This window comes from Lytechinus variegatus, chromosome 3 (assembly GCF_018143015.1).
Source record: "Lytechinus variegatus isolate NC3 chromosome 3, Lvar_3.0, whole genome shotgun sequence".
Lineage (NCBI taxonomy): Eukaryota > Metazoa > Echinodermata > Echinoidea > Temnopleuroida > Toxopneustidae > Lytechinus > Lytechinus variegatus.
The window spans coordinates 23,939,434-24,011,522 of NC_054742.1; the positions used below are offsets into that span (position 1 = coordinate 23,939,434).

General features: G+C 35.9%; 2 protein-coding genes across 2 annotated transcripts; one reads left to right on the forward strand and one right to left on the reverse strand.

Annotated features, from left to right (window-relative positions):
- Nucleotides 1-1,871: 1,871 nt before the first annotated feature.
- LOC121410567 (importin-9-like) lies at nt 1,872-40,116 on the forward strand. The gene is made up of 23 exons (XM_041602738.1): nt 1,872-2,051; nt 10,526-10,587; nt 10,888-10,974; nt 11,861-12,062; nt 12,608-12,783; nt 13,176-13,295; nt 16,779-16,938; nt 20,469-20,620; nt 21,306-21,404; nt 22,485-22,591; nt 23,101-23,240; nt 23,588-23,666; nt 25,345-25,579; nt 26,089-26,167; nt 26,432-26,580; nt 27,225-27,353; nt 27,620-27,895; nt 28,389-28,555; nt 29,409-29,542; nt 31,180-31,304; nt 32,193-32,298; nt 32,733-32,818; nt 33,136-40,116. The coding sequence occupies exons 1-23, from the start codon at nt 1,916-1,918 to the stop codon at nt 33,253-33,255; spliced, it is 3,126 nt and encodes a 1,041-aa protein (XP_041458672.1). The 5' UTR covers nt 1,872-1,915; the 3' UTR covers nt 33,256-40,116.
- A 5,668-nt stretch (nt 40,117-45,784) lies between these two features.
- LOC121410568 lies at nt 45,785-66,604 on the reverse strand. Its single transcript, XM_041602739.1, has 6 exons — nt 66,173-66,604; nt 62,330-62,481; nt 61,240-61,454; nt 58,148-58,350; nt 54,725-55,012; nt 45,785-53,453 (listed from the first exon to the last, which is right to left on the reverse strand). The coding sequence occupies exons 1-6, from the start codon at nt 66,350-66,352 to the stop codon at nt 46,389-46,391; spliced, it is 8,103 nt and encodes a 2,700-aa protein (XP_041458673.1). The 5' UTR covers nt 66,353-66,604; the 3' UTR covers nt 45,785-46,388.
- Nucleotides 66,605-72,089: the final 5,485 nt, after the last annotated feature.

The following is a 72,089-nucleotide window of genomic DNA, read 5'->3' on the forward strand; positions in this document are numbered from 1 at the left end:
TTCACCCTTTATTTTGCCCGTCTCTTTTTTCTATCCCTTCTTTCTTTTCCACTTTTTATTCCTTTCTATCTGTCTGTCTGTCTTCCTTTCTATCTGTCTCTTTCTTCATTTCTATCTGTCTGTCTTTCTTCCTATCTGTTTAATTCTTCATTTATGTCTTTACTTTTGTTCTGTTTGAATCTTTTAATTTCTTTTTTTTTTCTTTTGCTTTGTTTCATTTATACTTCATCCTTTTTCTTTTTATTTTCCCTTTTCGTTTTATCCCTTTTTTTTCTTTACTGAGTCTTTTTTCTGCTTTCCCCCCGTTTCTCTTCTTTTTCTTTTTTCTTTCTTTCTTCCTTCACTTGTTTGTAATCTTTATTTTTCTTCCATTCTTTCGTTTTTATACATGCTTTTCCTTTTTTAATCATTCATTTCATTTTCCCCCTTTTTCTTCCTTCCCTTTAATAATTCTTAAATTTTCTTATTTTTTTATTTCTGCTTTCTGACACTTTTGTGTCTTTTTTTACTTTCTTTCTTTTTTTTCTTTATTTTGCTCATTCTTTTTTCGTTCGTTCTTTATTTACTCTTTTTCTTTACTTTCTTTCTTCTCTCTGTCTTTCTTCTATTAACTTTTTCTTTATTCTTTCCATTGATTTTTTTTCGGGTTTTTTTTCCCAACTTTTCGTTTTCCCTTTCGTTTTCTCTTTTTTTCTATCTTTCTTTCTTTCTTTCTTTTTTCTTTCTTTCTTTCCTTATTTCTTTTTTCTATGAATTTACCTTTCTTTCTTTAACTTTTTGTTGTCTTTATATTTGCGTCAAATTTCCTTTCATTTTTTTTCTCTCATCTTTATTTCTTTGTTTAATTTTCTTTTTTTCGCTCTCTTCCTTCACTTTTTACATTTTTATTCCCTTTTTTCTCTTTCTTTTTATTTCTTTCTAACTTTCTTTCAGTCGTTTTTTTTTAGACTTTTTTTCTTTTTCGGTTCCTTGTTAATTTATTTTATCTTATATTAGTTTGACCTTTTTCTATTTTTGTGTGTATTCCTTTTAGTTAATTTCTTTTTTTTTCTTCATTTTTGTTCCTTCACTTTATCATGAATAATTGTTCTATTTTCTTTCTTCCTTTTCCTTCTTTTATTCATTCTATTTTCTTTCTTTTTTATTTTTGAATTCTTTTTGCTTGCTTTCTTTCGTTTACTCCTTATTTTTTCATTTATTTTCTGCTTTGTCCCTTTCATCTTTTTTTTCTGCTTCATTCTGACTCTTTTCTGTCTTCTTTCTTTCATACCTACTTACTTTCTTTCTTCATATTTTGTTCTTTATTCGTACCTGCTTTATTTACTTTTCTTACTTTTTTTTTGCACGTGGACGTCTCGAAATAATAAAATGAGTCATTGCGTATAAAATGCCTATTTCGCGCAATGCGCCAGAAACGGTGAACGCGCAGCGCCCATGATATTCTCTTCACATAAGGAACGCTTCTATTGGTTAAACTGCCAATATAAAGCGCATTTTGATTGGTAAAATCTTAAAAATGGGCGTGTTGGAGATAAGAAGGGGGCAGTCCTTACAAAGATAAGAACGCGTTAAGAAGATTTTCAGAATACCGATTTGCAATGATTTTAGCGTCTTCTTATCTCAGTGAGATAAGATAAAAGATAAGAACAAAGATAAGAACGTTTTCAGAATACCACCCCTGATCTTCTTCTTCTCCTCCTCCTCTTCTTCTTCTTATCTTCTTCTTCTTTATTATTATTATCATTCCTCTTCTTCTGTCTTCTCACTCTTCTTCTTCTGACTCTGCCGCTGACTCCTCTTCTTCTGACTTTATCTCTATTTGGCTGGCAGGCATCCACGGCCACACAATAACTCGTAGCGCGCGCAAATTGACACACACGGCGCGCACTGTGAGAAAAAAGTAAAAGAAGTCATCATGGCTGTCAGTGAAGTTGAGGCGAGCAATACTGTCAGGAATGCTTTAATTGAGAGCCTTACAGCAATCCTTTCTCCTCAACAAGACGTTAGACAGCAAGGAGAGGAACAGCTTAAGCTCCTAGAAGTAACAGAGGGTTAGTAGTCTCTTATCGGCACGTTTGGTTATCATTTATGTTCAACGTTCTTACTTGTGATTGTGTTTGTGTAGTCCCAAATGCTCAGTTTCATGTCCGTGGTGCGGTGTGAGTGTGAACTGGAATTGTTTTGTTTGAAACTTGTCATATGGTAGTGTAACCTATTGCCGGACACCTTTATTTCAGTGCTTTAAAAATGACAACTACAGGATATACAATCAAGAAAAACTCGCACTTGCTATTACAAATATGAATATGATATTATAAATAGGCACTTCACTCTTTCACTGTTTTCAGTCGCTTGAGCGTTCGCGTGGACAGATCAGCTAGTAGATCTAGACCAAATTCAAAAGCTTCACTCTCTGTATTTTGGTTGTTCCGCTGAACTACGTTGGCTCCACTCACCAATACATAAACTGAAGAGCTTGGAGGCCTGTATGTACAGCCAACGTATTAAGTGAACTTACGTTTTATAGGTCGCGATTTAAAACTGTTTTTTAAGCGAAATTTACAGTTTCATGGTTTCCATTATTAGGGAAATATAAGTAATTGCGTACCTTGGACCAGAGTTATTGATAAAAATCCTCAGAATGATCCAGAAACCTTTCATCTAAAGAAAATTTTACCTGAGCTGACAGTTTTTCTAGCAGGTTGCCATCTTGAATGACGTTGTTAATGTCTCGATATATCAAATGTTGTCTGCTACCTGTGATCGTAGCGGTTTAGCTCGCATGTGGAGCAGATCGCATTATAATTAATATCGAAAGCAATATCAATGCACTCTCCGTTCGTTTTTAATTTTGGCTGCTATTTTGGGAGTGATTTGGGCGTCCAAGTCGCAAGAAAACATCGGTAAAGTACCATTTTCATACCTTTTAATATATATCTTTGTCATTTTTTCATTGATTAGAAATTATAATTGATGTCTTGTAGTTGATAAATCCTTAGAGTGTAAATTCGATGTAAAAAAAGCACATCGAAATCTAAATCTGGACAGTCAATCGACAAAAGGGAGGGCGTGATAACACATGCGAGCTCACACTAACACTCTACCGTCGGTGAATGGGGATGATAGTAAAATGTCAGAAATTGTTGAATAAATCCCCAGAAACGACGTTTATTCCTGTCTAATCAGCTAGATGAGATTTTTGCATTGCAGTGAATGGCGAGCACATGTCTAACGCACACAGTTCGCTCCGCTCGTCACTTCGCCGAGTGCTGGAGGTGCATTCGGAATTGCTCGATAAAATAGAGTCAGTTTCTTCTTTTGTTGTTTTTTTTTTGCTTGTTCTTATTATTCTTGACTTTTCCTTGACTTGATTTTCTGACCTGCAACAAAAAAGGGGGGGGGGAGAGAGTAGGGTTAAAACATTGCTATAACTATGAGTACATTTTAATTTGACATACGCCAGATGCGATTTCAGATAGTTTATACTTTTCTGTTTTCCCGCGTAAATGGTAGTGGCATATACATGCGGGTCTTTGCTACACTAGTGTCAATATTTGGAGTTAGCTGCTTCTTTTCTTTTTCTCCGTTGTCCAATTAATTACTGCTTATTTAGTGTTGAAAAGCAAGATGAAAAAATGTGGCGCAAGTAAGGAACGTGCCGAATAGGATGGGCTATTTTCCAGGTTATGTTCATATCCTATTCTTTTTTTTTTGACAAGTGCAAAAGTCGGGATGCGCCTTATAAATGGGTGCGCCGTATACACGGAACTTTACGGTAACACACTCGATATTCTTTTAACATACCCAGCGTGCGTCACCAATACTGAAGTAATTCCAGGGATGAGTGACCACGAGGCTGTCATTGTAGACATTCACCTAGGCGTCAAGACAAATACACTGTATGAAAAACCAATAGAAGCCTAGTTGTTTATGAAAGGGGACATTTAAGGAAGACCTTCTTGATAGTTGTAATAGTTTAATGGATAGTATTAGTAGACTTGTTAACTGCAAAAAAAGGGGTGAACGCTGCATTCTTTAGTACAAATGTCCCACTTGGCACAAATGTTCCTTGAGTCAAAAGAAAAAGATTCATCCAAAGAGACACGCTGTATCTATGCAAATAAGCAAGTAATTTGCATAAATTTGCATATTATGTCAATATGTAAAAACAAGTAATTCAGAATATATATTTCACCAGAACTGCCCTAAAATTGGAAATAAAGACTAAGGGGAAGACAGGGAAGAAAATTGTCATAAAATAATTGGGATATCCTTGTTTATTACTACCTAATTTACATAAATTATGCAAATTATAATTTAAAACAGAGTATTTTTTCAAGAATCCTGAACTTTTTTATAAATAACAGCAAATGATACAAAATGTCAACATTCTACATGAAAGAGAATATATTAGCAAAAACATCGATATGCTTCATTACAGTATTAGTGTCTTAATTTGCTTAGAAAGAGGGCAAATATGTCAAAATGTATGACATGATATTGCGCTAAAACGAGACCAAAACAACCTCGATGTCACAGTCACACTCATGAATTGGACAATAAAGCGATCAGTGGTATGTCATTTGAGATAACACAATCTCAACACAATAGCTTCCATCAGCTTCTCGTATCTCTTTTGTTGGTGTGTCTGCCACACCGTAATCTATGATACATACGGGCAAAATGCATTTCAGTATTGGTAAAACACTATTAATTTTGTTTTTATTTGTTTCTAATTTGTTTCTAATTTGTTTCTCTTGGAAAATTTACAGGAGACATTGCTTTGCAGGTTACTGCTTTAATGAAGCTCTGGCACATGAATCATGACGAATTTAGACGATATTCTAAATATATATTGTCAAAACAAAATAAATGGTTTTGGCAACTTCGACAGGCCACCGTCACGTACACGAACTTTAATATTTTATGAGATATAAAACAATGCCTTCTATATTTTTTTTTCAAGAGGAGAACGCAAAGAGGCTTTACTGTGTGTAGTAGAAATGTATCTTTCTTCCGCTTTGGGCTCTCAAAATATTTAAATTCAACAAAGAGTGGAATCAATAAAGGGCCGTGTGGCTGTTCTTCAATTTACCACAGATCCTCTACATATAAGTTGAAGAGTATTTTCTCCTCCTCAATCTATTCCAAGGTATCAATACAAACAAAAGTAATCTTTTAAGAGTTCTAAAGACAATAAACTATTTTTTAATACATAAAACCAAAAAGGGAAAGGGTATCCTAGGCATGCTCCTGTTGGGTTATAGCCTTTACTGTGCTAGAGCACTATTACAAACGGCAGAACAATAATAATAATATTAATAATTATAATAATATCAACAAGGATGAATGTAAATATAAAAATATAGATATAAAAGTTGCTTTATTATACCAAAAAACGCAATTTGCCTTGCTGATGGCTTTAAAACATGATATTTTTATTTAAAGACGAAATACGGATAGGGGATGGGTAAATTCGGAGGGCTCCCGTGGGCTTAAATAAACAAAACAAAAAAAAAATTTTCAGGAATCATGTTGTCTGATGTCCCATACATCTGTGTTTTCCAAGTTGATAATACAAGTCAAACTGGTTTTGTAAAGTAGCGGGAATGCCGGGGAGATGCAGTTTTGCCAATTTGGGGTCTCCAAAAGATATATATTTTAACAAAGTTAATATATGGATTGAGGAGGGGTTCATTCGTCATGATTCATGTGCCAGAGCTTCATTAAAGCAGTAACCTGCAAAGCAATGTCTCCTGTAAATTTTCCAAGAGAAATAAATTAGAAACAAATAAAACAAAATTAATAGTGTTTTACCGATACCGAAATGCATTTTGCCCGTATGTATCATAGATTACGGTGTGGCAGACACACCAACAAAAGCGATACAAAGAAGCCGATGGAACTAAGCTATTGTATTGAGATTAGGTTATCTCGAATGACATACCATTGATCACTTTATTGTCCCATTCGTGAGTGTGACTGTGACATAGAGGTTGTTTTGGTCTCGTTTTAGCGCAATATCACGTCATACATTTTGACATATTTGCCCTCTTTCTAAGCAAATTAAGACACTAATACTGTCATGAAGCATATCGATGTTTTCATGTAGAAAGTTGACATTTTGTATAAATTGCTGTTATTTTTAAAAGAGTTCAGGATTCTTGAAAAAATACATAATTTATGTAAATTAGGTAATACAAGGATATCCCAATTATTTTATGACAATTTTCTTCCATGTCTTACCCTAAGTCTTTATTTCCAATTTTAGGGCAGTTCTGGTGAAATATATATTCTGAATTACTTGTTTATACTATATCGACATAATATGCAAATTTATGCAAATTACTTGCTTATTTGCATAGATACAGTGTGTCTCTTTGGATGGATCTTTTTCTTTTGACTCAAGGAACATTTGTGCCAAGTGGGACATTTGTACTAAAAAATGCAGCGTTCAACCTCTTAACAAGTCTACTATATTGAAGATAGATCATTTGATGATAATTGGGCACTCTTCAAAAAAGCCATTTTTAAGCCACATATTCTCACGTTCCTAGAAAGGAACTTAAAAATGGCAAAGACATACCATAGATGAATACTAAAATTAAAAGGAAAATTCAGAAACGTTTTGTTTAAGCGGGCTGGAAGAGCAGACCTGGCCGATGATTTAGAGTTTTCGTATACTACAAAACAATATCAGGCATGACTTGGACAATGCTCAAACTGAATATATTTGAGGTATTCTCATAACAGAGATTCTGTACACCATCCCTAAATTTTTTTGGTCATTTGTGGCTTGTAAGCGACGTGATCGTAGTGGAGTACCTCCTTTAAAAACACAGAATGGACTCGTATGTGATAGTTTACAGATGGCTGAAATTTTGAATGACCATGATTATGGATCTGTATTCACCAAGAATGATCCCTTAATTGATCAACACATCAACTCTACCCCCTGCCTGGCTATGCCTGCTATTAGATCAATGGCATAGGAGTGCTTAAACTTCTAGAAGGGTTGGATACCTGCAAAGCATGTGGCCCTGATGAGATTCCCACATATGTCTTGAAAGAATTTGCAGAAATCCTGACCCCAGTTCTTACAGGAATCTTCAACCAGTCATTGAAGTCATCCACATCAAGCATGCCTTGTAGATAAATTGGAGATCGTCCAAAGAAGGGCATCACGTTTTGTTTGGAATGATTATCCTCGCACTACAAGCGTCTCTGAATTAATCAGATCACTGGATTGGCTTTTACTCCAACAACGAAGAAAGGAGAGCAGGCTAACCTTATTCTACAAAGCTCAACATAAGGAAGCTGCCTTTTAACATAATATGTGTTGGAAGCACCAAGATCAATAAGAGCCAACATCAGCCGATTGGTACCACTTCAATGTAGAACGAAAGCCTACCTCAATACTTTTATACTAAGTATAATAAAAGACTGGAACAATCTCCCACCATGGATGAAAAAAAAACCCAACTCCACACAGTCTTTCAAATCATTCCTCGAAATGTGTCATTCACCCAGAGTAAATTGCATCTTGCATGGAAGCGACATCACAAGAAAAAAAACATGAGTGTAATCGAAGGAAAGAAATGCGGCTGTTTCGTTTGGTACATACATCAAAATAAACAGTCGTGTCTAACTTAACTACTACTTAATTGATTTATATTCCCCCAACTATGAAACCTATTGTGTAATTATGATACCTATTCGCCATTAATTTGAAGTTTATTTTGATCATAGTTCAAGTTTTACTTGTCTGTTGGTGCTGAGATAATGATGCATGATGAACTCATGAATGGAATTAACCATCATCAATCACGCATGTGCACTGTGCTTCAATCAACCAGATCGAAATTTTTTCTAAAAAGGAAAGTTATGATGCGATCAACACAAAATAAATCTTGCTTTCATCAACAATATTTCTTATGACCATAGAACATTATTTAATTGTAATGTTTCAGCAATAATTGCATACAATCATTTATATGAATTTAGAGCTTGATGTGAAACATATGGTTTTGGTTTCCATTTTAATGAGGGATATCACAAATTTGTGATCGAGGGATGAGCTGCTCTTGTCTAAAAAATGTCAGAATTGATACCTGAACATCGTCTTTGCAGAAACTCTTCTCACTATCGTAATATCACCGTAGAATACTATATTACATGACAAAGCAGAGAAAATTATGTTTGATATTTATTTCCAGCAATTTGAAGCTCATTCGTCAGTTGAGCTCTGCATTCATGAACAGAAAATATGTCATCAGTTGCGCATGCGCAAAAATTCATATATATAAATTCAGAGCTCGATTTGAGACATTCGTATTTATTTTGATCGCTTGCTCTGCACTTGTGTTGTGTCTAAAATTAAAAACGGACTATCAATCATATCAGGGTTAATTCTCAAACATCGTCATAACTCATATTCCACATACATGTAGCATATCAATTCAAAATTTCAAATGACCATCCAGAGAAATTACAAATATTTATTCCCATCAATTTGGATCCAAGTACAGGTAAGTTACATGCTCTCCGCTAATATAGCACTTGTTGGCCGGCAAGCACGCCTGTGGTTTCAGTAGAGTGAGTGTACAGGGCTGTACAATGTGTGTTAGTCTGGGCTGTGAGTGCAGTTGACCGAGAATCATTCAGATCGACTCTGCGTGATTTATGTCTTTCATATTATTTCAAACATTTTTTATGTTGTAATCTGCAAATTTGGAAGAATTGTGTATTGGTCCCTTTTGTTTGTGATCATAGAAAATTCAAAGGATCTTTGCTCCGTCATCTCCTTGTGTAATGCTTAGCCCTCTCAATGCATATCGTTGTAGTGTGTGCATCGACGCTACAGAGCAAAAAATTTGACTTGATTTTCCCACCTTCAAAATTTGATGGATCGATGTTCGATTAAATCAAAGCTGTCAAACACCGGTTTACAAATAATTGATATGACTCAGGCTTAATTATGAATGTTACTCACAAGAATGAAATTACTCCCTATAAAAACCATCTGGGGAACTCTGACCAGGCTAGGCATCATTGACAGTCAGGTGTTCACTTATCTAATAATTTGGACTCCTCGAGCTTAGTGACGGTACAGTTTTCTCTTGAACTACAAATAAAGCACTAGGCCTATGGTAAATTGTCCATTGTCTGTGTAAAATGGATAGACCATCTCTGCACCGCAAATAGACCACTGGTTGGTCCATTGCATAGATCACGTCATGACTATGTGGTTGCCAGAATAATTCCTTTGTACTGTGTGCGGAAGTTTGATAGCGATAACGATATCCGGTCACATCTTCTACGCCTGAAATGTTTCATGATCAGACATACACATGTGACGCTCTGAAAGCCGGAAATCAATTGACTTTGTGCATAGTGCGATAGATTCTACAAACTGCAACCAACATATTTTGACGGAAAAGCAAGAAGTAATCAAAATTTGCTAAGCTGTGTGGTATCATTGAGAAAACAGATCCTCAGAGAATACCTTTCATAATTTATATGAAATATACATGTAGGAAAGTGAAATTCTAAGTCAATTTTGGTATGAGGAAAATTTGGCAAGATTTTCATATGTCCCCTCCAGTAAAATTGAAAAAAAAATATGGAGAATGTTTATTAAGTCATATCTAACAATCTAGGATATTTATGAAGGAAAAGTTGGATACATACCAAAATATGGTTTTATTCAGTCAAATTATCGAGTGTGCAATTCCCAATGGCATTGGTTTATTTAGTCAGAAATAATTCCACTGTAGTCGTAATATCGGCTTACTGTGAAACCCACAGTTTTCAACAATTCCTGCTAGCTCAGTGAGTTAAGGCGACTGACTAGAGATGCCTCGTTCTGCAATCAGAGGTTTGAATCTTGGGACAACCGGAAGTAAGTAGGAAAAGAAAAAGACAGCAAATGAAGGGGTTTTTGTCAAAGAATCTTTTTTTTAAAGTGGAGGGGACATATTGAAGTCTTTCCAAGAATTGCGCACTTGTTTTGATGGAATACTGTGTGGGGCACTGAAAGGCTTGCACTCTGCCACTCACCCTAGCGCGAGGTTAGTATTAGTATACTACCCTCGCACACAGAACCGCATTTGGTTGGTTGCGCGTGCTGCCACAACACACAACTTCTATGGCTTGATTTTTCTGTGCACGGCGGCATGTAATGAACCCTTGAGTGGCATTGCGTGTGCTTACTTTATTTTCATAAATTTCAAAGCTGATCTCCTATTTCATTAAGAATATTTAACTGAAAATTAATTTTAGCAACTTTTTGTGGGTTTTGCCATTAAACATTTATGGAAGTAACATGGAACATAAGCAATGTATGCAGCCTTATTTCCACTCAGGAAGCCAGTTTACACTCCACCATTGCATTGGCATGTTTATTGGCCAATATTGAAGACTCTTCAGTATGGTAAATGCTATATGATGCATTTCACTTAATATATTATTTGAGTCATAAATAAGCTGGTCTATGCAACATTATTTTTTATTATTTGTTTTACAGAATTTGGTGTATTCCTCGCTGAACTTACCTTGGATAAGAATGGGGCTCTTGCCATTCGTCAGGTAAATAAAATGTGATCCAGTAGCAAAGGAGACATCTTTTATTAAATGTTTTCTTTATTCTTGCTTTCAAACCCCTCTAAATATGAACAGAATTTTTTTCCAATAGATTTTTTAAAATGTATTAATTGAATAAAATAGAAATGTAATTAGCAGTTGTATGTCAACCATATCAGCACCTACATGTATCTGAAGAAACCTGTAGATACAAGCAGTCTCACATGTAATTCAAATCACTGAATGTGTAATCCTAGAACATGATTCTAACTGTTTGTGTAATTCATTTTTGTATTTAAAATGCAGTTGTCATCACTCATCCTGAAACAATATGTTGAGGCACACTGGTCTCAGCATTCTGAGAAATTTAGACCACCGGTGGCTACAGATGCGGTGAGTTTCCTAATTCTATGCAGCATCAGTGATCTTTTTCCCCTCTCTCATGGACTTATGAACTAGGTTATCTCTCATATGATCAGAGATCTCGGCTTGGTATAGTGTTGCAAATGATAATATCTGGCTTTCTATTCAGTCATATTTTGGTATAACTTCAAATGGCATTAAATTTTAAATCTAAATTGCAGTCAAATGGTATTTTGTATCCACATAAATGTCATCATGTTATCAGAGTACTGGGGATATCAGAAAAGGGACTTGAGCAGATGTTTGCCATATATTGAAATAGTCTCAAACACCACAAATAAAATTGTCTTTTCCTTGGTTGCATAATCATCACGATCATCCTGAGACCAACCATTTTTCAATCAAAATATCACCTTGGCAAATCAAAGATCAAAGCAGAGAAAAATCATGATAATTGTCACCTTTATTTTCAGTCAATCGCTATCCTAAATGAGATTAATCAGACTGAATGAAATTAATGAAATAGTGGATTGCTTATTGTAATTTTAGGGTCATTCTTTTGTTCCATCTATCTTTTTGTTTTCGTCCTCTTGTCCTCTTGAAGGTCAAGTTGTTCAAGTTTACCTTGCTTGATTATTACTTCTGCAATTCGTTAGAATATTCCTCCAAACAGTTTCATTCATTTCTTGATAGATTTCCATCTTGCACATAATCTTGGTTTAGTTACATTCTGTAGGTTTACGTCCATGTTATTTTGTATTTTGTAACTCTCATCCCTTATTTCCCACCATTCCCACAGCAGTCTTCTTATGTAACTCTTAACCTTATACTTTTTTCATGTATCTAGTGCGTAAAAAAAAATGTGTAGTAATGTTGCATATTATTAGTATTATTATTCTCATCCATTTCTTGTCAGGCAAAGGCACACATCCGCAACCGCCTTCCTGCAGGACTGGGAGAGTCCATCAGTAAGGTACGTTCCAGTGTTGCTTATGCCATCTCAGCTATTGCTCACTGGGATTGGCCTGATGCCTGGCCAGACCTCTTCGGTCTTCTGATGATGATGATTACCAAAGGAGATAGTAATGAAGTCCATGGAGCCATGAGAGTTCTTACAGGTATGTCTTGGAATTAACAATTTTCAATTTCAACTTGAATTTGGACTTTAAAAATTTGAATAGCAATAAAGCATTGTTATTTTTGTAAAATAGAAAATTAATGGACTGGGAGAGATGATGTCTCTTATCAGAGACCATGGGGTGTTTCACAAAGGGTTAACTATGACATAGAGTCATGCTTAAATGCCGAAGTGCATGTGATATGTAACACATCCTCTTAGCCTGATTTGACCAATGCAGTGATGCATTTCATACCGCGTGCAACTGGGAACTAAGTGCAACTGTAAGTCACAATAAAATGTTTGTGAATCACTCCCAGATGACTTATGAATAGTCAATTGACCTTGATGTGATTCCTTGTTACTTTACTCTGTAGTCACCCTTCACCCATTCCAAATTGATTAGTGGATTAAGAGATGATGATATACTCATTGATAATAGAATGGTCTTCAATAACGAAAGATCAAAATTGTTCAACCAAAATTACATTATTTCTTTCCATTAAAGGATACATCTGTAGTTCCTTTGACTCTTTTTCTCTCTAGAATTCACAAGAGAAGTGTCTGACACTCAGATGGAGCATGTAGCACCTGTCATATTACCTGAAATGCATCGCATCTTTGTTCAAAGTGGCACATATACAATAAGAACCAGGGCCAGGGCTGTTGAAATCTTCAATACATGTGCAACTCTCATCTATAACATTGCCTCCATTGCTAAGGTAATATGACTGATCTTAAAGACTTTGGCTGTTTATCAATGGTGAAGAGATTACAAAGCCAAGGCTAAAAAAAGGACAATTTCGTGTGAGATTACAACCATACAAGATTTGGGAACTCATGTCTATTGGATGGATGCCTTGAAATCCTCATAGAGGCTGGGAATTTAATTTTGTGCTTCTGATTGATATCCATTTTAAATGTCTACTAAATTGCTTGAGAAAGTACATAATCTTTCTGATAGTTGATCAAATTGAGATTGATCTGGATTACTATCAAATTTAATTTGAATCTATCACAGCTGTTTGTAAAACACTGCTGTTGTTTATGAATGAGAATCCTCTTTTTTCCTTAGGTAATTCATTACATGATGGCATTTCTTTCATGTTGATAGGGAGCAGCTAAGAAGTTATTGTATCCAGTATTGAATGGGTTTATGGAGGAATTTGTCAAGGCTTTGACTGTCACTGATAGCTCAGTGTCAGATAGTGGTCTAAAGAAAGAAATCATAAAGGTAAGTTTAAAGTTTAAATTTAATGATTTTATTAAAAATATACTAATGTATACAGACATTAAAAGATATAAACAATATGTTCTTTCTGAAATTCACTAATGTTTCAGTAAATGTGACAGAATTTCCTATAACCCCAATGAGATTTGGTCAATAATAAACTTTGCATTCAGATGCTTGTCAAAAAGAATTTTAACCCTATCTTAACTGGGCTGTTTCAGACCAATATATACTGGGGGGGGTAATTTGACCCCCCCCCCAAGATCTCTGCTGCTAATCACGTGATCGCCGCGAGTCAGATGTAAACTACAAGACTGTATGGTAAAATTTTCTGAAAATTAATTGTTTATATTTTTTTTATTAATTATGCAAATAAGCATATGCAATTTGCCCTAAATTGGGTTTTTTTTATGTTTTTGTCTTTAACTCAAGTTATATAGCTAGTAGAATGCTATTTTTTATGGGAGTATCAATTATAACATTTCTAACAAACATCTAAAAAAGATTGCCAAAATAGAATTGATTTCTTATGTATTTTATTGTTTATAAATTCTTATATATTTCTTTGTGTTTTTTTTTTTCAAATCTTGGTTTTTAATTATTTTTCTGATGAACTTTGTCAGGAACCCTTTTGCGATCATCAATAGCATAAAATGAATCTATTTAAACCCCAAAAATCAAGAGTAATCATACATTAATGATTTTTGGCTGAAAAACACAATTTGCATTGACTTTGTAAACGGAATCACATTTTTGATCAATTTCGGGTCTGACATGCACTTACAAAATGCTGTGAATTTCTGAATTGCATACCTGGGCATTGCAAATTCGATCTCAAAAGATGCGCAAGACCAGCGTTCTCGCCAGTGTATAATACGCATGGTGCAAACACCATGCGTGCGGAAATGGAGACCAAGTGGAACCATGCGTAAAATTTCTGCGACATGCGTGGAAAAATTAAATGGAAATATTCAGAAAAAAATAATACTCTCCATGAACTCATCTTAGTGATATCAACTTCATTTATCGGGTTGCGCCGAAGTCCCACCAACTTAAGACCACTTACAGGCCTACTACGGCTAGGAAAGTGGCAAGGCGCCCAGCTAGCTCGCGGCTGCTATTGCGGGCATATGACGGCACGGTACGGTCGTTCCGTTGCCTATTCCCCCGTCTGCCCCGCACATCACACCGGCTATGCTCCATGACCTACCGGTAGCTGCGCTTACTGATATGATGGGAGTGGAACTTGGAATAAATGCATTGTATATACAAGGAACATATACTTGTACCGTGTTTGTCATTTATCCCGCCCTCTATACACACAATGAACGAATAGCAAAGGAGTTGTACTGTGTTTGTCATCTTATCCCGCCCTCTTTGCACACAATGAACGAATAGCAAACTGCAAAGGAGTTTGACAATTGTGCGTGACCGCTATGGTGCATGGATGTTAGGACTGGGACGATTGTTATTTTTACCATTCAATTATTTCCTGAAAAAATAATCGAATGATTCGATCGTTCGTCGGGAATCAGGTCTTTTAAGTCACAATATTAGTTGACCTACTTTATGGTGAAATCTCCATCAAAGTCACATGTTTAGAATAAATGAAAGTAGGACCTTTTTCCCCTTCTCCATGATATTTATATCAAAAGAAACTACATGAAAGGAGATTAAAATTTTCAGTTTATTGTTCCAATGAAAATCCTCCCTAAATCCATGCTGGTACTCTGGTATTATGCATGCATCCCTCCAAGTGCCACACCCCTGCATATGAATGAATCAGCCCAGATCAGCCAGTCCAAAGATGTAAACAACTCATTCATGAACTATTCTTTGAGACTGACCCCAGGTGGAGCATTTCTTGAACAATTTCATCCCTTGCCCACACCATGTCCCCGCACCCACTTGTGGCAATGCCCACGATTCTACACATGTATTTCAAAAAAATATTTTGCAAAATATTTAATTTGAAATACCTTTTAAAATTATGATTTTTTTATCATTTGAACCTACATGTATAACTGGGTCTATTTTTGGAGACTAGTCGAGAAAGTACCGGTGAAGACGGGCGCATGTTGGAATGTAGTTTTCATTGTGTGAGGGGGATAGAAAAAGGTTGCATTATTGTTTTGAAACATGAAAGGAATTCTCCGGCTCCCACCCTTATCTTTCTCTCTCCCTCACACACACAAAGATGGGGAGGGGTCAATTTATTTCTGAAGTCATGACCTCTCCTAATAAGGGAACCACTGCCTTCTTCTTTGTTTCCCCAAAAGTTTCATTGGCTATCCGATCAGCTCAAGTGAGCCTGGTTGTGTGTTTTCTTATTGTTTTGTGCACGCAGACAATGAACTCATTTTGTGTATCGAGGGCAAGGTTTGGTGGGATTAAAAAAAATTCGGAGCGCTTTCATGTTGGTGTGTAACTGTGAATGTAATACAATCATTGATTATTTTTGAAAAATTATCTCGGTAACACAATTTTTTAAACCTGTATGAAGTGTCATCATTGTTTTCTTGTCATTTTGTTATTATTACTTGGGTATTCGAGTTCTCCCAATGTCATAATCGGGATCTGCCGAACATTCGATTTGTGTAAATTTTGCTAATCGATTGGTGATTGGCGGCATGCCAATCGAACCATTCGATCAATCGATGTTTACTCCCAGGCCTAGCATTTATGTGCATTTGTGTGGGCTTAAAAATACGCCACAATGGGGCTTCCTTGGCGTCTCTATTTGATGAAAAGGCCGTCGCTTCCGCGCTCCGCGCCCACCCCCCGGGAGTGGCAGCACAAGTCCCCGACATGGGTGAATTTTTTTCTGGCGAGAACGCTGCGCAAGACTTGAAAGTAAAAAGTCAGTGGGTGGCCTGGTAAAAAAAAAATGTGACGGCGTAGTGACGACCTTTGTCGAGTTTAATAAGGGTTAACCTACAGAGATCAGATTTTAATTTTAGCTGAGAGGAGTACAAACGATTTAGAATCTAAACAGTTGTCCAAGAAAATGTTCAAGTCATTTATTAAGTTGTGTTTAACTTCCAGACAGCTTCATGAAACAACCTGTTGTAAATGAGTAATTAAAGAAAAGAAAGTGGAGGATAAATACCAAGGTAGCAAAAAAGGAAGGAAATAGAATAAGATGATAGTGACATAAGATACGAAAGGAGAAAGTAAGATACAATGACGGTATCATTGTTTGCTTTGTTTCCACACCTTCCTCTTTTGTAAGTAAGTCTAGATAAAAGCTATATTTCAGCTAATTCATTTTGGCAAGAAATAGACAAATATTCAAGTAGTGGGATAGTTGTTATGGTTAGAACTTCTCTTCATGCAGTTACCTGCAATTATCCACTCAATTCAAATCCTCTTGTTTTACCGGTTTTAATCTCTTTATTTGGTAAGTTCTCAGGAATACATTGAAATTGGTTTCGTCAATCATATGCATACCTCTCAATATATATATATGATTCATTTGCTGTTCAGGCACTGACAGTGATAGTGAAGTGTTTCCCTGGTCAAATTACCAAGTCTATGCCAGCTGTACTTCAGGCTACATGGAAGACTCTCACAGACAGTGCAGACATCTATGTCAGGACTGTCATCAATGATACTGAAGAAGCTGATGATCCAGTTGATTCAGATGGTAAAAATTTGTCAAAATTATTGTACTTAAAGCGTTTGTATTATTTTCCCCCATAATTGTATTTTTTTACACATGATACAATATCTTACCTCATGTAATCCTTACACTTGTATTCTGTTGCATGTATATGCCTAAACTTTAAGAACTGTTGCAGAAGATAGTTGTCCCTTTTCTGTTTCATCTACTCACAACTATCTGCTGTTGTGTATGTCAAGTTTATGAAGCAAAAGAATAGATATCTATTGTATGTTCAGTATAACTTATTCATTTTCAGTCAAGTGGCTGGTTAGAATTTGTTTAGGTTGTTTATAATTTTTTGTCTCACCTGCGAAGCAGAGTGAGACTATAGGCGCCGCTTTTCCGACGGCGGCGGCGGCGGCGGCGTCAACATCAAATCTTAACCTGAGGTTAAGTTTTTGAAATGACATCATAACTTGCCCGCTTGCCCGGGGCAAGTGAAAATGACGTGCGGGCAAGCACTTCCCAAAGTCAATTGCCCGATCGGGCAAGTGGTTGTTGCGTCTTTTTTCTGTACCGTTCCTCGTTTTTCCATAAATCATCAAAAATCCACACTCAAAATCATGAATAAGCCTTTAAAAATAGCGAGTAGCGCAGTTTCAAATTCCAAAATTGCGTTATTTTTTCTGTACCACGTATTTCCATACATGGTACCAGGTATGAAAAAAATCAATGCAATGGCCGGGAAACAGTTGAATGTAGTATAGGGGTCCATTATGACTACCATCATGTGCAATTTCTAATGCACATTTTCCCCCTTCCGATATCACAATTCTGTGATAAAATAATTAGAATTACACAGGAAATAAATCACAGTCTAGTAACCGCGCATTGGTGAGTTGTCATTCGGCTTTGCTTTTCAAAACGGCCTATTAACATAAAAAATAACTTGCCGTATTTGTTGATTATAACTTAAAATTCATTTGTTTCCCTTTTTGAGGGGATGAGGTAAATATCAGACAATAAATCATCAAACAAAGCTCCATCTATTTTACAAGGCCGGCGGGAGCCTCACGCACGTGCGCATACTAGCTAGCCAGTCTGAGCTCTGTCTCTCTGCCAGAGCTCTGGGGGACAATTCGCTCAGTAAAGGCCTCAATGATGGTGATTTTCTGTTTCAGACAGAGTTTACATTTCGGGTATATTATTCAAAACTTCCAATAAAGTTTGATGATTTCTTCATTGTCATGTATATTTAAGTTATTAATGAATACATTCCCACCAAATTTAGACTCCCCCATGGAGAAATGCAATTTTCGTAGAAGTCTGCGTTTTCAAAGAACTTCAGGAAAAGTTAGGGTATGTGGGCCTTTATTACATGACCGAGTACAGGTTATTGTACTGAAATAGGCGAAGTAGAAATTAGATATTGAATTCATTTATATCAAAGTTCAACTCACAGTCACACCCACACAAACACCCACACACACACACAACACACACACACACCCAAGATTCTAAGCATATGAAAGAAATTACTTAAAAATCATACAATATTAAACAATGTTAGTAATAATTCATTAATAAGTGAACAGGTATTCCTCAAAATAGATAAAAAAGTAGCATGTGAAAACATGTAGATAAAATTATTGACAGAGTGGAACATCATAAAATTATGAAGAAAAGACTTGATGGTTTCCAAATATTTTTTTTTAAACAAGAAAATATGGAAAATAAATGACCATTTCATGGATTTAAAGATGCAAAATGTGAAATTTTAGCCACTCCACTTTTGATAAAATAATTTTTTCCGAGTCAATAAAGAGATGAACATTTTTCACTGGCTTTCTTACTTTTCTAACTACGGTAAATGAAAGCAATTCTAAGGAAATATGGTACGCAGGAAGCAATTTCATGGATTTAAAGATGCAAAATATGAAATTTTAGCAACTTTTGTTGAAGGGTTTTTTAAAACCTTAAATACCCATAAAAAATTGATTTTTTTTCTCCAAAATAAACGTAAAGACTTAGGCCTACGTTGCTGAAAATATCCTTTTCAATGTGTGTTCTTTTATACTGGACATGATTCTCAATTGTTATTTTGTATACCTTAATAAAAACAAGAGTAGTGCCGTCATAATGAAAAATTATTTTAAAAATTGGGCAAGCAGTTTTTTCTATCGGGCAAGCAAATTATTTCATCACTTGCCCAACAGGGCAAGTGACAAAAAAAATTTTTGTAGAGGCCTGGACCTAGTTCATGAAACTTGGCCATAAGGTTAATCAAGTATTACTGAACATCCTATTAAAGTTTCATGTCACATGACCAAGGTCAAAGGTCATTTAGGGTCAATGAACTTAGACCATGTTGGAGGAATCAACATTGAAATCTTAACCTGAGGTTAAGTTTTTGAAATGTCATCATAACTTAAAAAATATATGGACCTAGTTCATGAAACTTGGACATAAGGTTAATCAAGTATCACTGAATATCCTGCATGAGTTTCACGTCACATGACCAAGGTCAAAGGTCATTTAGGGTCAATGAACTTTGGCCGAATTGGGGATATCTGTTGAATTCCCATCATAACTTTGAAAGTTTATGGATCTGATTCATGAAACTTGGACATAATAGACATAATAGTAATCAAGCATCACTGAATATTTTGTGCAAGTTTCAGGTCTCATGATTAAGGTCAAAGGTCATTTAGGGTCAATGAACTTTGGCCAAATCGGGGGTATCTGTTGAATTACCATCATAACTTTGAAAGTTTATTAGTCTAGTTCATTAAACTTGGACATATGAGTAATCAATTATCACTGAACATCCTGTGCGCGTTTCAGGTCACATGACCAAGGTCAAAGGTCAATGAACTTTGGCCGAAGTGGGTGTATCAGTTGAATTACCATCAAAACTTTGAAAGTTTATGGATCTGATTCATGAAACTTGTACATAAGAGTAATCAAGTATCACTGACCATCCTGTTCGAGTTTCAGGTCACATGATCAAGGTCAAAGGTCAAGTAAGGTCAATGAACTTTGGCCATGTTGGGGTTTTTTGTTGAATAATCATCATCTCTCTGTAAGTTTATTGGTCTAGTTCATAAAAAGTGGACATAAGAGTAACCATGTATCACTGAACATCTTGTGCGAGTTAGAGTAGTATTCAAAGTCAGCACTGCTGCTATATTGAACCGCGTGATGCAGGTGAGACGGCCAGAGGCATTCCACTTGTATTAAATAGTATGTTGCTGGAAATTCAGGTTTGATTAAAAAAGATTGTCACCTCAGCAAGACATTTTCGTGCACTGCATTGGTGCAAAAGCGCCCTTATGCAATGCTCTTATGCATGCTGCTAAGGGCAATTTGCGTGCATGCGATGCAAAAGTGTGGTGTTACAGCCGTTCTTGCATCGACATGACGAGATTCGATATTATTCATTTTTCATTTCTCAGAAATTAATTTGTTTTTATTCATTTTTGAATGGATTTACTTTACCTTATGCCCCACTTAAAATCAATTTTCCGTCTGTTTCTTTTGATTCATGCATTTATTTACATATTCATTTGCAGGTGAAGTGTTGGGCTTTGAGAACCTTGTATTCAGTATATTTGACTTTGTATCAGCTATGATAGATTCACCCAAGTTCAGAGGGACTGTACGCAAATTGTGTGATGATCTTCTATACTATGTGATTCTTTACATGCAGATCACAGAAGAGCAGGTATGAGAGGATGGGATAAGACTATTGGATAATTAAAAGATACATGTCACACTATTTCATAAATCTCTTTGAATATTATGCACAACTTACAGATGTCAATTACTCCTGTCAGCTATAGTTGAAATCCAATCTTTGTAGATTAAAGTTTGTATCAACAAGTATCTAACTTAATGCAATTTCTATAATTTTTCAAATTTTATAAAGATTATAGATAATTCACTCCCATTTCATTAAATATGAAAAACATGTGGTTCTCATTATCATAAGAATACGTCAATAGTCATGCATAGTTTTATGAAATGTCAATCAGATAAATAAGACAATACAACATTGTTCTTTCATTTTGATTGAATAGTTGATCTGCTTTTAAATGTGCTAAAAAAATCTTATGATTTGTGATCATGATAGATATGAAGAAAATATATTTGTTAATTTTTTTTAAAGTCTTTTTGTATCAAATCAAGGACACTTAAAAGATGATATCCTATTTTTAGACCAATTATCCCAGAGATTCTAAGTATTTTAAGAATTTGGGGGGATGTTAGTTATTTTGTTTGTTGCCAATAATTATCTGCCACTTAAATTATCTCCTTTTATAAAATGGAGTAGGATTTTTTCTTTCAACACACTATAAAGTGTGTGTGTTTGTTATTAGTATTAATGTATTTTGCTTTATGATGTTTAGGTTTACCAGTGGACTGCTGATCCCAATCAGTTTGTTGAAGATGAAGATGATGATACTTTCTCATACAGTGTAAGGATTTCAGCCCAAGATCTACTATTGGTGAGTTTGAAGCATCAAGTGATTCCTGGATGGTGTTTCATAAAGTTACTCATGACTTTACATATGACTGGAACATGTCCTTAGGTGCTAAGTCAGCTACATAGGGATCATTTAGCACAAGAAAGGGTTCCCAGTCATACTGGAACATGTTCTTAGGTCGTGAGTCAGCTATCTAGGGATCATTAAGCACAAGAAAGGGTTACTAGTCGTTACTGGAACATGTTCTCAGGTGTTATTCAGCTACATAGGGATTATTAAGCACAAGAAAGGGTTACCAGTCGTGACTGGAACATGTTCTTAGGTAGTGAGTCAGCTATCTAGGGATCATTAAGCACAAGAAAGGGTTACCAGTCATGACTGGAACATGTTCTTAGGTGCTATTCAACAAAACTCGTGATTGTGCTACATCGACGTACGAGTAGCTGACCGAAATCACAAGCGCGTATGACATGCTCTATTGCCCTTGTATTGGTCTACAAAGTATATGCAGTGCAACTGGAATTTCTGTTGCAAATTCGTTGGCACGAACTTTGACTTGTGATCGTCTTCACTGCCGAGCTGAGCGTTACGTACGTGATGTCAGAGTGTAGGATAGTTCATTTGGTATGACGTCAGAGTGCAGGATAGTGCATTTTGGATGCCGAAGAGCTATTCGCTGATTATCATATGATCCAATTTGGACCAATCAGATTACAGAACATTCTTGGGAGTTGTATAAAAACAACCATGGGTCATGATTAAAGTTAAACAGCTTTTTTAACAGCCCTTGGACTGTAATGGGAAATATCTTTAAGAACCATAGTTATTATATGTTCATGTACAACTGAACTGCTTGTTATAAATGATTATCAGTATGAAGTTCTTCAGTGGAAAGTCTGAAATTGCATTTAACCCCTGATTGGTGTGGTATATAAGGCATCATGCTACTGTTGCATCAACAAGTCAAGATCACCTATTAAATTCTATGTGCAACAACCAATTGAAGTCCAATAAATGTAAAGATAAGGCAGAAGAAATTGTCACCATTGGCTTACCATAGTATACACCTTCATGACTGTGGACCTCTATGTTTATCTCTAGTCATTAGGTAGTGAGTTTCCTCAAGAGACATCACATGGTTTAATGGCAGCTTTAGACAGACATCTACAAGAGGCTCAACATGCTAAAACTCAAGGACACAATCATTGGTAAGTAAAGCGTTTGGTCATTAAACCATTCTTGCTAGAATAATTCACAAATTTTAAAGGTATAGCTGCATAATCTGTAGTCAATTCCTTTAAAGAAAAAGAAATTTGACTTTTGAATCACTATCTGTGGAATTTGGCCTTGAGAAAGGAAATTTATATTGGTATTGAAAAAAAAAAGATGCAGTGATTAATCCAATATCAGTTGAATGTTCTGTTAAGATGGCTATAGGTAATTGAGAAACCAATTTTGGTTTTATATTTTAAACTTACAAAAAGTTCAAATAGTAAAAAAAAATAGCTTAATGAAATACCCTCTCCAAATATTGTTACATGACATCATTCTACTATTGTGAGTGCTACATATAACTTGTTACAAATTTGAATCTCAATAATCAAACTTAACCTGATCTTAAGACCGATCTTGTTTGTTTATTTAACTAGATGAATTTTCAGTTTGTGTTTTTATTTTCATTATTATTAACTCTCATTTCTCTCTCTTTTTATTGAAGGTGGAAGGTGCATGAATCTTGTTTATTAGGGTTAGGTTCTATCAAATCACTCATTATTGACAAAGTAGGTAAAGGAAAGCTGACCTTCAATTTAACAGGATTCCTTACAACAACAGTTCTAGAAGATCTTCAACAAACTGGTAAGAATTCCAGTATTTGGATTTATTTACCATGTTCATACTTACCTGGGTACCAGCTCTGACAATACTCTCATACTATTTCACACTAATTTAGGTTTTAATCAGCTTAGAAATATGGGAAGAAAGGAGTATGAAATAAGGTCAAGTTAAGCACATTTAATCCAATTTCCTGTTGAATGTTTTGTAACTGTCATAAAAAAAGCACAGGGTTTGAAATATATGCCTGTCTTTAAAAAAAAAACAGAGTATGAAATATATACCTGCTATAAAAAAGAAAAGAATTTTAATAATATGATAGAAATAATTTTGATGCATTCCCCTTTTTTTCTTATATACCCCTCCTGTAGTATCACCCTTTTTATTAGGCAGAGCATTATGGATGGCGAGTAGATATTCACAAGCAATGACACCAGAGTTAGTAGAAAGGTGAGTTTCTCCCACTGGTAAAAAGTATAAATGTATTGTATATTTTATTGGAATTTATGTTTCAAACTATCAAAATACATGTGTGTTTGATTAAAATATGGCAAGAGTTGCATGTATCAGATCAAAACTATTGAGAAGGGACAACTTGATAAATGAAGTAAGATATTTCAGGCATGAATTCATCAGGGTATTTCTGTAAGAGTAATGTAAATCTACATTGCAACAACTGATATTTTCTCCCTTAAAAGAACAATATACCTGTCATGAAATGAAAGTTACTTTTAGGAAGGTAAGAAGGCATGAGATGCTTATCCTCCTTCCAATTTCAAGATAAGTGGTAGGCCTAGTATATAGTTCATAAAATCAAATTTGTCGTACTTTTATATTGAAAATTAATTTTTTAAGCTTTTCAATTGCTGTGTTCAGATTTCTGTTATCCATCTATTGGATAACTGGTTTCAGACCAGTACAACACCATCAAAATCCAGAAAGGAACATTTTTAATATTACTCTACCCCAATTGAAATACAAAATCAAACCTTATACCAGTGATATTAAAAGATTTTCGTGTTTTTTTTTTCTTTTCCAAATTCATTTATGTTTGTGATGTCTATGGTGATCGCCCATGCACATTTTTTTTATAATGCTTGAGATTTCAAAGCACTATTTTCAATAGCAAATGGTACATGATAATGCCCCTCCTTTTATGGGAGACATCGTAAACAATGAACCATTTTGATAAAGAATGAAGACAACCAGCTTTTCCTATTTCCCATTTCTGTCTCACCCACTGGATGTGAAGGCAAGACTTGAGGATCCAAATCGATTGAAATGATTTTAAAAGTGACCCAGCAACTCAATGAAAAATATATCTTTACACACAAATGTAGAATCATGTAAATATGTGACCAGGCATAGTAATTTCAGTTAAACCTCCCTACTGAAAGAGGAGATTCTCAGCTTTAAGATCATATGTAACTTACTACTTTTTGATGATCTGAGCTCTCCTTGCATAGACAATGATAATGTTCACTACCATAGAACTTTACCGTTGAGAAAAACAGAGGGAAGTTGACAAGTCTTTGGAGCACAATTACCCTCACACTATTGTGCAAAGATGACACAAAGAGGATTAGACTTATGTAACTTCTGAAGGTTTCCATGGCGAAGAAGAATAGTGTAGTAGGTTTCACGATACACCATGTATCTTTCTTGGGCTAGTGTTTGTCCTGAAAAGGACAACCCAAACTCGACGTTTCGACAAATGTGTTCTTGTCGTCTTCAGGAGAAAGAGCAATATTGTAAAAGCAGACCTTATATACTCTGTCAAAGTGCCGTATAAGAATTCAGATTTTGGCAAAAGGGTCCATCTAATTCACTCTTAAGTTGTTACATCAATTAATTAGGCACACCCTGTTCATGATTTCAGAGATGTGTTAATACAAGAGTTTATCAAGTTTTCAATTTTATAGTTGAAAGTAGCGGGAATACTTTGGTTTTCAGGAAGATGAACAAATTGCAACACAATCCAAAATTTACAAATTATTAGTCTAATAAAAAACTGTTCAAACAGCCTTTTGGGTTTGTTTGACTTTTTGGGGGGTTTTGCAATGCCTGATCACATCAAAACAAAGTACAAAAATGTTATGATATAAATCTTTTGTTTCTCTTCGTCTAGTTTTTTACAATTCACTGTGACGGGTCTCCACGAACCCCACCCTCCTTCTGTTCGGATATCTGCTGTGCGTGCCATCTATGGCTTCTGTGAGCACCTAAAGGGTGCCAATAGTACTACTATACTGACCCCATTCTTATTACCCATCATGGAAGGTTTAGTTCAGCTTGCCACATGCGCCCAGTTCGGCTCTGATATCCTCTCTCTTGTCTTGGAGACAGTTAGCATTGTACTTACCGTGAGTAATTGATAGAATTTATGTTTATAACCCTTTTTTTGTAAGATATCATCCCCCAATGTTGTTTATTCAGAACTTTAATACTTTCTTATATGGGGAGCAGCCTGAGATTAGGAGTATTGAAAAATGAAAATGAATGAAGGTATTTCTTGTGTCGTAGGATAATTTGGAAAAAGCCAATGAGATAAGAGGAATCCACTGGAAATGAGCCTGCTAGCCTTCTTATTCCCTGCCAATATTGATCACTGTCTATTAAATCCTGTTTGATTTGTCACCAACAGAATCTAACAGGGTCTTTATCATACATGTTAGGTTGTATTTCATATATTTTAAAAGTTTAAGTAAATGGTAAAAACCAATTTGATTTAGGAAATTTTGGAGTTGTTGACTGGATGTCCTTTTAGTGCAAAGAGCTATTATCTAACTCATGATAAAATCATATCATGAAAATGATAATTTTTATAAATGCAGTACTAACAATTATTCAATTCCGATGTATTTCATTACAGATAGATGACAATTTCACAGCACAGTGTGAGAGTCGGGTCACTCCTCTAGCAAATGCAGTCTTCCTTAAATATAGTCAAGGTAAGAAATTCTTTAAACTTCCAGTGAATAAATAAAATCTATTATAAAAGATTAAGTGTATTAGAATTGTCCTACAGAACAACTGATATATCAATATACCATGTAGATATGCTTAATGCTATTGAAATGTTTCCTAGGAGTGCAAGTTCTAATATTTGCTGTTACTTTATAGCCTTCATTTCTAGCTTGTAATATCACAGAACTTCAAGATTTTATGAATAGAGCCTTTGCTGATTCAGTGTTTTTATTTGTTTTGGATTTCAGACCCCTTATTAATATCCTTAGTGCAAGACATCTACAAAGAGTTGTGTCGCAATCCAGCATGTTCGCAGCAGCTTCAAGAACGCTTAATACCAACGCTCATGAGTATCTTCAATGCCGCCTCTGACAAAGTTCCAATGGGTATTCAGTCAGTAGGTTATCTTTTCCTCTCCTTTGTAAAATCAACATGTAGGATGTGATGATAATATTTGATTAGTTTCAATTTTCAATTAATAATTCTAATTGGGTCTCATATTTTTATCAGAGTTGCCCCTGGGCAATGAAATGCAGGCTTTTATTCAGCAGCGCATATACGTTGTCAAATGTTAGGGGTTAGAGCAGAAATAGACCTATATGTTAAGTATAGTATAGAATGCATGGTATGGATTTTGATCCATGATGGATGTTAAAAATTTGATTATAATTTGAAATTTCTATAGAGTCATATTTGCTGGTGCATAGACATGAAACCAAACTTGCAAGGCAAAAATATTGGTTTCGTAGAAGGTGGTAAGAAAGATATCCATATAATACCATTGTGCTTCTTTGGCTTGTATTAAAGCAAATGAAGGTTTATATCAAGACAAGGAAGTATTTGAAAAGAAATCTCGTTAATTTTAAGGTGAATTCATTAAAAAATATTCCAACAAATATCATTTTTTGAGCTAAAATGAAATGTTCAATGAGATTGAGTATATATTTTGTTACTAGTCCAATAAAAATATTTGAGCATTGTTTTATATTTTGTAGTACCAAAGTTTCTAAATATCTTGTCATATTTGTTATTGCTTTGTAGGCTGCTATGGATATCTTATGTACAATAGTTCGGAGCTCTCCTGTTCCTCTCTCAGACCTTTTGATGAATCAAGGTTTCCCAGCTGTTGCTCATTGTACACGCAGATCAGATGATAGCGCTGTTATGCAGGTATCAAAATATATTCGATAGTTAATTCAACTAGTTCTGTGAATGAATGCTTTATCCTGGTAAATTATTTGGTTTGATCTAGTTATATGTGATTGGTATTATTATTTATGATCCCACATTTGGTGTTGGAGCAAAAATGAGCTACCATTTTCAACACCAAACTTGAAATCTAGGTAAAGGGATCTGACAGGAACATGATGGTTCATGTTTTTGAAAATATAATAATTGAAATATGTCATTAATTAATATTTTTTCCTTATTTGCAGAGTGGCGGTGAGTGCATGAGGGGGTACATCTCTGTATCGTTGGAGCAGGTTCAAGCTTGGCATGATGAAGGTGGTAATAGCGGAACCTACTATGTCTGTGAAGTCATTTCTAGATTGCTTAGTCCTCAAACATCGGAGTACACAGCCTCGTATGTAGGTCGTCTGGTAGCCATGTTGATATCCAAAACAGGGAACACGTTGGGAAACGACCAAGATTTGATACTTAGAGCTGTCCTTAGCAAGATGCAGGTTACAGAGACATTAAGTGTTATGCAGGTATGGATATATATACTCTCTTCATGTTACCATAGTATTAAGTCATTGACTACCAAACTTTCTTTCATAACACATATTCTGTCCAGTTTTCATTTTAAAGGGATTTAGACTCTTAAATATTTAAGCAAAATTTTCAAAATAATAATTGACAATAAAAAAATTGATGTACCAGTCACTGAGCATTTGCCAAATTGAAATGTGATTCAATGACATTTGGGGATGAACATCTTAACCAAAAGTATATACTAGCTGTAATAATAGCATTCTATACTCTCCCCTTTGCCACTATTTCTATCTTTCTTTTATTTCCACTTCCTCTCTTGTGTTTTTTTCTGTCCATTTGTACCAAATGCCTCATCTTCCCACTGAGGCATTTGTTTTCTGCATGTTATTTACTTGACTCTGTCTTTAATTATGATCTTTGTCCATCCTACATGATGTTCTCAAATTGTTATTTACATTCACATTGTTTTCCATCTCTTTCCATCCTCAGTCATTGATCATGGTCTTTGCCCACTTGATGCATACCAGACTACATGATGTTCTAGAATTCTTATTCACAGTTCCTGGACCAACGGGCAAACCAGCACTACATTATGTACTAACAGATTGGGTTGCCAGGCAGAACATGTTCTATGGGGCCTATGATAGCAAAATCAGGTAATCTCCTCTCACATAAAAAAAAGGCATGAAGTACCAATGTAATAACAGATTTTCTCATTTTTTTGAGATTTTTATACTTTTAAATTATGTTTAATGCAGAGATATTACATATTTCTATATTCTTCATTTTGTAGTATTTTTTTGCCAAGTTTATAAAATGATAATGGTATTCAGATTCCAATTTCTATGTGTAATACACATATTCTTCAATGTTTGAACTCTGTTTTACTTTACTTTAATCCAATGATGCTTGTAGGACTGTGCCTGTTCATCAGTCCAAGGGAATAAACTGTATTCTCCACACTATCAATTTCAATTAATTGCATTACTGAAAGTTGTACATAATACCCCTCCAGTGATTATCAATCTAATTCTTAAAGAATTTACAGAAGGTGCTGAAACCACATTTTCTGGTAGACTGTTCCAAGAACGTATTACTCGATTCCAAAACAAGAACTTCCTTACATCAAGCCTTGCATACTGCTTGTCAGTTTCTGTGAATTGCCTGTAGTCGTCCTTTCCTTACTGCGAACAAACAGATCTATGCTAGAGTCATAGATATGATGCATAGATTTATATATATCTCCTCTTCTACGTCTATGGAGAAGAGAGTAGTTTCAAATGATGCAGTCAACCTGAATAGGACATATTCTTCAGTCGTGGGATTAGCGTGGTTCCTCTTCGTTTCACACTCTCTAGCCGTTTCTGATCATCTCTCTTTGATAAAATTGGCATGGTTCAAATGATTGTTCTTTGCATCATAGACAAATATTATCTGTGAATTGTGTTCCAAATGGTCCATAACTCAATGAAACAAGGGATCTAAAATGTGAATTGTTTTTTCTTTCAGTATAATGGCATTAGCTAAGCTCTTAGACCATGCAATCAATACTAATGATTCAAGACTACATGGTATCATGGTTCGAGGAGATCAAGTCTTCACACCGGGCGAGGGTATCAGAACAAGGTCAAAAGCTGCTCAGAGTAAGCAATCATTTCTTCTTCTTTACTGCAGAAGTAGCTACTTGAATGTATAATGCATAGTAAGGCACAGTTCCGTACTGTTGTTTTAAGAAAAGTGTGCGTAACAAATAAAGGTCTGAGAGGGAATTCTTAGACATAAAAAGAAAATAAACATAATTAGAAAAAAAAAAGATATGAGATATAAGCAGCGTTCTCGCCAGAAAAAAATTCACCCATGTCGGGGACTTGTGCTGCCACTCCTGGGGGGTGGGTGCGGGAGGGGTTCACCCCTATCTTGCGGAGCGCGGAAGCGACGACCTTTTCATCAAATAGAGACGCTAAGGAAGCCCCATTGTGGCGTATTTTTAAGCCCACACAAATGCACAGATACTTGCCGTTCAGTCCAAAGAAAGAGAAATGCAGCTTTCCAGCTTATGAATTGTAAATATCTTCGAGAAAAAAAAAAAAAGAGTCGGGCCCTGGTCGGACCAGACATGAGAAGTCAAAGGGCTTTGTCGTGTTTCTAGATTTAGGCTGGATCTGCAAAACATGTCCGTCGATCGTCTATATAGCGCGCGCGTATCGTGCATGCACCTAGTTGATCACCACTTGTCTTGCAATTATTTTGCGCGTGTTGTGCATGCAAGTTCTGTGCGTGCTGGCAAAAGTTCATTTTATATTCTCTACCAGCACTTCCAACACCAAACAACGTAATGGTGTGTAGATCGACATGTAAGTTTTGTGTGAGTCTTTGATCTGACGTTTCACCATGGAGCATAGCCGGTGTGATGTGCGGGGCAAACGGGGGAATATGCCCGCAATAGCAGCCGCGAGCTAGCTGGGCGCCTTGCCACTTTCCTAGCCGTAGTAGGCCTGTAAGTGGTCTTAAGTTGGTGGGACTTCGGCGCAACCCGATAAATGAAGTTGATATCACTAAGATGAGTTCATGGAGTGTATTATTTTTTTCTGAATATTTCCATTTAATTTTTCCACGCATGTTGCCACGCATGTCGCTGAAATTTTACGCATGGTTCCACTTGGTCTCCATTTCCGCACGCATGGTGTTTGAACCATGCGTATTATACACTGGCGAGAACACTGGATATAAGTGTAATATTCTGTTGACATTCAACTTAATTTTAAGGTACTTTATTTCAGAGTGAGTTTGCTTTTTTTTCTATTGGATGAGAACGCCAGAATTTCCCCATTTGTTATTTACCAAAGCTTTATGAATTCATAATTTGATAATCCAGGTATCCTTCAGACTTAATAGGTATTTTAGTCCATATTTCTATGGAATACTAGGTTTCATATTGTTTGTTCATAGAATTTCACAATCTTTAGCATATCAACAAAGCAGGATTTAAAACAATTTGTTACTCGATGAAGAAGTTGACAACTGTCAGTTGGGCACCTGGTAAAAGTGCAGTCTTAGTCAAGTAATGTTAATTTAATCAATGCTAACAGAAACCATTCACTGTCAAGCAACCAAGATGTATTTTTAGTTGTTCAATGATTAAAATGGCACCTTTTGTGAAATAGCAATATACCAACAAAAAAATATTGTAAATTGTATCAATAATATCTTGCCTAGAGGTGTAATATATAGATCACATATTTAACATGAATCATTTGTTTTGATTGGTAATTGCTTTTAGTGCCTGAGCAGTGGACTTCTATACCAATCCATGTCAAAATTTACAAGCTGTTGATCAATGAGTTATCTAATGCCATGGAAACAACAACATCGAGACAAGCATCGGCAGGAGGAGAGGATCTAGAGGTCATTTATTTTTCTATTGTAACTCAATATACTGTCTGATATGATTCTTGGTTGTGAGACTGTTCCTCATAAAACTTCTGAGATTTGCAAATTAAGATGAAGAATTTAGCTATTACTTGGTAAAAATTGTAAGCTTTATCATTAGCTAAAATGTTAAGCAGTCAACTGATACTATTAATACTTTATTTATCATATGACCGATCCAGATACTTTTCTATGATTTGATGTGTATTGTGTCGAGGTATACTAAAAACTTTTCACTTGTTATATGAGATTGTCTTGAAATTGACATTTTCTGGGCTCTGTTTTATAAAATCTAAAAATAATTTTTTTGGCAGTTCTGCTCCCAGCCATCAAATGTCATAATTCAGTAACATTACATGTAGCTTTAGAGCTTAGACTTATCTTGCAAATAAATTATTTTATTCATTTTAATTTATCAGTAAATTGAATATATAAGTTGTTATGCTTAAAAACTAATCTTGACATCTGGGAATCATGTTGTGCAAGGATATATGATATATTTTATCAGACAATGTCTGTTTTATCTGACAGTTACCATAGTAATTGTCAGACACTTGAGTTACTCAGCCAATCAAAATCTAGGAAGTAGTGGAGATCTCATCAGACAACAGATGTTAATGATACACTCTCATGGAAGAACTTTGTATCGATCCAAAGAAGAATGGTTCATGTCTTATCTTGGACATTTCATAAAGTCATGTGATTTGAGAGCAGAGTAATGTTGCCAATCTGTGTATAGGTACTACCATTATCTCTGTTTAATGCCAGATGTTGAGGAATTCTTGGCTCCTTGAAATAAACACTCAGTTCAGATGTCATCATTGTTTGTGATAAAGCATCAAATTGCTTTCTCTCTTTGACTAGGATGATGGTTGGGAAGATGAAGAAGATGATGAAGAGGATGATGATGTGATGATCAATGAACATGGTCTAGCTGGACAGCTTTCAGAGTTTGCTGATGCCTACCCAGGTAACTCTCACTAACATTGATTGCTTAATATGCCAAGGATTTACCTTCAAATTGTGCACTCTACACGAGCCATTCATTATACTGTATATTACCTGCTACTTTGATCTTATTGCTTGTATGCTTAACACAATCTGTTCCTCTTTTACAAAGAGAATTTTCAAGATTATCTGTGCCAACTTTAAATGCATTATAGGATAACAGGTAACCTCTTTTTCAAAAGTAATTGGGTTGTCCTTTCTTGAGATTTTTGCATAAATTTGGAATTGGAACAAAAAAATGAAAGTCAGCTTAAGTCCTTTATGTGGGCTTCTGTTTGGCTGAAAATCGAGTTGTCTTTGAGTTTCACCGGGTTACATTTAAACAAAAAGATTTATGCAATAGGGCAATAGACTAATGCCCTGAAAATTCTATTATTTATCTTTCTCTTTGTTTAGGTTATGATTGTTTTGATGATGATGATCCAGATGATGAGGATGATCCTGATGCATTACAAGATCCTCTTAATCAAGTAGATTTACAGGTAAGATCTGAAATATTTGAATATGATCATGTGGATAGCGGTAAGTATATTGATGCAAATGGGGTATATATGCTATGTTGCAATTAACGGTAAACACTTTCCAAGTGATAATGAACAGAAAAAAATAGTGGCCATCATGTTCAATTAAAAAAAGGTGTTTTATTTCCCTGTTGCAGTTGATAATAACCTTTAATCACATACCAATGTCAACCTGAATTATAAAACTAGTCCTTTGTTCTCATTTCTTCTCAGTCTGATCAACTTTTGATTTGTATTGCAATAAAAGATTATCTTTATCGTTGATTTTTCCCTTCCAGACATTCTTAACAGACTTCTTGGTAGAATTCTCCAAGCACGAGTGTCATCGAGACTTTGCTGTCCATGTTAATGATGCAGAAAAACATGTTCTAGGGAGCATAGGGATTGTTCTAGCATGAGCCAGTCTATCGAAAGACTGAATTCATTTAGATACTGTTGAGCACCATTCATACTGCAGAATATCTGTTTTCATGGCTGATATCTTTTTGAGTCAACAAGCGACATCTTCAGACAATGTCAAAGACGTAGTTGTGATAAGTCTGTCAGAGAGTCTTATAAAGATGGTTTGGGGATAGCTTTGGATAAACTGACTTTATTGAATGTAAAGCTTGATCTACAAGCACTGTCGGAGTCGGATACAAGGAGAGCATTTCATGAAGTAATTCATCAGTGATTTTTTACTTAGAACCGTTATAGGCTACTGAAATCATTGCATCTGATTGAACCGAAAGGATATTTATTAGTAAATTTTATAAGCACTCTGAAGTTTGTGCTATCGCAAGGTTTGAAGGATGTTATCTGGTTTACTACCAATTTGTCTATGTAGCTATTACCCTTTGACACCAATTCACAAATGTGACTTTGAATCCATGGTCTGACACCATTTTATGCAGATTTCATGCATTGATTACTCGGCATATGGCTATCCAATAATGAATGTGCTTTTTGTCTTGTTTATTACTAAGGTATGTGCATTATCGAACCAACTATTCACATAAGTTGATTAACATCAACAGTGGGCTTATTAATGCTGTAACCTTATGAACAAGCGTAAAGTTAGCATGTTCTAACAAACGCACGCTTTTGCTGGCCTTTTTTTTAAATAAACACTGCAATTAGTGTAATTAATGCATGACAAAGTATGTTTCAGATTATGAATTCAAAACCACTTATGTGAAATTGGGCCATTAGATCTTCAGATACTTTGGTCTAATGCCAATTGATAGTCCATTAATCCATGGTTTACTAATATTTGCTGTGGAATACTTTTCATTTAAAGTCTTGTTGGTATTTTATGTAAATTTCCTATGTTTGAATTCATGACCATTTAGTCTTTTAGACAATATGGTAGAAGTCTAATTTGGATTAAATCTGAGATAAGACCAAGCAGGCATTATACCAAATGTGAATGGATTTTTCCAATTAACTTGCAAACAATACAATGGATGATTTCAAGTACGGCAATGTTGGTGATGTGACAACTCCAGCCACCACACTATACTTGAACTGATGCTAGTGATTTATTGACCTCAGTTGGTGAGCTCACTAACAGGCAATTTTTACAGAAAATGGGTGCAAATCAGCAAAGCTTTATTTATTTTAATGAGAAATATTTGTTCTGTGAAGTTCTTCAAGTGACTTTAGCCTTTGCATTCTCTATGAGGAGATTTTACTGCAAGGTCTCCCAGATTTCAATCTCGTCACCAAGATTTCTCGCGCAAAGTTAAGATGATCAGGAGCACACGTACCGCAGAAGCATGATGTCATGAGCTATCAATAATGTGATCTGTATCATTCTTCTTAATCCTTTGAGCTTGGTCAGCATCCTTTTCATGCTCTTAACACCAAGAACAAACACCATACTTGAAGTCACCTGATGGTTGTGGGTGAGGTGGGTTAATTTAAAACAATACAAATTATAAGCCATGTCTGGAAGCCAAGTTGTCATGAATTATATTTTTGAAAATTTAAAAGTTTATTTATATCCTTCCCCTTATTCTCTTTACTTCTTTATTTCTCCCTTTCTCTTTCTCAGATTCTTTCTTACATACCGTCTCCATGCTCTTTTTTCATCTACTTTTCTATAGAGCTTACATTATTTCATTTCAATTTAAATTATTATGTTTTCCTGTAGGACTTGAGCTACATGTGGTAGTCTTGCAATATTTTGGAAAATAAATACATAAATAGATTGGGGAAATATATAACACTGCAAAAATAACCAGAATAGCAATCTTAATATTTAACTTTTGTATTGTCACTTTATTCATTTTAGTGCTTTTGTAATGAATTTAACATGTTCCACAAGGAAATAGCAAGTGTGTGCAGTTGATAGCATCTTTCTTTTGCTTTGAATAAGATTTTCACATATTAAAATCTCTCTATAGAAACAGCTTTTCTCAAAGCAAATAATCAGAAGATGTTTACATTAATATTCAGAATACTTGATTTCAATTTTCAAAGTATAAGAAATATTTGTGAATGTAAATGTAATATTTGCAATATAATTGCAATTTTCATTGAGATTTAAAAATCACAAACATTGTATATTCAACCCACCTTCATCAGTGGTTTATGTTGAACAATTTCATGTAATATATGTAAGAAGTGCTCAGTGACTGCCTGTGTAAACTGAACTGTTTGCTGATCAATCAAGTTACCAGTAAAAAGATTGTTTGTTGGCGACTAAATGTCTTTCCTGCCTCAAGTGTTTTATTGGCTCTCATCTGAGATGACAATGTGAAAGTCAATGTGCCTCATGTGTTAGTGTGTGTCTAGTCTGAAAGAAATAGTGGTTGTCTAGTTGAATTTCTTGCTATGTCAGGTATTAGTTGCTGTTTTGGTTCATACCTTTTAAATCACAGGGTACTATAGTATGCGGTATCAAGTTTTGCATCTGGCAAAAATATTTTGAAAAGATTATATTCCTTCGGAATGAAGATCATCCATGCAAATAAGTGTTTCAATTTGAAGTTCAGGCAAAACCTACAAATTAAAAAAAAAATTGGGTTTTAAGTGTTGAATTTTAACTACTAAACTTGACATATATTTTATGTGCACTGCTGAAATTGAGGTCAAACCGAATCATTCAATAACTGTTGCAATATAAAAATCATTCATTAAAAACCACTTTACCTGGAAGCAGAATGTCAATAACCAAGGTAAGAATATCATATGATAAGAAATTGCCTGCAATGTTTGTCTGAAAAAATGCCACTCAAAAGCAAAGGCTAATATTCTGGAAATTCTGTTCTGATTTTGATTGTTGCATCTGTAATTTTCACATAGAAATGCAAAAAAAATATATCTCCATGAAACAGAATGCAATGTGCAAATTAATATGATGCCAGCATTTGCACACCATTTATTTAGAATTATTTTAATTTCAAGATTGATAATATATTATTCACAGAATACCTGCCCTGTTTACTTGTTTGCTTTGGGTAAGCTAAAAACTTAGATTATTATTTTTATTCACATTAGATAGTAATGTCCAGAATACAATTGATTTGTTTTGTTGTATACATGTAGAGTTTTTGATACATCAAGAATAAGGGTTTACCAAATCTTATTTAGAATAGAAAATTGTAATTATTCAAGGAGTCAGTCATATTTATTCTTATCTTGTCTTTATATGCACTTAAAGATGTTATATCAGAATTATTGCATTGATTTGAGACCAACATTTTTCAAATTCTGTTGCCACTTAACGACCAATTCTTGAAGTTTTCTTCCACATTATGTCAATATGAAGAAATTTCTGTATCCTTGTTATATTTGTAAACTATTTGTATTTATTACAACAGGTGCTGTGTTGACTCAGTACAGATGATAACCTTTTATCTTATTTTTGTTACGATAAAAATTTATCAGATTATATTGTTTTAGGTATTGATAAAGAAGACAAGTGAGCTGTCTTTGGATCAATGTGCTTATAGTGCTAATTAATCCTTATATTTCATATAATTTTAGTTTTTGAACATTATTTCAGAATTTTCCCCTTTTTTTCTTCAAATATATGATATCACTCAGATATCAATTAAAACAATTGTTAATGTTCACTTAAATTCTACTTGCATATATTTTCCGCGTTCATCAGAACCATTTTGTTCAAAAACTTGATTTTGAGATTTTTGCAGAAAATGAAAGTACAAGCCCTATTACATAATCAAAATTTCTAGTTAGCAATTTATTTTAGTTTCCAAGATATTTAGGGATTTTCTCAGCAATGCCATACTAACTTGATAAAATATGCAAATCCCATTGTAAATGTGCACTGTAGCAAAGCAAAAAACAGCTGCAGGCATTTAATGTGCGAATGCACAGCCAGCCAAACTGTATCTGCACTGCATTGACTTTGCACATGAAAGAGCGATACGTTTTGCATGCACTGAAATCACGGTCAGGGTTGTTGTATCCCCTATGGCGTTTTTGTACAGGGAAAATCTAAACCACTCAAACCAAAATTTCAAGCATTCAGCTATTTTGCGATATCTTCTCTGATACCTATGTCAAGCAATTGTCTTGGTCTTTCTAACCATGTGTTTTTTTCTAAACAGTCGCATAAAGTCCTAACCTTTATTTAAAGTTGTATAAGCTAGAAATGCTTGTGCACAGGTCAAACATAATGGAACATTCTTAACCGTATAAAATTAATCCATTTATTTTTTTTATATTTCAGTGGGAAGTGTATTTTGGTGGCTGGGGGACAAATCTTCAAGCCGAGTGTTCTGCAAAGTGAAGAATAAAAAGCATGGCCGCCATATCACTATTCATTAGAATGGTCTTCCCTTTGATACTGTGTAGTCGCTTCTGGGTTGTTGCCTCTTTTTCTTCAAGATAAACTAAATAAATGATGATTCGGTTAGGACATCACTTCATAGGTCATTGTTGATCTGAATACATAGTGACAAACAAGCCCAACACTGAATAATTGATTGAAGTCACTCTACATTAAGACAGTTGTGGCATTTTAATTTTTGCTCATTTTCACAACAGTTAGGAAATAAGGAAACAATGATATCCCATACTCTCAATTTATTTTATTCTATTATATGACATACAAAATATGCAATTTTTACTGTTTTTATAATAAAGAGGATTCTCAACATATCACAGTAATGAATTTATTATGATTTATGATTCTTTAGAGATGAAACAGTTTTACATAAATGGCATTAAATTAACATACCCATGCATACAAGAGAAATAGAGATTGAGAGATGCCATCAGATTAATACTGCCTGTGATTGGCAAATAGGAAAAACAGTGATTTCATTTTTATCTCCATTTTAGATTGAAATTATAGCTTCATACTATGATCGCTTGATTTCCCTCTATTTCATTAAAAAAACACTTTTGGTTAGGGTGGGAGTGGCCTTTGAATAAAACAAGTGATTTCCCTGTAATCTATGATACAAGATCTTTACATCACATTACCAATTCTTATTATCGTCTATGATTTTATTAAGATTGCATCAAGAGTATGGTGCTAATTTATCAAGAAAACCTATGAAATCATCACCTAGTCAATTAGATATGTATCAATTTCACCTCTCAGTATACTTTTCATGAAAGAAGATATATTAGAATTAGTTGAAAATTGGTTTTGAACCAAGTTAAATTACTTGCATTTTTTCTGAGATTGTCAAATGCCCTATCCTCTTATGTATTGCTTGTAGTAATAACACATTTCTCCATTTCATAAATTCAAAATAAATGCTATAATATTCTGACATTTGAGTATGATATGTATTTAATTACTTTGAATCTGCATTGATAAGAAAATATCTTTTTCATTGGAAAGGAGTATTTTGTGTAACATTTTATTTATATTTCTTGCAATATATTTCCTTTGGACCAAGAACTGATAAATATCTTCCACTTTTCGCAACAAGGAATTCAATACAACAATAAGTATTTCTTTCATGCTTTTACAAGTTTTTATGCACTACAACAATGCACAGTTATTCCGAGGCATTTGTAGATTTCATCATCTTCCCTGCCTTTAAAATGAGTTGGTTTGACCTGAACTATGGAATACCATAAACATTTAAAAAATCAAAAGGGTAAATCAATTTTTGCTGAAAGAGGGGAAGAGGAGCAATATCGATTATCAAAATCAATTTAAAAATGAATTGTTCCAAAGTGTCAGTTTACTTCCGATGACAAAATGGCAGGTTTTGGGAGCATATCTTTATACAATTCAACAAAATTATCAGAATTGTTTAATCGAGGTACATTTTGTTAGGCTCAATGTACATTGAGTTCACAAAGAGACCTTGCATTTTGAAAAGAAATTGAGAAATTCTGTAAATTGAAAAAAAAAAACACACCCTAAAACTTGCCTTTCTGAAAGGATACATGTGCATTTTGATACTTATTTTTCTTGCCCTTTGCGTCATTTCAGTGAGCTTGATTAGACTGCATGAATTTTTTATATTTCTTTTAAAGATTAATTCCATTTGAAGTATTCACAGAACTCAACTAATTCAAGAAATTTACCAGAATGTGTTAGTAAACATGTACCAAATGATTCTGATAGAAATGAGTAATTGCTCAGAAATGGCAGAAAAAGCAAGACACTGTTATTAGACAGGAATTTTCTCCATTATTTAACATGCCCTTGTTTACTTTTTATACAGTATCAGTGATAGTTTTTTATTTCACTATAATAACAAGTTGCCTTCATTTCAAAATTTTCTATCAAAAATGATTACTCATTGCAGCTATCCAGGTTTGGCTTTAAATCTAATAGCAAAATGATCTTGAAGAGATGACATACTTGTGTTTCCATCATTTTTCGGGGAGGGAAGGGGGGGGGCTTCATTTTTAAAAGTCAATGTGTACACCTTCAAGAAACTAAATTGCATTAGTGAATTTCCAGTTGAGATTTAATGGAATCAAGCTCCAGAATGTAGACAAGGTCTAGAATTCATATTCGATCCAATTGGTACCCCCCCAAAAAAAATGAAAGTGGACACTGTCATGTCTGTATTGATATATAGGTGTATGTCACAAAGTTTTAATTTCTCAAGAAATTGATGTCACTGAATGTTAATGAAACTGTTATAAAACATTGTACCAGCAACTATTCAAGAAGAAATATATTTGATTGACCACCTCTTCCCATGGTATGCAAGTGGTCTTCATAAAAGGTGGATTGCAAGTACATGTCTGGGAATTTTTGCAGGAATATCTGAAATATTAAAATACTTTTGTATAATTGATTGGGTCACATTTATCAATTCTGTATTGCTTAAAAAGTTGAAAAAAAAAAACCAAATGCACATAACATTTAAGCTTCCTGGCTTTACAAACACAGAGTTGTGTTTTCTGTTAGATCTTCAGAGCTTTCAAATATTGGGTCAATGTAGTGATTTTACATCAAAAGTTGTGAATCTTAGGTCTATAAATATCCATTCAATTTAGCAATACTTAAATCATTAATGGCATTTCTCTTTCAAGAATATGGGCAAATTTCATAGAAAGCATATTTAAATGAAAATAGGTGTTCTTTCCTGCAGATGTCCTAAATTTTTAGTAGAAAAGGCCCAACTCTCCACTATCATTTATGAATCAAACTCGTTTTACAAACAATCTGTGCGTTTTGTAATACATGTGCAAAAGTTGTGCACCAATTTTGATGTCGCACCTGTACATTAATCCTGAAAGATCAACCAAACACACCATGCATTAGTTTTCCAGGGATCACAGTTATACATGTAGATCTACTATTATCACCATTATTCCTGCGCTTGAGATTCACCATTCATATATCTGTGCCCTTAGCCTCAAATATTTGGCCAATCCACAGGCCTCATCGTTACGATTATGGTGGTGCATGTATTATGTAACACATGAATTGAATATTTTGAATTGCTTGCTTTTCTTTGACCTATAAGAAAAGATTGTTGTACACTTCTGATTTACTTAAGCAAAGTAATAGGCATTATATTTAAGTGGAATTATGCCACATAAAGCTGTTATAAAAACCTATGTACACATAAATTATGTAAATGTTGAAATGACATACATGTATTTAATTCAGAAATAGTCAAATTCTCGAAGTTTGCTTCATTCTTCTTGGTTGTTTTTTTATACATTTATTACATATTATCATGCCTCTGAAAGTCAATAAATGAATCTTGTTTTTGTCCCGAATTTGCTGGTGATAAAGTGTTATCTTTCGACTCCAAACAAACTTCCCCATTATTTTGCAGAAGGAAACTGATGCAACTGTTCTGGAAATTAAATAATGATATGATATGCTCTAAAAACTCATTTTTTTTTGGGGGGGGCAGGGGCAAATGTACCAAGATTTCTCATCATAAGCTTACAAGAAATAGGCTGTATAAGCATGGAAAGCAACAGCACCATCATTGAAAATCCATATACCCTTTCAATTCATGTCCTCTAAATATGAATATACATATTTCTGCAGAGTTGATATCCTTTTGATCACTCACACTCTTATGTAAGGTACCTTAAGGCCTGGTCCACTAGCTGACAGACGTATTCATAACAGATACAGCGGACATGCAAAATTTCGGGGTGGCTCCATCTGTTTTCATCCGCTTCAGACAATGGACAAAATGGGCGAACAATGAAATCACAGTGGACGGATGCTCAATGGATATAGAGCGTATGCAAAGAGTACACAACTGATGGCATGATTCTTTTCTGTTTACATCCTCTCTGCACCTGTACATGTAGGTGCAGTGGGACCAAGCTTTTAATAGATTTCAAAGCTGCATCTTATGATGACCTCATATCAGTCAACCTTTTGATCCCGAGGAGATGACCTTTAACAACATCGACATGCATGGGGGGGTACTCAAATTATAAAATGATACCTATGTGCTGCTTCGGCAAAAGTTATATGTTTCGGAGCGTTGCATGAAATTTTTCATGTTTCTGTGCGATGAACCAATCAGCAGTCTTCAAATCACTGCTTAGCTAGGTCACGCAGTCAATGGCAACTTGCCATCATACTGCATCGAGTATGAGTGGTCACTGGATCGAGAAATCACAAATTTGTGGGTCTCCGGAATGGGGAAAAGATGGAAATTTCTATGGCTTTCTAAATTGGTGATGCTGTGGAAGGGAAATTTAGGCTGAAAATGGGGGGTCTCAACCGCGGCACATATGTATCATACATTTATACTAAGTAACCCCCCCCAGGAAACCACAGACCAGTTACAGGAAATGTGATCACTAGATCTCTACTGAACTTTGTGAGACATGAATGAGAGATATCATTTACAGTTAAGGTGCATTTTGTACACAGATTTATTGCAAGAAAATCTTTTCCAAAAACCTGGAATGCACTGGCAAGGAACTATATGTATGTTAAATTTCCAAGTTTTTACAAATTACAAAATCAGTCACATGAATACAATCACCAATGTTTATCACTTAAGGTGGAACACCTTAACAACTGAACAGGTTTCAGAGTTCAGTTAAAGTATCAACTGCTAGAACATTTGAAAAAAAAACATGAATAGAAAAATAAGTCAAATAAATATTCATTATACCAAGGTATATAATTGTAATCTGAATTTATCTTCCAAATGCCTTCTCTTTGGCATTGTTTTAGGTATCAAATTACCAGACAAAGAAATAGTTATGACAAAATTGAAGAGCAAAGGAAATTTCAGTACAGGCGCACCTTAAAGCAACTTGCTTATAAAAAGGTACAATTATCTAAGAAATCTGTAAACTCCTCACAAAAAATCCCTCTTGGACATGCTCTACATTATGGAATAAAATAATCGCAATTGGTTTACTAAATGCCATAGAAATAAAACCGTAGATTTTAAAAGGAGGGTAGCTCTCAAAAATGAAATGTTAAGTCACAATTTTTGTCCATGAACAGATATGTTTTTCACTACTGTTTAATTCTGGGGGTCACACCATGGGCACTAACGAAGAGTGTGACTTAACCTTTCATTTTTTAGAGCTACGCTCTTTTTAAAATCTATTTTATTTGAGGCATTTACTAAATTATTTGTGATTATATATATTCTTATACCCCTTTCATAAACCCAATTATGCGGCTAATAGCAGCATAATATGGTCGTAAAATTGGAGGAGGACCAGAGTTATCCGCATTATTTTGATGCTGCTATTATCCGCATAATAGCAGCATCGGGACAAGATTTTGAGTTTATGAACGCATTTCCAAATAATGCGGATAATTGCCATGGTGCGGTCACAAGGTCACCCTTTTCCAACACAACCGCATCGGAGGCTGAGGGGGCATGTCCAGTTGCCATGATGATTATCCTCCTTTTTCAGGACGGGCGCTCATAAAAATAGTTTATGAACGCAAGTTTTATTGAATTATCCACATTACTCTTAGGCGGCTAATTGGAGGATAGGTTTATGAAAAGGGTATTAATTTATTTCAAATGCGATTATCATGCATCTACTCAAAACTGAAATCGAATAATAAAAAACACTAAATCTGTAAATAAATAGGAATCAAACTTAATTTATCATTTAGAAATGCTGACTTAAAACTTTCGATTTCTAATGTCTTAATGCAATGATGAGTCGATACCATGCGCGACCATGGAGTCTCGAAAAGCACCCTAAGCAAGTATTTTCCATATGATGCACCACGACGTACACCGGGGTACCGTAGTACCCCGGGGTACAGCGTTGTGCAGCGCAATCTCGTGTTGTAATAGTGTAGTTACATTGTTGTCATGGTGATCACAGTCGTACGATCGGTGCGACAATCATGACAATGAATGGGGACAATGATCACAACGCCTATTTCCTTTCTTTGATACAATCTAATGCCAATAATAGTAAACAAATTATGTTATACTAAAGAATTTAGAATAAAATTATCATTTGCATGCATTAATTGTTACATAAGATCACTAAAAAGAAAAAAAAATCAGTACAAAACATTAAAATATACTTGTACACATTTTTTGGTAACCCAGGGTACAGCGCAAAAAATAAAATAAATAATTCAACAAAATGGCGGATTATTATTTGGTACCCCAGGGTACCAAATACTGCATCATATTCTGAAAATGCAAGTATTGGCATGTGAAACCCTACCCTTAAATTGTATTGCAGCAAAACGATACCCTTGGCAAGTATTCTCTAAGTTGAACCCCTAAACAAGAACAGTGATATTTTAATTGTTATATGTCACAGACTTTGGTTGTAGGTTTTACCTTTACCTACATCATTAGGTTTAGTACAGCCCCATCTTGCCCAAATCGGACTCTGAACACGTAGGCCCGTATTCTGATAGCAGGTTTAACTTTTTTTTAAGTTGTATGTTTCTTATGTTACTGTGCTCTTTCCTGATTCATCGATGGTGAAGACAATTATTTACCAATCCTAGACAATTACGAATGATTTTAGAGACAAATGGGCTGAAATATGGCATCTCTACTGTTAGTGATTAATGTAACAATTGGCTGTCCATACTTAAACCACAACTTTAAACCTGAGTTTTAAGTTAAAACCGACTTCAGAATACGGACCTTAGTGTTGACTGGTGGGGCAAAAAGTACATCTTTTATAAAACATTTTCATACTTTTCTTACTCTCGAAAATTTGACCCTGAATACGTAGCTTTCCGAGCGAAAAGGATACCCTTTTTTCACTATTTTAGTGTTTTAACACCCTTATTACCTGACATACGTAATGTGCTGTCTTGAAAAAAAACATCCTTATTTTGGGGTGGCCGCATGGTATCCACTCGTCAATGTAAGTGTCCCTCCCCCCTGGAAAAGACTACACAAAAGATTTAGATGCCCCCCCCATATTAAATTTATCTTCATGCATAAATTGTACATCTACTGTGTCTGTAGATGTCATCACTATTTTTCTCCTACAAGTATCCCATTAACACACATGTCAAATAGCCCATTTTACATACATGTACATCTCGTTTTCATATACTGTAGTTCCTCTCATGTTGCTTAGATCAATGAGCAAACAATTTCAGCAATCAATGAAATTTGATCAATAAATTTTTTGTCAGCAATATAGAAACAAATATTAATGAATATCCCGAAAATCAAATGTGCAAAAATTGAATAAGATCAATGTATGAATAGGAGAAAGGTAACAACACAGTTGAGGCAACTACAAGGATAACAAAAGCATATTTCTTACATGAAGGTACCAACTTTTCACATGTATATAATACTGGTATCATTGATTTAACCCTAGGTAAACTGACCAATCTTTTTATAAAATTGCCTGTTGCCAAACAATCCACAAAGTACAGATTTAATTCTGCAGTGATCAATGTTTCCCACATTATTGAATTACTGGTATGAATAAGAAAAATGGAATGTGATTCTTTGGTATATCACATTACACTTTTTCATGAATATTGAAAAAATGGCAGAAACCAAACACTCCATGGAAGTATGGATTAAAACTGTAAACTCTGAACTTAAGTGAAATACCACTGAATTATAAACCAAAATTGCCAATTCCCTCTGAAATTATAAATGCTCAGGCAAAGTTACAGTATCATGAAATCTCAACACAAAAAAGGAAAGAGAAATGTAATAAAAAGATTATTCAAATATCCATGCACATTTACAATTTAAAAAAATGACAATTTGTAATGCACAATAGGCTACTTTGAATAATAAGAGATATGACACACGCCAATAAAGGAGTTGTTCCTGAATCAGAACTGGGAGTTGTTCCTGAATTCTGTTTGAATAGTAAATACTTGCACATGCCAAAATCTTAAGGCCTGGTCACACCGCCCGGGCGTTGTTGGAGCGGTCATGGAGCGGTAGGGAGAGGGGGTCGAATTTCACTCACAAAATTGGGGAAAAAAATCAAAAACAAAAATCGAAAACAAAATAAAAACAATCGAAATCGAAAATGGTGAACGGGAGCGAGCGGTGATGATTTTTTTCCTCTCCGCTCCAACAACGCTCGCGCGGTGTGACCATGCCTTTAAAAGACTTTGAGTTGAGCTTTCAGCTGGTTAAAACTTTGAGGTAATGAAAATATTTTCTACACTCTTTATGGAGGATAAATCAACAAATTACGTAACCTAAAATTAACATGAGTTTTCATTTAATTGAGTTGGCATAAATATAGTTTTAGTATTACTGTTATTACAGTTCTCAATACATCACTCAGCCTCTCTGAAAAAAAATCTAAGTTTTTTCATTGACTTGTCTGTCAGCCTGTAGAAAATAAATAAGGAATATTCAGTATGAATATTGGAAAGGTACTGAAAAAAATACTTCTGACATGACTTCAAATACATAAAGAACTTACGATGACAATGATTGATGATGAAGATGATGATGTTGGTTGATGATGATGATAATAACAGTGATAACTTGTATTTAGCATGCTCTCTCTGCATGCTTTTTACTCTTATACAAGCTGAAAGGGATGCGCATATCTACTCAGTTCTTATGTAAGGAAAACTTTGACACATAAATATATTGCATAAAAACCCATATCAAAACATACAAATTCTAGCAAAAAAAAAGGTAGATTAGTGCTTGTCACAATATCATTTCCTCTTTTTGTTGCCCTCCATTTTCATCCGTTTTCTGGTAGTCACACCACATGATGCTAAGCAGGCTTTTTTTGACACCTGCCTTACTGACTTCCTAGAAGTGGATGAATGCTTTTGTGTAGGATTTTTGGTTGAAGTTACAAGTGTAGGACGAGTGGAAGAGAGTTTCATGACTTTCGGTGGGGGAGAAGTTTCAGAGCATGAACGTTTCTGGGGTTTACAGGAGGAAGACTTTACAGACATTCTCAAAGTAGAGGATCTTCCCTCGTTTGCTGTTGATTTTAATGGAAGAGGTAGGTGAGATAGTTTGTTGCATGCATGTGAATCTAAGCTTGACTGTTTCACAGTTTGACGTACTGGCGCATTTGAGGTTTTAACTGTATTCCGAGTAACCCTGTCACACATCACCTGCTTTGAAGCAGCTTCACATGGTTTCTTTGAGATGAATTTGTTGGAAACCTGTACAGGACATTTACTTGATGACTCTCTATGAGGTGGAGTTTCTGTACCAGCTTTCCTCGATGCAAAGCGTCTGATGGGAAGTAGTTTGTTTATTCTTTTGTCTTTATCACAAGGTTGTTGTCTACAAGATCGTTTCATTGATTTCTTTGAGATGAATTTATAGGAGGTGTTTGGACACACCTGAATGTCCACTTTTGAGGATTCCTTTCCTGTTTTCTTGGAATTGAAATATTGTATGGATGGTGACTGACTTCTAGTCTGGCCAGCAGATGATTTTGTCTTACTATATGTCAAACCATACATGGCATCTCTCTTCTTAAACAATGGTGAGTTATTTGATAACTCATTTTTACAATTTCCTGAGATAAATTTTTTGCAAGGTCTCTTACATTTTTCTGCTACCTTCCCAATAGGTTCTTGTTCATTGATCGTTACATCTGTATTTCGTCTTACTGGTTCAAACACATTCAATTCACTTTTCAGATCCCTCCCTATGTGATGGTCAGAGTTGTGGACTGATGTTTTGAAACTTGGTTTTTCCTCAACTCCAAGAGCTCCACTATTTTCTCCATTCTGCTCCTTCACATCTGACTGTTCTGCTGCATTTATTCGGCAAAAATCAATGTCTTCTAATTCTTGTTTCAGAAGTGTCTCACTTGTCTGCTTGGCACCTGGATGCACATTATATGGATTCACTTCCTCTTGAAACTGAGAGGATTGTCCACCTGTACCTGGCACTGTATCTTCATCATCATGTGACTTGGCAATTTCACTAACTGAATATTCACCTTTCTCTTTTTGGCACCGTTTCTCAGTTTTAATTTCATCCATTTGCCCTATGTCACTACCAGATGCAATCTCTTTAAGAGCAGAGCATTCCTCAGTGGATACATGAAAGTCATTTGTGCATTTTTGTAGATGTTTATCAACAATTCCATCACATACACTTCTCTCAGAGTCAACATCCAACTGGTCACTCTGGCCATTCCCCATTATGAACACAGCATCCTTGTTAAAGACAACATTACACTGCTCAACAACTTGGTTATTTTTGGCACACACATTTCCTTCAGATTGATAAAGAACTTCTGCTTCGGAACAAACTTGGGACCCCTGATCACAGATGATTTTCTCTTTTGTTCCTGAAAGTTTCTTCATTTGATCTTCATTATTCTGATCAACAATTCCTGTAATTGAATCGCTAACTTTTCTATCTGTTTCCTTGTTTCTCTTCTCTGTAATTTCAAATGCTTTGTTGATGTGAACAGTCAACTCCTTTTCCTCTACACCATTATAGAATTTATCAGAATAACATAAGTTGTCAATATCTTGAGAGATATTTCCTGCACTATCACTACTTTCTCCAATCGCTGTTAACTCTAACATTGTACTGGCTTTTGCTTCAACTTCTTTGATCCGAGTTTGAAACTTTGACTCCTTGTTTTCAACAGAGTGGCTTTCAGTGTCGCAATCTTCCTCCTGGGATTTAGCTGTCACATTTCTCATAACATTTTTTGCTATGCTGGTTACATCTTCTCCTGGCAACAAAATACTATCTGTTGTGGTATCGAGATGTTGAATTGATAACTCAGGTGCTTCAAGATATAGCCCTTTCATCTGGTAGGTTGAAGCATTTCCCTTGGCTTCAGTTGAAAATGTATCACTTATTGGCACATTGACGCAATCAGCTGCATTAACTTCATCTACATCAGGAATGATGTCTTCTGCATTGTATTCACACTTCTTTGAATCATCTCTGCTTTCTATATTTCTGAACCATGCTTCAGCTCGAGGACTCACTGTGGCATTATTTCTATCTATGTTACAAGGGATACTGATACAGGAAACAGACTGCTTGAAGTGTCTCTTTCTTGGTAGGCGACTGTCTTCCACATCTCCCATCTTTCTTTCTAGGACTGTTTCCCTCTCTTCAGAGCAGGAATTTTCATTTCTGAAATCAGTGGTTTCCATTGAATAATCCATATCATCTTTGCAAGAGATCACGTCTTTACTCCTAGAAGGCTCACGTCTTACCTGCTGGCAAGTTGTTTCATCACTACAAATCTCTTTTTCACAAGAATCCACTGGTTGAGGGGTGTCATCATCTCTGCATGAAGAGTTACTAAATGACTTGTCACTGATCACCATGCTCAGATGTGTATCACATTTTTCTCCTCCTGCAGCTTGTTCATAGATTGTCTTTTCCTCACTCAAAACCTGGACTGCTGCATCTTCATCCACATTGTTGGATTGTACTTCATTGAGTTGTAAGGACTTCTGTACCATTTTGTGTTCTGTTTGATTTTCTACTACTCTCATGTCATTACAGGGAACACACCCATTTTGATCCAGATGGACACTTGTAATCCCTTGCATGCTTGAATCTGCACCCTTTGTACCTGGATAATTCATAGATATCCCTTGCATTTCCAAACATGGCTGGGTTATATTTACATTAGGATCTCCTGTAATATCTGATGAAACATCATTTGCATCTGTGATGATATTCTCATGATCTGGTATTGTTTCACTTTCCAAAGGAAGTAAAGCTTGACTGTCTAATTCTGGTTGATTTTCATGAGAAACTTGTCCATCTACCCATGGGATTCTAAATTCACTCCATCCACTAGGAAACTTACTTTCTGATAGTCCTTCAGTTGCACTTGGGTCTGATAAGCTCTCATGCAATGATGTATTAGTTTCATCAAGAGAGTTAGGCTCAAGGTCTGCATTACGCATGTTATCCACTGAATCCACTTTGCTTTCCAAAGTCTTTGATATGCATTTCCATTGTTCGGATTGAGCAAATGGATTACCTTTGACATTTTTTCCATCCATTCTACATGGAATGTTGACACAACAGACTGACCTCTTAAATTGAGCCTTTCTGTGTTGACGAGAGATGTCTTCCTTTGAGGAAGAAACCAAATGTTCTGTTTTTGTACTTGAATCACTCTCTGGCACTGAAGGTTTATCCTTCTGACTCATAATCCGAAGTTTGATTCCAGCAATGATGGACTTCTTCTTAAGCTCAAAGTCATCTGTGATGAATATGCAGTCATTACCATTTTGTGTTTTTTCATCTCTGAGATCTACAGGAGCTGATGTATCAAGAGCGTTTGAATTATCTATTATCTTTGGAGACTCCTGTGTAGTAGAAAATGCAGACCAGACATTTCTACTTTGACTAGCTTTTCTTTTCCTTGATGACAACAAATCATTTTTGGCTTTAGTTTCAAGTATCAGCAATGGCGATTTAACTTCTTTAGCTTCAACCACAGAAAACGGTTGTGCTGCAATTTGATGTGAAGGATTAGCAATGGTCTTGTACTCTGTTGATTCTGACAATGCATCATTAGTCACAATGCCTACATGTTTACCTTCCTCAAGATGAGTTATCCCCACCCAATTACGATCTTGTTGCCCGTCACTGCGATGTCTCTCCATGGACATCCCTTGTAATTCAGGAAGTGACAAGTTGGCATCTACAACTAAATTTTCTCCTAGATTTGATGAAGCAGCAAATGATCTCAAGTTAATCTCATTAACTGGGCTTGATTCACTCTCTGTCTGTCTATTCATCTCTATCCGCTCTTCTGAAGCAACTGAATAGTCTAACAATGCACCAACATGTTCTCTTTCATCATCTCCCATCTTGTTTCCTGTACTCACTACGACGACGTGGTCATCCCGACTATCTGTGTGACCTTCAAGGGTATCCTTGAAACAGACTTCACCGTGTGCTATGTGATCTAATGATTTGTCCTGCATATCAAGGCCAATGTCTATACCATTTGTAATACTCCCTGTAATATCTTCACTTCTTTTCTCTTGAATCACATGTAAGCATTGCCATTCTTTGGCATTAGAATGTTCATCTTCTTTGGAAGCCATCTTCTCCATTTTCCCTTGAAGACATGTGCAATGAACAGATTCCCTATCAGGCAGCACTTCCTGATGGAAATTGAGCGGTTCAACTGGTATATAAACCAAAGTTTCTATCTCATTGCTAAATGCTGCTTCTTCTATTGTTTCTATGTGATCTGCAGAACTTTGATCAACAATCTCACAAAAGGCACTCCCAGGAAGATCATTTAAACCTTGAGGGTATTCAATATCTTGATATTCTTCTTGCTCATTGTCAACATACTGGTAAGTGGTCACATTTACATGGGGATTTTCCTCATAGCAATCAAGAAGTAAAGGAATGCCTGCATTTTCACAGGTCTGCAAAGAGCCCTCTGTTGTAGGTAACACTGTTAAATCAAGTCCACGTTCTGGGGTCAAGATTGGCAACTCTGAATTTCTTAACCTATTCAAAGGATAAGGTTGAGGTTCATAATCCAGCATAGGTATTTCTTCTGTAACATGCTCTCTGATATTAGTCATGTCTTCACATGAAACATCCTCTGGAGATTTGTCTAGATTGACACTTGTTATTGCAGTCCAGGCTGGACTTTCTGGCTCTTTTTCTCCTTCATCTTGTTCTAACTGTCCATCTATCCATGGGATGCTGTTCTCACTGAACACATCTGTCCAGTTTTCTCCTGATTCTCTATTCGTTTCTGAATGAAGAATCTGTATGTCCTCCACATCATCTTGTTCATCCTGCATTTCAGATGAGGAATTTTCAATATGGAGCACTCTTTCACCTGAGAAACCAGTCAGACTTTCTTCTGGTGACTTTACATCTATATCTACTTCATGATGATAGCTCTCATCATCTCCTTGAACCTTGGCTCTCTCTTTAACCATGAATTTCCATAACTGTAGATTATGTGGATTCTGTTTCTTGGCTCTTTGTTTCATGAAACATGTCAGCTTTACACTACACACAGAAGTCTTCATATGTGATTTTCTTTGTCTGAGGTCAAACCCTTGATCTGATGACAAACTACACATTTGAATTTCATCATTCTTGTCCCTTTCTTTTGGTGGTCTTAAGAAATAAGAATCATCATGCTCTTCTTTGAAATCCTGTGACTGTCTCCTTAACAACAGTTCTTCAGCTTTCTTATCTTTCACAAGAACAACCTTAGCTTTATCAGTAAGAGCACTTTGAACTACAGATTTGGTAAGGTCCAATGGTTCTGTCTGTGTACAACATGGATGTACATCATTGGCATTCAAATTCAATGTGTCTTGGTTCTCAAATTCATCAGAAATTATGTTTGGATCTTTGATTTCTTCCACTTTTCCATTCATTATACAAACTGTTTTTACTTTCCTCAAATCTAGGGGACCTTCCTCCTCCTCCTCCTCCTCATCATCATAGCATGATACATCTTCCTCATCTAAATTATTAGAACTACAATCCTGTTCATCAACAAAACTCATAGACTCATTGCTATTAGAAATGCACTTTGGTTCATCTGCATAATTCAAAGTCTCTGCCTCACTGCTATCACTTCTATCAACAGGTATGGGGCTATCTACATGAAGTTCATCATTAAGCAATGTCATACCATCATCAACATTTTCATGGTCATTTCTGTTCAAATGCAATCTCCCATATTCTACTCCCTGTTGGGGGTTCAGTTGTTCCTCCTCATTTATAAACATCAATTCACTTTCTCTTTCATTGACACTTGATAGCATTGGAAGTGTTGATTCTTGATCAGATGATCTGGACTGTTTATCTATTGAAACACACACTGTGTCATTATTTTCCAATAATTCTTGTGACTTTTCTTGCATATCCGTCCTTTCTCCGGTATGAGCAAACATATCTGATGTTCCTCCCAGTGGTAATACTGATGGCATTTCGAGCAGTGGTTCAGGACTATGTGAGGCAGGTGATTCTCTGCTAAAAGCCCTATCTTCCACTTGTTCATCACTGACCTCATCAATGAATTCCTGTTCTGTTAAAGTTTCTTGCGAGAGATCCAACACATAGCAGGGTAACCATTTCTGATCAGTTTGAGCATCCAACACAGGATTAGCGTTTGGAGGTTCTGGACATTCTTGCGGACTCCTTGTTTCAACAAGAGGCTTCTTCTTTGATTTGGGTTCAATTTGGCGTTCATGCTTGCAGGACAAGAGCACTATGTTTTCATGGCATCTTACTGAAGAATGGAATGCCTCCTTTACCCTCACCACCCCTAATGGCTTGAAGTCTTCATGAACAGGATGCCAAGATTTATCATAAAACTTCAGCATTCTCACATCACCAAATGGTTTGCTCAATGAGATGCACATTACCTTGCTCTTCCGAAGATATCCTGTTAAGGTGCTTGAAACTGATGACCAATCTTCAGATAACGATACATGCACAGGTATGAAGAAGTCCATGCACCTGATAAGATCATGCTGTTGGTAGGAGGTTAGTTTTGGAAAATTTGATTCCTTTGAGTCTTGGTAACTGTTCTGAAGAGCAGATAGTCTATCAAGTGAAGGAGCAATGAAAAATGCAGCAAGGAGGCACAGCCGCTGTATCCTCTCATCATTTTTCAAAATCTCAGACAACAGCAGACAGACAGCTGCATTTCCATAATCTATCTGTGCTGCTTGGATGATGTCCTCAGAAACGGAGACACTTGGTACCAGCAAAGCCTTGAGACAAAGGGAAACCAGGGGTGGAATGGCAGGTTCACCAACCTAATGAAAGAATAAATGCAAATGAATATAACTCAATCAATTCCTTCTATGGTTTAGAAAAATAATTAAAAACATATATTATGATTGTCTACTATATGTCAAAACAAACACCAAAAAGAATCCTATAACACATCTTTCATCAATTTGTAAGCTACAGATCTGGTGCATTTGATAAATTCTGTTACATTGTGAATAGTATTGTCTTAAATTTATGCACCAAATAACAAAAGTGTATCTAAACTATCTAAATTAAAAAGATATGGAGATTGGAGGGGGTCAGATAACTATTCCTTGTAAGAAACCTCCCTTTACTCGATTGTCTTAGAAATACAACACTATACAAATATAACAGTATCACAGTTGGCATAAATAAGAGCAACAAGTGGAGTGCCTCTGGCATTCTCGCCTGCCTTACGGGATTCAATATAGCAGCAGCGCTGACTTTGAAAACCAATATTGAATAATCAATCTCAAAAAACACCATTCATATAATAATAAAATACAATGCTCATTGATGCTAAATGACATTTGACCTTGATTATTTGACCTGATATACGCACATGATATGCAGTGATTATTACTCATTACTCTTAAGTCCAAGTTTTAGGAACTAGATCCATAATTTTCAAATTATGATGGCCAATGTTCATTGACCTTAAATGACCTTTGACCTTGCTAATGTGGCATAAACTCATGCAGGATATTCACTGATACTTGATTACACTTATATCCAAGTTTCATGAACTAGATCCAAATACTTTCAAAGTTTTGACATTAAAAAAAATAATAAACTCAGTTTATTTTGTTCTAATTCCCCTCAAAAATCTAAATTCATTGACTCTAAATGGCCTTTGACCTTGGTCATGTGACCTGTAACTCAGGCATGATGTTCACTAATACTTGATTAACCTTATGTTTAAGTTTCATGAAGTAGGCCCACATATTTTCTAAGTTATGACATTTCAAAACTTAACCTTAGGTTAAGATTTCAATATTGACGACGCTGCCGCTGGAGAAGTGGCGCCTATAGTCTCGCTCTGCTAAAACGAAAATATAGCCTAGAAAACAGAACTGGTCTTGATTTCTATAGACTATTTTTTGGTAATACTTATGCCTTATCCTATTTGGTATTCTATTCATTTTTTACAGAATCAAAATGACACACAGTCAACTGTGATTGTGTAATCCTTATTAAAATTCAAAGTAAATGATGCCTTTTATCCCATATGTCATTTTTAGCCATAAAGTACTGAATTATATTGACCGCTTACCTTCTTGTACACTATGTCAGCAAGGTTGTATAAATGGAGGGGATCATTTGTCAGATCTGAGAGGCCTTCTAGGTCTTCAGCAAACTTATCAGATCGCGGTGAGCAAACCTTCAACTCCGCATCAAGCCACAAACCTACAGATACTCTGATCAGAAGACTGCTATGATTATCTTCAAACCAAAGCTGTTTTATGATTAATCTGAATATATGTGTTGCATTTTCTGGACAGTAACTGCTCATTCTTTCTGCTACTTTCATGACATCTTCCAGTGTTGGATGATCTTCAACCTGAAATGAACAATGATAATAACCATTATTAACCGCATCAGACATCTGAGCAGGGCAACTTAACTCATTGAGTGCTTCGTGCATGCTATGTATCCTACTATAACATGCCACACTCGTGCTCGCACACCTACTATTGATTGCTTTGTGCTTGCATTGTTTCCTACCCTCGCCTGCTTCGTGCATGACTGCGCACATTCGGAATTACAATCATTGTTACGCCGTTTTGCATTGTATTGCGCATCGCATGCACGCCGTAATTAGCACTATTGTGTGCAGTGCGAACTCTGCTTTCTGAGAGATCAACTTACGAGGTTTACATTCAACTTTTTCGAGTATTTCTACATTTTTTACAAGATATGGCTCCACCTCTGAGAGGGAAGAGACCTAGGTTTTTTGTTCCATACAAAACACTCCACAAAATGGAACTACTTGATATAACTCATATTTTAGCAGTAAAGATAATAACCAATCCATATAATGAGGACACTATTATAAGGGGTATGAAATTTCCTACAACTTTACTACACAATATTTTGTGGATAAACTAATCGTTAGAGAGTTACAAGCAATTGTAATCATGACTATTGAAAGGAGTGAATACGACTCGCGATCCCAAAATCAATGTGGCACAGGGGGGTTTTGTGGCTGGCACAGGGGATTAGCATCGGATTAGCACTGTGGCGTTGGGTTAGTAGTGTGCGTGGCATGTTAAGAGTTACATACATTATTGCCTGCTTACTGTGATCAAATGGTCAGTCAATAAGTTTCCAATTGTTTATCCATGGACCAAATTTATTGCCCACTCAGGAAATTCGATGAGAAACTTTGTGGAAATGTAGCGGGCAAAAAGGCAGAGTTAATATCCGCATATTCTACGCATTCGTATACGCGTTGTATTGAACCACACAGTGCTATACGTCATGTTAATCAAGATGAGACAACGCTGGATACTGCGTCCCCAGGCCAGGGACGCGTCAATTCAATTATGTCACAATGGTAAAGTTCAGAGGCCTTGTCTGCCTAAAATGAATAAATAGATTCCCATTCTTAAAGGGTAACATATCTAAATTTTCACGATTTTTGCTCTAGATGTTTTATTTTGATAATTTTTAATAAAATATTGACTTTGGGAACATAAAATACACTGCCCTTAAAAGAACCATTTTGCCATAGTCTAAAGACCCTGGCCAATATGATTCTACAGTGCTTATCAAAAAAAAGTTTACACTTTGAAAAAGCCCTAGGAATTAAAAAATATACATGTGGATAATTTGTATACCTATAATCTTGGGTTTGGGTCTCATTTATCCAATGAAAGTAAAAGTTTTGACAGAATGTTATACTTGAGTGGGCACTGTTCATTTTTGTAAAGCTCGCAGAAATCTGTTTGCGCAGAAATGCTTGTTTTAACGCTGTGTCAGGGGGAAAGGACGAAATCAAACGTACCCTGTGAAACATTTCTCATACATTTCCCTTGCGCTTTTACTCAATTGAAATAAAACAGATACATTCAAGCATTTTGTAACAATTTTATCACCCAAACTGAAATTTCAACACTTAGTAAGCACAAACTTTACCCTTTTGTGCCAGCTGGATCTGAGGACATTACTAAATCTGTACAAAAGCTTATATCAGACATCTCCAGCATTTTTTTCATTTTTTTATAATTTATTTTGGGTTTACATTTCATTTTTCATTTTATATTTGTTTCTCCACACTTTTACCAAGCTTGACAATGATTAACAAAATGAAAATCAAGCCTAAACCATTTCAGGTAAATCACAGCTCAGTGTAAAGCAAATATCGTCACGATGGCCTCGGTATGTGGGAGAGTGGGGTGGGGCGCAATGCACTCTTCGAAGTGTTTTGGGCAAGGAAGCAAGTTCAAAAAGGTAAAAGATACCATCAAATCAATTTTATTAGCTAAATTCCACGCGTTCTTCATGATTAAGGTCTACTTTTATTCGCATAACTATTTAAAAGTTCTGCGCAAATCAAATCATCTTTTTACTAACTTTTCAAAAGTAAGTGGTGCTCAAGTGCTCAAGCGGAAATATTTTTCGACAGTTATATCGTCATTTGCTTAAATGGATCTGTACCAATGTTAAAATGTGGAAAAATCTTCAGGATATTACAAATGTATAATTTTACAAGATTTTTTCAAAGTGTAAACTTTTTTTGATACGCACTGTAGTGCAGGCAATTCTAGGCCAGTCAATATTATATATCTGAAAAATGTATTCTGGAGACAAGATATAAATAAACATGTAATTAGTCTTTTGATTACTCCACACAAAATAGGTCACAATAGCTCAGTCGAGGCTCAGTTTTATGACTAGTGTCTATAATATTCATACCCCTGCAAAACTTGCTATTTTGTTTTTGTACCCCTGTGAAAAAATAATTTCTCCGTAATATCCGTACCTGTATTCCTAAATGATTTTATTCAAGCCCATAATTCTGTATGCTTCAGCCGCATGTACATTGTACACAGTAACAATTTACAAGAACCAAAATACCCTCATTTAACTAACCGCTCTGACTCAGGACAATTTAATTCTGTTTTGGGGAACATATTTCATATCCCCTCAAGGCCAGCAATATCATATATATATTTTGACTGATGAGGACACTTACATGTATATTCACCTACTTATTATTCATTCCATCTAAGTTTAATGTTGATAAAATAATGTGACAGTCATTAAAATTTGTCGACAAAGTACTTCAAAGTTGTACATGAAATATATATTCACAAATTTAAAACATTACTGGAGATATGTAAATTATTCCGAGGAAGAGGATTGCACTAATGCCTCTGGCACTGGCAATGGTTTCAATGCCCCTCTTATTAGGCTTTGACATTTTTGGTACCCTTTTTAATATCCCCTATTTGTGCTTGAATAAAGAAATAGGCCCTTTGGCATATAGGCCTTGTCATAGAAATTTGACATTTGAAATTCTAAGGCCTGAAGTTTGATGTAATTTTCAGGTAAAAACATACCATACACACACTTGTTAAATATATGCTTTACTTACAAAGCTTTAAGAAATATGTAAAAATTAATGAATTAGATCACATATCACATGACTAGGAATATTTCCTGACTAGAGATACATGGTTATTGACCCTACCTGTGACTCAAGTTCTTGGGTCAGACCAAGATTGAAGTAGAGTAGATAGAGAGTCTCTAGGAAGATGGGTTCTTGTCCTAAAACAGGGTGATCAGTGCAGGCTCTGGCCAAGTTCAAGGCATGCAGAGGGTTGCCTTCCTGGATCAGGACTTGCAGACGATGTTCAAGGAGGTACTTTCCTTCTAAGGTCAGGTATCTATCAACTAAATCAGATACATTCCATACAAATCATTCACCCACTCTGATATACAATGGGTCATAATTAACTTCAATACATTTTTCCACAAATAGGTAGAATGAAAACAAACTAGATACATGTAGATTCTCTACTGCAGATACTTCATATTCATGCCTCTGCCATTGCCATATCAAAAATTCAGTATACATGTATAGCCAACTTCTAAAATTGTCAAATAATAACTTCTGACCTTTTGACCCCAAAATCTAATCAATTCATCTCACAAATGCATACATGATCCAAATTTGAATTTGACTCCTCAAATATACATTTTCAGCTATGCAAGGATTGTGACCTTTTCACATTTACCTCATGACCTCCATATCTAATTGAATTATCATCCTTCTAATATGCATACATGAACACAGAATGAAAATGATCCCTCAAACATTTCTACTATCATTGTCAGGATGAGGTGACCTCTCCAACATTTGCAGAGATGCCAACCCTTACGGAATATTTATCAGATGAGAAATTACAATGTGAATTACCCAACGGCTGAACCATTTTTTCTTATGAGACAAAACATGAGAACAAAAGTTTTCGCTCAGTCATTCAATCAGGAAGTAAACACTGGATTTACATCATAACACGTCTCATTAATATTCCATAAGATTGGCAACTCTGCATTTGACCCCTGACTCTTTGACGACAAATTTAATCAGATCTCTGTTACTCCTAAATGTATACTTTGACAAAGTTTGAAATTAATCTGTCAAGCAAATTCTGTAGATTTGTCAGGGCGAAATCATAATGCCTCCGGAATCTACCTGGGCAAGGACATAAACAAGTGGAACGCCTCTAGCAGTCTCACCTGCATTACAGGATTCAATATACATGTAGCAGCAATAGTGCTGACTTTGAAATCATTGAATAATTATTCACGATAAGCACAATTCGTATGATAATAAAATACTATGTTCATTGACTATAAATCACATTTGATCTTGATCATGTGACGTAAGACTTGTGTAAAATCATCAGTGATACTTGATTACCTTTATGTTCATGTTTCATAAACTAGACCCTTATACTTTCAAAGTTGTGATGGCAATTCAACAAATACCCCCTACATAGCCCAGGTTCATTGGCCCTTAAAGAGACCTTTGATCTTTGGTCATGTGACCTGAAACTTGCACAGGATAATTAGTGATACTTGATTACTCTTATGTCCAAGTTTCATGAACTAGATCCATAAACTTTCAAAGTTTTGAGAGACAATAACATCACAAAAATATTTTCTATGTATTAATTAAATTGATGACAATAAGAAGTGTTGACATTAATTTGACTAACAACTAAATTTGAATCATACTTGAAAGGGCAACACTTTCGCTTGACAAATTTGATTAGCAATTTTGGTCATAACAGGAAAAGTTTTCAACTATGTTCTGTACATTCCCATGTAAAAATCTGCTACATGCAGAAGTACTTTTGTATAACAGTCTTTTAAAAAACATGGAGCAAAAGAAATTATTCCCTGAATGATAACATGAAATGGTTTCATGCATTTGACAACATTTAAACCTACATTGATGAATCTACAAAGATACCAGTAGGAGTAGATTGACTTAAATAAAGGTAACTTTAACAGAAATTGACATACCTGAAAAAGTGGAATTGTGATTTTCAAAAATATTTCTTAGCTGGGAATACATGTATCCAATCAAGTGTACAGCTCAGTAAGTCTATGTCAAAACTGCTTAAAAAAACTTTGCGACTTTGCCTTAACAAGTGGAATGCCTCTGGCCGTCTCACCTGCATCACGCAGTTCAATATAGCAGCAGTGCTGACTTTGAAAACTACTCTAACTCGCACAGGATGTTCAGTGATGCATGGTTACTATTATGTCCACTTTTTATGAACTAGACCAATAAACTTACAGAGATATGATGGTTATTCAACAAAAAAACCCAACATGGCCAAAGTTCATTGACCTTACATGACCTTTGACCTTGATCATGTGACCTGAAACTCACACAGAATGTTCAGTGATACTTGATTACTCTTATGTCCAAGTTTCAAGAATCAAATCCATAAACTTTCAAAGTTATGATGGTAATTCAACAGATACACCCAATTTGGCCAATGTTCATTGACCTTTGACCTTGGTCATGTGACCTGAAATGTGCACAGGATGTTCAGTGATACTTGATTACTCTAATGTCCAAGTTTCATGAATCAGATCCATAAACTTTCAAAGTTATGATTGTAATTCAACAGATACCCCCAATTCAGCCAAAGTTCATTGACCCTAAATGAACTTTGACCTTAATCATGATACCTGAAACTTGCACAAAATGTTCAGTGATGCTTGATTACTATTATGTCCAAGTTTCATGAATCAGGGGCCCGTTGCAGAAAGAGTTGCAATCAAACGCAACTCTAAAAATCATGCGCAACTTGATTTTCAACCAATCAACAGCGCGCATTTCTGACTTGCAATTGATTTTTTGACTTGCGTTTAAACGCAACTCTTTCTGCAAGGGGCCCCAGATCCATAAACTTTCAAAGTTATGATGGGAATTAAACAGATACCCCCAATTCGGCCAAATTTCATTGACCCTAAATGACCTTTGACCTTGGTCATGTGACATAAAACTCATGCAGGATGTTCAGTGATACTTGATTAACCTGATTACCAAATTTCATGAACTAGGTCCATATACTTTTTAAGTTATGATGTCATTTCAAAAACTTAACCTCAGGTTAAGATTTGATGTTGACGCCGCCGTCGCCGTCGGAAAAGCGGCGCCTATAGTCTCACTCTGCTATGCAGGTGAGACAAAAAGGACAACCTATAATGGCTTTTGTATTTATCACCTCAAAACAGGACTTAATAATATAAAAATACCTTCTGGCTTGTCTGTATTTTCCTCTCCTGCAAGCACCTGATTCATTATCTCGTGGCCCCATGGCTTCTGGCTAAGAATGGCCAAAACCAGGAACCGATCTTGAGACCAGTTCCAAAGACAGCAGAAGAATTTATAAAAGTCTTTGGTTGCTGATGCCCTGCTTTCATCTTGCACACTCATCCATGATTTGTCAAGAAGTATCTCTACACAGTAGCTGCAAATATTCAATGCAATCACACAATGAATACAGTTAAATCAATGGTTCCAAAGAAAGTACATCAAGTTTCCCACAATGTGTCTTCAAATTATTGTCTAACAAGGGTGCCGCTAAGGCGAGCACATAATATGCCCGCCAGTAACACGGAAAATGGAGTTATTGGTCAAGCAAGAAAAGTGGAAGGTGGTGACTTCACCTTTGAACTTCTGACCTCAAAATCAATAGAATTTCTTGGATCTATGCTAGTATCATACCAAATTATGTGAGCCTAGGGTTCGAATCTCAGCCATGGCTGAAATTTATCCACATTGTGCTGTACTTCACCCAGGTGAGGTGAATGGGTCCAGTAGGATTTATTCCTTGAACGCTTTAACGCCTATTAATATGGTGGCTCAGCTACAGCCGGTGTAATAATATGATACCAAGTATTAAAGCACAGTTGAGTATAAGCACATAGTGACTGCGTTATTTAAACGGATATATTACCATTATTTATTATTATTATTATTCTGTCCATCAAGACTTCGTCTAACAACTATTTGGTCCAATCATCGCTTTGTCTTATCACCGGTTCATCTCATAACAACTTGGTCTAATATCCATTTTGTTTTCATCTTTTTTTCCAATTAACACTTACACCAATTAGACCAAATGGTACATGTATATGGACTCAATGGCTATTAGAGCTGGTTATCAGACAAAATGGTGAGTGGACAAAATGGCAAATAGACCATGTGGATAGTGGATGAACTGATGGGAGAGCAATTGATAGTAGACGAGTTGGTGTTTGGACAAATTGGCATTAGACCAATGTGTTGAAAGGAAATAAATTCAAGGTGGCTCAGTGCTCTAACCCTACATACAGTACTTACATATATATCTTCTTACAGACACTAGTGAGTTGCTCATCTTCCTCATAAAAGCTGTGAGAAGAAGTAGCAATGATCCTCAGGGCACTATGCAAACCGGTTAGTACTTCGTGTGGAGGTTGGCTGAAACGACTGCTGAAGAATTCATCTACTGCCTGAAAGAAGACACAAAATACAGAATGAATTGATACTAGTAGCTTATTTTGATCAATTTATTTTATCTTAGTTGCTTAGAATAAATGCACCTCTCCATGTCTCAGATCTTTTCCATAAATATGATGGTAAAGGGCCATTCTTTGAAACGTTCACCTTTTTTTTCAAATTCAGTTTTTGCTTCTTGATTTTAAACTGCATATTCAAATAGAAATATCTGAAATTTCAGGAGATGCTTTGAGGAGGAAGCACAGTAAACTGTATACTAATTAGTATTTACATGGCAAAGGCTGAGTTCACAAAAAAGTACATATACAGTATTCGCTATTCACTATACAGGCATGGCGGGTCACATAATAAAGGTAGCACGCTTGTCCAATACTTTCATATATCGGTACTTTTGGCACTGTCAAAAATGGATACCTCAGTCGAAGAAGATTTGGCTCTTCTCCACTCTTTTAAAATAGGGAAAATACAAAAATTATTGTTTATGTGGAAGTGCTCTCTCTATATTACTTGTACTTAATGCCCCTCAATTCTTTTTCCTTTTTTGTGCATTGCAGTCATCCACATAAAACTAGTGGTGTTATCGGTAAGAAAATTATCTGTTGATATCTCGCTAAAAATATCTGACTGATATTGATAACTATCAACAAAAAAAGAACATCATCAATAAGCATTTTTTATGCATTGATTAAATATTAGTGATGTCACAATACTTGCGTTGGTCAAAATTTCTATCTGCCACTGTACCAAGAACTCTTTGAAATCAGTATTCAACAAATGTTAACGATTACATAACATATTTTAACAAACATATTTAGCATACATACATCCTCACCTTTCACGTTATTAGCATTACTTTAGGGGCTTTTTGGACATCGTTCTGAGCAGTCAATGATCGTTTCCTATCAGCCATTTTTATATCATGCTGTTACATCTTTGAACGTAGAGGGCAGCAACACATGGCCGTGTGCTGCCTTCTACGTTAGTTGGTTCTTGTTTTTGGTTGATATAATATATATTGGTGTAAAATGTGACTTTGACATAGATTTTCAAAGTTCTGTGGAAGATTTCTTAGCAGCAACATTTCTTATCGCAGCTCCGAATCTAAATAGTCTGCTAGTGCACAGCTAGCTGCACAGTGGTTTCATGCATGCAAAGCTCACGCCAGACGGCCGGTGCAGCTGGCTGGATAATACCATAAGTAACGGTCTATTGACCGCATCTGTGTATTAACCGCACCACCAACTTTGGACTAAAAAAAAAAAAATTCCTCTCACATTTACATGCATATTTGAGGTACGAAGAAACAAAATCTAAGTTTTTAAGATTTCAAAGTATCCAAAGAGATTACCGGTATGCGGAAATCTGCTGTTCTTGATCAATTCATCTACAAATGTTAGAACGGTTCCAACAATATTGGCAACTTACACACTCACTCACCTCACAGTCACAGTGTACACACACACAGCACTGCCATTACATTGCAAACTACGATAGTCATGCCAGTACATCTTATCAAATTATGATCTGTGTCTTTCCCAGCGTAGGAGGAAGAAACATTCACATTTCTTGCATCACAACCTCACAATCACTTCTCAGAAATTTGATGTCTTAGCATGAATTTTGGATACGGGATTACAGGAAGGTTCAAGAAACAAATTGTGCTACTTTGAAAACTATTGTTGCCCGATTCGGGCCACCAAAACTTAACATTTTTTCAAAAATGGTTGCCCAAGGTGAATTTCTGGTGGCCCTGGGCCACCGCTAACATCGAGCCTTGCATACACAAAAATACAAAAGAACAAGTGGGGATATGACATCATCAGCCCACCTAATGAATATTCATAAAGACATGACTAGAACGGTTTCACCTGAATAATGCAAATCTTTAAAATTCAATGACATTGTAATTTGTTATCCAATTTTTATCAAATTTTCAGCATTTTGCTCTGTGAATTTTACTCTTATTTATTGAGATATCAATATGTCCAGCCTGGACCATCCCTTTAAAATGCTCTCAAAAATCATCCCCATTCATTGGTAACCATAGGGCATGTTTATGCTTACACTTTTTAGGCCAGAATCAGCGTTTTCATACGTGATTAGTCTAAAACATGGTTGCGTCCATGCTTACTTTCATTTAAACGAAATTTCAAAACGCCTATCTTAAACTTACAAAAAGGTATGTTTTTAAATGTTGTTTGATATCATACAGCACTCTGACTCTGCGGCCGCTTTTCACCAACAAGTGGAATGCCTCTGGCCGTCTCACCTGCATCAAGCGGTTCAATATAGCAGCAGTGCTGACTTTGAATACTACTCTAACTCGCACAAGATGTTCAGTGATACATGGTTACTCTTATGTCCACTTTTTATGAACTAGACCAATAAACTTAGAGATATGATGGTTATTCAACAAAAAACCCGAACATGGCCAAAGTTCATTGACCTTACATGACCTTTGACCTTGATCATGTGACCTGAAACTCGCACAGGATGTTCAGTGATACTTGATTACTCTTATGTACAAGTTTCATGAATCAGATCCATAAACTTTCAAAGTTATGATGTTAATTCAACAGATACACCCAATTCGGCCAAAGTTCATTGACCTTTGACCTTGGTCATGTGACCTGAAACGTGCACAGGATGTTCAGTGATACTTGATTACTCTAATGTCCAAGTTTAATGAACTAGACCAACAGATACCCCCGATTTGGCCAAAGTTCATTGACCCTAAATGACCTTTGACCTTAATCATGAGACCTGAAACTCATGCAGGATGTTCAGTAATACTTGATTAACCTTATGGCCAAGTTTTATGAACTAGGTCCATATACATTCTAAGTTATGACGTCATTTCAAAAACTTAACCTCAGGTTAAGATTTGATGTTGACGCCGCCGCCGTCGGAAAAGCGGCGCCTATAGTCTCACTTTGCTTCGCAGGTGAGACAAAAATGCAGCTCATGTAGCTGATCAATACGGCCAGAAGCTAGGGCATAACGAAAAATATGGGAGGCTTTGGGCATTATCGTGATATTGGGAACCACCGTTCACTTCATACAGCAGCGCTTTATTCAGTCACACGCACGGTTCCCCATTTCCACTTCCATTCACTTTGTACACAAGTACGCGTACATAACAAATCTACGAATGGTTCCCAAAACCACGATTTGGCCAGGCTTTGGAACAAATTTTTTCTTTTTTTCTTGATAAGACTAAGAAGAAAATGCAATGCTTTGCCTTTGGAGTGGCTTTCTTTGTTCTTTCAATTAGATAAAAATGCTATGCCTTGGAAGTTGGATTGGAACGGAAATTTGAGTGTAAAAATGGGGGTCCTCTCCACGGCACATACCCACCACGCATTACAATACTGAGTGCCCCCCCCCCCCCGAAACAAAGTGGGCAATATAGTGCTTGAACATGTTGAATGCCCAAACAGATCTTACGTTATTATTAATCACTACTCACATCATAACCTAGCACAACACATGTGTTATAATTATATCCGGGGATTTAGCTCGTATGTTAATTAAATACAATTATCACAAAAATGTGATGGCACCATAGAATATATGCATTACAAGAATCGAATGCGCTGGTAATATTATTGTGCTAATGGCATCATCACATAGCACGCATTTCAAATCACCCACGATCGAACTCGAAGACGCTTCTCAGCTCACCTCGGCAATCAAGTCGCAAAATATGCTGTTTGGACTTTTTCCTCCCTCTTCATTCTCATTCGGATATACTATACACGAGATCCAAATGCGATCCAAATTACTTTGGAAAGCTTGAAGACGGTTCATCTTAACAGTAACATTTAAACTTGAGCCGTCTGCGTTCTCTAAACAATCCGACATTGTTGACAGTCCAAGGTGCACGCGCACGAGCGCAGCTAGCGCTAGCTGCAAAATACTGGGCGCCGCGCCGAGCACTAAAGTACGACTGTGATCCCCCGGCCACCCGGGTCCGCCGGAGCCCAGGAACGGTGGGGATCACAGTCCCCGTCGAAAGTCGTACCGTACTCGTTGATAGTCCAGTGCACCCCATTAATTCTAGGACAATTACCCCAGGCAACCCTCCACGGGCCTCCGAACCAAAGCTCCGGACTCCCTAACGTTAGACAGCACCCTCCAGGAAAACTACCGAGGCCGGCCGGCCAGGGGCCTGCATGGGGCAGGGTCTGCGAAAGAGGGGGGGGGGGGCTTAATTTAGCCTAGCTCCCCCTCTTTTTTCCCAAAACCATGTACAAAAAACGAAAAAAAAATACCATACAATCGTGATTTTTTGCATGGTCAGCCCCCCAAAAAAATTTGCCGTTCCGCGGCCCACTGGGGAACGATTCCTGAAGGTGCCAGCCCCCCCCCCCCCCCCTTATATTGGCGGAGCAAAAAATGAAAAGAACTGGGGGAAAGAAAGAAAAAGAAGGGAAAGAAAGGAGGAAAAAAGAAGAGGAGGGAGACGAGTGAATAAAAAAAACAAGGTCAGGGAAGATTTAGAAAATGATTTAAAAATACACTGTCATGTCACTATATTAAATTTTCGCTTGCAGCGCTTTGCACTCGCATTATTTTGCTCAATAGGCTGATATGTTATGAAGTCAATATACCAAAGATAATTTCAGCTCGGACATCGAGCTTTGATTATTTTGATTGATTTACAGTGCTCTGTAAAATGTCTGTTTTGTTATAATTTGCAGCTTTTTGCGCTGTGCGCTCGCATATTTGATTTGTAGGCATATTGCTTTTGTTTATTCCATAAGATTCGTTATATATCAACTTTCTATAACAAACTACCTAATCCCCCTTTTATGACAGTTTATCGTAAATCGCATACATTCGTAATTCCGAAGCTTCGTAATTCCGAAGGTTCGGTTATTCCGAAGGTTCGTATTTCCGAAGGTTCGTAATTCCGAAGGTTCGTCAATCCGAAAACGAAATAAGGTTCGTAATTCCGAAGGTTCGTTAATCCGAAAACAAAATAAGGTTCGTAATTCCGAAGGTTCGTTAATCCGAAAACAAAATAAGGTTCGTAATTCCGAAGGTTCGTTAATCCGAAAACGAAATAAGGTTCGTAATTCCGAAGGTTCGTTAATCCGAAAAAGAAATAAGGTTCGTTAATCCGAAAACGAAATAAGGTTCGTTAATCCGAAAACGAAATAAGGTTCGTTAATCCGAAAATTAAATAAGGTTCGTATTTCCGAAAATGATAATAATTCATTTTGGTAACAAAAACGATGTTGTCATTACAAGATTACACGATATTATGCAATGATAGTAATAACGATCGATGATACATGCGTGTGTTGGGGCCAAAGCATGTATTTCATTAAGAATGGCGCCCTGATCAAGCATAGGCTAATTTCGATTTTATCTGAGTAATTGCTGCCTATAAGCAAATGATTTAATTAAAGATGCAGGAGATCAAGTGTGTTGGAAGCGTGCGAGCAACCTCTAGATAATAGGATTTGTATTGGAGGGGATGTCATTTCAAATAACAGCTTGTGCTGGTAATAAAAATAAAAATAATACTAATAATGATCCTTGTGAAAGGTTGAAAGCGCGAATCGCAAGCTGAAACTAGTAGACATTTCATGTAACAAGACGTGAAGTGAGCATTCAAAGCATTTTTTTGTAATCGTGAGAAAGATGTGTATCTTTCTAAAGAATTAATGCGAGGGCGAGCTGTAATTTGTTTATATACTGACCTGGGGCGCGTTGCATGAAACGTTTTACCTGAGAAAACTCAGGTTGTTTTTACAGGAGTTTTTGCCCTGTACTAAAGTCATGGGCGGAAATCAGACTAACCTTAGTTTTCAGTTTTTACCAGAGTTTTCTCAGGTAAAAAGTTTTATGCAACAGGCTTCAGAAAGTAATCTTTTAAGGACTGCATTTAGTGACTCATGAATAGAATATATATCTCACGAACTAAATAATGAGAGCGCGAACCGCAAGCTTAAAATTTGTGATATTCCAACCTGAAAACTGGACATTTCATACTTCTTTTTTGTAACCAGGAATAGAATAAGTTCCTCAATAAACAATACTTGATGCGAGCGAGAAACGTGAGCCAAATTTTTCCGATTTTCCAACCTGAAAACTGGACATTCTAAGCATTCTTGTAAAAAAAAATAATAATAGCTGGGAGAATAGTTTTCAGAACTGAAGTGGCTTCCCTGGGTAAATGGTATCTATATCAATATTATCATTCTAGGCCCACATGAAATTTCCAATAGTTTGAGCACGTGATTCGCTCGCAACATCTCACAAGGATGCCCTTTTAACAGTATTGACCAAAAAGGTGAATTTTACATCTTCAGATTTGACTTTTTCCCCCAAACCGCTTGCTCTCTACGCTCGTAGAAATGAAACGTAAATATATAACTTTAGTGATCACTTAAAAAATTGTGCTCAATTTAGTTACTACAAAACACACAACCTCTTTACACAGATGATAATCTAATGGTGAAAATATCCGTTTGCACCAAACTGCCCCTATTGGCCCCTTTTTTTTGCTTTGCCCCCCAAACAAATACGTTCCGCCGCCATTGGCTAAAACACGCATCGTCTTCATGGCTAACTGCAAAAAGTTCTTAAAATGTCCCCTTTAGATCAGGTCAGAGCTTATATATTTAAAAAATCTCTTCGCGCTTCTTGCTAGCAGTTATTGTCTAATTTTAGTTACATAGGCATCTCGCTTTGAAGATCACAAACATATTGCCCATCATATTAACAAAAATATATATCTCGCGCTCGCATAATTTAAAAAGGGTTTATCATGTTATTACATATTTACTTTATTTTATAAGGATAACGCTAATTATTGACTGTTAGGACTACCCTTTCAAAGAAACAAACAAAAATCAACTTTAAACTGCCGATCAAGGAAAATATGGCTTTAAAAAAAATTGCCCCCCCCCCTCTATTTGACGAAAGTTGGATCCACCGGGAGGGAGGCAGGGGGCATCAAAAATGGAATAAAAAACAGGGGAATTAATATTTTCCAAAATGGGAAAGTTCCTTTTTCAAAAATAAATATGCCGTTTTTCATGATTTTTTCGAAATAAAATACTCTTTTTAAAGTATACAAGTTAAGTTAAGTTTTCAGGCTGGAATATTGAAAAATTTCAGCTTGCGCTTCGCACTCTCATTCGATTGGTGAAATATTCATCCTAAAGAGGTCACTAAATGCTTTCTTTAACAGGTTCCTTTTCTGGTCAGTATGTTTAAGCTCGCGTTTTGCGCTCGTGTTAATTCTTCAGTTAGATGCACATCTTTTTTAATGACAGCAGAAATCTGCTCGGATTTTTAAAAACTAATTTTCATTTTTTATTGAAATAACCTAAGGTTTAGCTTGTGATTCACGCTCGCAACACCTCGCAATAATGCCATTTTAAGAATAATTGACCACAAAAAACGTTATACAACTTCACCTTTGAATTTGTTTTACCAAGCCGCTCGCTCATTATACTCTCTCCCGAAAAATAAAGCCTAAATATACATTTCGCCATAATAAGAAGTCACTTCAAAAAAGTTTTTCTCTTCTTAATCACTATCAAACACACAATGACTTCAAGCAGATGATAATCTTAAGGTGAAAATATCACCAAAGTGCCCATTTCGTTCGTTCGGCCGCCCTTGCCTTCCCATCCTCATATGATAATTGAACGGCAACAGTGTCCCCCGCCCCCCTCCCTTGCCTCTGCCTCTGCTTTCCCGGTTTTCATTTTTCGGATTAACGAACCTGATTTTGTTTTCGGATTAACGAACCTTATTTTGTTTTCGGATTAACGAACCTTATTTCGTTTTCGGATTAACGAACCTTATTTTGTTTTCGGATTAACGAACCTTATTTCGTTTTCGGATTAACGAACCTTTTTTCGTTTTCGGATTAACGAACCTTATTTCGTTTTCGGATTAACGAACCTTCGGAACAACGAACCTTATTTCGTTTTCGGATTATCGAACCTTCGGAATAACGAATCGTCGGAATTACGCCACAAATGTTCGGATTAACGAACCCTTTTTCGTTTTCGGATTAACGAACATCGAGGTATAGGCAATTTACGTGTTTCGGAATTACGAACCTTCGGAATAAAGAACCTTCGGAATTACGAAGCTTCGGAATTACGAAGTGTAACCATCGTAAATTGCGTCTCGCGATTTGCGCTAGCATTATTGTCGAAAATCAACACAAAATTCATATTCATGATTACAAAAGTGCTTAAAATATTCAGTTTTCAGGCCTCAATGTCAACAAATTTCACTCACTCATTAGGCTTATTACATTAATAAATGTGATAATAAAATTTTCATAAATTCATAACTAAACTTTTGTCTCTTTTTCAAAAAGGAATATCGACAAGTTTCAGGAAGAGGAATGGGAAGATAGTCATCATTTTCGTATGACATCAAGATTTCCTTAGACTTCGAATGCCTAGGTCCCTGGTCAAAATGATAATAAAATATCAGCTCGCGCTTCGCACTCGCATCATTTTATTAAGTGCTTTCCACATCCACTTCGCAATTTCCCTACACAGTGCTCAAGGGCGCCGGAAGCGGGGGGGGGGGGGCAGGGGGGGCACTTGCCCCCCCAAAGAAAATTTTTTTGGGGAAAAACGAGATTTTGCCCCCCCAATGTGCCCCCCTAAAAGTAGAAAAATGATATTATTTAAGGACAAAAGTAAACGATAAAGGCACTTTTCTGCTTAAGAATTGTCATTTCTTTTGTCAAAAATGAAAAAATTTCGCCCCTGACGGGGCAATTACACATCTTAGTAAGCCTTGTGTCTTTTGACGAACATGTCCCTCTGTGAAACATACCTTTGATAAGCCCCTTTTCCATCTAATTACAGTGTGATAACGTTTAACCTTTAATACCCCCATTCCACAGAGAACAAGACCGCTGGAATACTTTTGAAAGACCATGAATTTTGGTTGATCTTTCAGAGGTCTCTCAATGAACCTACAATGGTCTTTGAGGTCTTACACGAGTTTTGACCAATCTTTCAGTGATCTTCGTGGTCTTCATGGGCTCCAAAACTTTTTGAAACGGTTCAAAACAGTCTTACAACGGTCTTACAGGAATATTGTCTCTCAGTGGTCTTTCAGCAGTCTTTCAGCGGTCTTTCGATGAACTTTCAAAGGTCTTCATAGTCTTTCATTGATGTTTCGGCAGTCTCTCAATAATTCTGAAAGATCACTTATTGCTTAAAAGATCTCTGAAAGACCAATTAAAGATCTCGAGAGGACTAGTCTAAGACCAGTAAGACAAGAAATATCCATCAGTCTTTCAGAGTTCTTTGAGGGGTCTGTCTGAGCCATTCCACAGAGATGAACGATTTCATTGATCTTCAAAACCGCTGTAAGACCTCACCAATTTTAAGTCTTTCAGTGGTCTTTCAATGGTCTCCGTTCTGTGGAATGGGGGGCCTATTATAATGAATACATTTCAGACTAAAAAAATTGCATGCTGGCTGTGTCGGCTAACAAACGCGAGGTCGCCCAGAAACGCTCAGACCGGGGTGGTGTTTCATCAATATTTTCGTCTGACAAGTTGTAAGATCTGACAACTTTTCTGTATTCTGATTAGTTGAGA

Excerpts from the sequence above, each read along its gene's own strand:
- LOC121410568 (XM_041602739.1), bottom strand. The coding sequence starts at position 66,352 with ATGTCGGATTGTTTAGAGAACGCAGACGGCTCAAGTTTAAATGTTACT. Across the intron at positions 58,351-61,239 it reads AAATACAGACAAGCCAGAAG|TTGATAGATACCTGACCTTA; the intron begins GTATTTTTATAT and ends TATCTGATTTAG. Across the intron at positions 55,013-58,147 it reads CCCAAGAACTTGAGTCACAG|GTTGAAGATCATCCAACACT; the intron begins GTAGGGTCAATA and ends TGTTCATTTCAG.
- LOC121410567 (XM_041602738.1), top strand. The coding sequence starts at position 1,916 with ATGGCTGTCAGTGAAGTTGAGGCGAGCAATACTGTCAGGAATGCTTTA. Across the intron at positions 2,052-10,525 it reads GCTCCTAGAAGTAACAGAGG|AATTTGGTGTATTCCTCGCT; the intron begins GTTAGTAGTCTC and ends TTTGTTTTACAG. Across the intron at positions 23,241-23,587 it reads AGAAGATCTTCAACAAACTG|TATCACCCTTTTTATTAGGC; the intron begins GTAAGAATTCCA and ends CCCCTCCTGTAG.